At 32.6% G+C, this 72,089-nt stretch overlaps 2 protein-coding genes across 2 annotated transcripts; both read left to right on the top strand.

The window, feature by feature from the left end:
• Positions 1-27,709: 27,709 nt before the first annotated feature.
• LOC126886677 (uncharacterized) lies at positions 27,710-33,542 on the top strand. The gene is made up of 4 exons (XM_050653664.1): positions 27,710-27,958; positions 28,312-28,412; positions 28,765-28,864; positions 29,533-33,542. The coding sequence occupies exon 4, from the start codon at positions 29,682-29,684 to the stop codon at positions 33,540-33,542; it is 3,861 nt and encodes a 1,286-aa protein (XP_050509621.1). The 5' UTR covers positions 27,710-27,958; positions 28,312-28,412; positions 28,765-28,864; positions 29,533-29,681.
• Positions 33,543-40,046: 6,504 nt separating this feature from the next.
• LOC126886667 (uncharacterized) lies at positions 40,047-41,303 on the top strand. The gene has a single exon (XM_050653656.1). It carries the CDS (start codon positions 40,047-40,049, stop codon positions 41,301-41,303), a length of 1,257 nt encoding a protein of 418 aa, XP_050509613.1.
• Positions 41,304-72,089: the final 30,786 nt, after the last annotated feature.

Genomic DNA, 72,089 nt, shown 5'->3' with positions numbered 1-72,089 from the left:
GTAGGTTGAGATTATTAAGTTATAAAATTTACCAGTCCATTAACCGGATATAGGGTAATTCCTGCACGTAATGATACTGTAAACTCTATTGTGCGAATAAAGAATGATCGTCTACGTCTGATAGTAACAATTATGAATGCTTGAGTAAACCGTTCGATCATCTTCTTCCACGGGAACGATTTCCTGCCAATTATATCGAACACATTATCTTTCGACAAAAGACAAAATGCTTCAGGATATTAGCGCCCGAAAAGGTAATTTTCGTCGAACTTTTCTCATCCGAACTTACTACCCCTCCGAAAGTGCGAAAGTAGACATGAATCATTCGACGTCATAAATCAATAGTAAGTATACTAAGTTGGGCCAGGGGCGGCGATGTCTTCCAATGATACGAAATCTTTGAATTTATGGAAGAGTGTGCTAAAATTCGTATATAATTCGCTTGGAAACTCTTACTTAAGTTGATGAATGGGTTGCAAATTTGAGTTCATTTCAATTAATAATATGTCAAAATTGATTTATTACAAATGTCACTTACAAATGTTTAAATTGTGAAAATTATGGTAAAAATGGATAAAACACCTTCAAAAAGTAATTATAATTCTTACAGAAAACGAAGTTCGTCAGAAGAATCCCATCAGAAATTTTTTGCAACCCTTTCTTTAATATTATGAGAGATTTTCGGAGGTCCCATAAACAAAATTTAACAGTAACTGAATTAGGTGAGAAGAGGAGCCCAAAAATTGAAGTAAGATGATCGAAAAAGACTATATTTGATTCCGTTTTTTGTTAACCTATAAGATAAATTAATGTTATTTAATACGCTTAATCAAAATTTAACCCTCACGCACAAGTTGTAGTCTATTTTGACTAACAACTTCAGTGAGAAACTGGGTTTATTTATTATGTATTAGTTGCTACAAATAAACTCTATATCCAGACTTAGCCATACGGCTCACACTCCCTCTAAGGGGAAAATTGACTCATCCCAGATACCTACGGTATCAAAAGGATTGAGCTCTGGTGGGACTCTTTCCGTGTTATCGAGCCCTAGGTGACTTGGTATGCTGGAGTTTCTCCCAGAAATTTTCGTACGCATCTGGCCGTCGCGAGTAGTACAGCTTTCTGCATGGTCTTATAAAGGTGTTCATTTAGACCCAGCTTTTTTATGCTTTCGAGGAGGGTCTTCGGAATGACTCCAGTAGTAGACATAATAATCGGTATCGTCTGGGTACTTTGCATTCTCCATTGCCTTCGTATTTGAATTTCCAGATCTCTGTACTTGGCGATCTTTTCAGTAAATTTACTACGTAGATTATTGTTGTTAGGTATCGCCACATCAATTAGTGTTGTTTGTCTTGTTAATTTATTAACTAGTACGAGATCTGGTCTATTATGTGCCACTGTTTGGTCTGTGAGCACAGTGCGGTCCCAGTATAGCTTGTAGTTGCCATCCTCAAGCATACTCTCGGGGACGTATTAATAATACGGGAGATGGTCCGTTTGGAGAAGTCCCAGCTTGATAGCTATCTCTTGATGAAGGATTTTTCCCACTGCGTCATGCCGTTCCTTGTATTCAGTTGCAGCAAATGCCTGGCAGCCCCCTGTAAGATGTTGGATGGTTTCTTGGGCTTGACATCCATATCGGCATCTGTCGTTTTGAACCTGAGGGTCTTTGATGATATATTTCAGGTAATTTCTGGTTGGTATAGCCTGATCCTGAATGGCCAGTAATGAACCCTCCGTTTCAGGGAACATCTTTCCTGATGTCAACCAATAGTTCGACGCTGTATTGTCGACATAGTCTTGGCTGACCTCATTGGGATGTCGCCCGTGCAGAGGTTTACCCATCCAGGTGCGCATTTTTTCGTCTTTAGTGAGGTGGTTTATGCGCATTTCTGGTTCCCTCAGTTTGATCGGTGTTGTGTCATCTACTGCGCAAATAGCGCGATGTAGAGTAGATGTCTCAGCTTTCATCTGAAAATAAGATCTTAGATTAGCAATTTGTTTGTCTAATTGCTCACCTATATCCATAAGCCCTCTTCCTCCTAGATTCCGTGGTAATGTCGTTCTTTCTACTGCACTTTTAGGATGGTGTTTTTGTGCCTTTGTGAGGTGTGTTCGTACTTTTCGCTGAACAAACTCTATATTATAAAACTCTATATTATTATTATTATTATTATTATTAGGTAAAAGAAATTAACAACGGACTTACTCACAATAGGGATGTTCACAAAAAATTAAAAAGTCATTTCAAACATGTAAAACGATTAAGAAACACCCTAGGAATAATTGTCCAAAATTTCAACAAAATTGAAAAAGCCTTTCCATAAAAAAGCTTTATTAGAAATCTAGCATTATTTTAAATTTCAAGAACGCTTCTCTATTGGCCTGACGTCACTAGTTGCATACCCCAAGCGCGCGCCATTCCCATAGTGTTAATACTGTTTACCTGTTTGACGTTTCAGGTCATTTTATTTTGTTCTCTTCTTGTTTTATCAGGGTTAAAGTAGAGTTTTATAGTGAATGTGTTTAGTTTAAAGTGGATAGACTGTTTGTAAGGACATATTTTGGGTTTTACAAAAATAAACAAATAAAATGGAAGAAGGTTTTCAGAAAGCCGATTCGTATAAACTACCGACTGTAGTGTAGATGTAACAATGGTGTATGATTTATTGGCATCTTGTAAAAAAATAAATCTACCACAGCTTTACTGAGTGTATATTCCATATAATTTTCCATGTCTTCTTTAAGCTAAAAAAATAAATGCTTAATACTCCACAAAAAAAAATAAAGAAAGTTGTATGCATGCATTGTACGCATGCATATTGTATACATACATCGGCTGGTTATTACTTTACCTTGGTTAGGTGTATTAAAAATATTTTTATTCTTCTTCATGTGCCTTGTCCGTTGTGGACGTTGGCTATCATCATGGCAATTTTAATTTCATTTGAGGCGTTTCTGAATAACTCGATCGATTTTTGTCCAAATCATTGGCGTAAGTTTTTAAGTCATGAAGGTCTTTTCTTCCGGGTCCGCGTTTGCTCTCTATTTTACCTTGCGTTATCAGTTGGAGTATACGATATTTATCATGCCTCATGATATGACCGAAATATTTAAGATTTCGTTTCTTAATTGTAAAAGAGATTTCTTTTTATTTTCCCATTCGACGCAATACCTGTACGTCGATGTGGGTCGCCCAGGATATTTTGACGATACGTGGGTACACCCACATCTCGAATGCCTCTAGCTTTTTCATTAATGTTTCCATTATTGTCCAGGCCTCTGCGCCATATAGCAAGACCGGAAGTAATAACATTTTAGCAGTCGCATTTTTAGTGGGAGAGATATTATGTCGCAATGGGTGAAAATATTTCTCATGCATGTTGTTAAATGTTGCTATGTCCTTTTCAACTCTAGATCTTATTTCGGTTGTTTCGTATTTCGAGTTGACAACTGTTCCAAGGTAAAAAATATTTTTGAACTTGGGTATTATACATTTTCATTTCAACCAATCTTTTCACTAAATTATTAATAATTTTAATATAATATAAAGTCATACCTACATCCACATGTAGTTATTTCAAGGTTTACTTTTACTGTATGTATTATTAGAATCCCGTTTTTAGGAATATCCCAGTTTAAGGAATACAAATTTGAGGTCCCGAAACTTTTTCATTTACTCTTTAGGGGGTAGGTGCAAAATCTTGGTCCAATGCTATTTAAATTCATTAATTTTTTTCGAATCCTGAGAAAACTAATAAGTATTTTTGAAAAATGTAAATGCAGAAAGAACAATTACATTATTACCAAGGGCCGAAAGTCTCTGGAAAACTTCTATAATGTTTATTTTATTAAGTTAGTTCTTTAAGTTAGTTATTTTAAGTTCTAGCTGCAACAAACCATTTCTTTTTCTGTTTTAAATTGGCTGGAACGGTAATAAAAATCTTGTCAGAACTGTTTTTTGATGTATTTACACACCCAGGAACAAAACACCACTTATTTGGCTTTATTTTTAATAATTAAATACGTAAAAAACTGCGCACATTCAAATACACTGAGTAAATAAGTATAAAAAACTAGTCGTCGATCAAAGACGTTACGACTGCTGACGTCACAGACCGTAGCCTCGCTGCAGGGTACCGTTTTTCTAGCCTCCAAGAAAATCAACATTATGAACTCATTTATCTTAAAAAATATACATTTTTAAACAGTTTTATGATTGTTACGATTTTATATACCTTGTAATCTATTGAAGTTAACTATATTTAAAAATTAGTGAACATCCCTATTAGTTTATTGTAGCTTAGACGACCGGTTTCGCATATTAAAATTTGATATGCATGGTCAGGTCTCCGCAGAGAATATATGCTAAATAAGTTACCTTTCCTAACTATAGCTCTGTTTGAACCTTATTGTTCCCTTAAGTGGCTATTTACCTAAACGCGGTTTTAGTAAAATTCTCGGTAGTTCTTTTGTTTTTTGTTTCCAAATATAGAAGATAATAACAAGATTTTGTTAGCAATAATTATAGAAGATAATCAGTCAAGAAGCAGCGGCGAGAGATTGTCCTATTACATGAAGTTTATATTGGACCACACAACAAGTCAACAGTACATATTTTGTTATTTGGAGATTTTCCTATAAATAGGCATACTCTTGCTATTCTATTCATTTTGCAGTTAGAAAATTAATTGTGAAATTACGATTTCACTGGCCGTGGAAGAGGTTGCAACATTTGTGTCACCGCCTCTGTTAGTTAAATTGCCCAAATTAATTTGGGTTTAAGATATGACTGGTGTATTTTCTCTAAAATTCAGACCCGTAACTCTCGCTTCTCCAACCCTCATCATAAAAAAGTGACTTCACACCAGGTCAACGATGGGTCGATTCATTTTACAGCTCAATCTGAGGTAATGTGAGTACATCTATCTTTTTTTGCCGTTACTTAATCAAATTATTGCTTAAAATCTCATATTGAAACAATGCAGTTCATTTAATGTTACTTAATATCCTTGAGTAGTCTGCAGTTTAAACATGTTTCACCCTAGTCGGATTTTTTTGTTTTTTCTTCGCACATCTTGTTTAGTATCTTTTCTCTTACGTTTCTCACCTGTTTCTCACTCCGCCCAAAATTCTACCCAGACTGAGCAACGGTGCCTTCGAGCTTATTGTGTACGTACATATGTTCTAAACTTAGTTACCTATTCGAAATCTAGTCACTAGCTATGGTATAAATAAATTAAAAAATCAGAAATCACTAGAAGACCAAATTCCAAAAGAACTCTTAAAGTATGGAGGTGATTACCTTATAAAACAAATAATAACGATCTATGCAAGAATAACAGCAAGGGTTTTGACCAGAAGATAATACGCTAAGAGATTGAGTAAAAAATGAGGAAATAAAAGCGAGATAGGGAATAGAGTAAAATATATTAAACATGGAGTAAAATATATTATTACACATATTTATAATAAAAAATAAACTTGTGAACAAAAAGAAGAAAAATGGAATCGAATCAACATAATAGAAGGAACGACAGAAAATCTAACATTAAGAATAGCCAACTATTTTCAATGGGAAATAAGCCACAATTTTACCAAAAAAATGATTTTATTAACGTTTCGACGCCCAAGTCGTGTGTCGTTCTCAAAATACAAAATAATACTAAATTAAACAAAAATGTTGTTGCTTAGTAAAAAATTCTCCTAATAATTTATTTAATCTGACTCATTTATATCGGCAATTCAGACATGTACTATACATTTTAAAGTAGAAGACTTTAAAATGATATTGCCAATATTGATGAGTTGCGTTTCTGGGACGACTTTACTAAAAGATAGTTCATTTGATTACATAGAATCAACCCAACTCAAGAATATCCGCCACAAAAAGTCATAGCATGTGATCTGTCTTTAAAAAGACAACCAAATACAACGGTGGCAGTCAAATTCTCGCGCTAGAGTTTCCATAGTAAATCACGAGGGAAAATCAGGAAAAAACCTCGTGATACTATGGTATTTTGTTATTATGTTATTTTGTTATTATATATTATATTTATCGGATTGTGGCTTATTTCCCATTGAAAACAGTTGATTATAAAAATTCCACAAGAAAATAGTTTCAGAACAACATTAAGAATAGCATAACACAGATCACCAATCGGTAGAAGGCAATAAGACACCCGAGGAAAAGGTAGTCCGACAACATCAGGTGAGGAGAAAAACTGAAGTAAAACAGGCATGAGCCTATTAATAAAGCAAGAAGGGAAAGAAGAATGTAAATGTTGTTAAGATAGTGTAACAATATAGTTATAGATTTGTTAATGCATTTTAACAGTACGTAGCAATTTCGTTGTCCCAGTTGGTGTTCCATTTTTAGCACTTTTTATTGCAGTTTCTGTTTCTACTTTTATAACACTTCGTCCGGTGGCACATATAGAGCCATAAGTGAAAGCTGGATATTTCATTAGAATCAGTTATTTAGAACCATTAAGCGTATAAGTATAATCAAATTCTCTCTTATTCTTGAATCTGTTGTAGATCTGTCGATCTATTAATTCCGATGTTGAAGTATCTCTTGAGAGGTAGACTGCCAGCTATCTCTCCATCTTTTTGGTGGTCGCCCCAGTGGACGCTTGCTAGTTGGTTTTCCTTCTAGGGCGATTCTTGGTAGTCTGTGTTCTTCCATTATTTTTACATGACTGAACCATTCTCTTCGTCTTTGCCTACTCCATCTTACTAGATACATCTTGCACACCACATTATTCCCTGAGGATGTTGCATCGTATTCTATCCCTTCTGGTCTTCCCTACAATTGCTCTTAGTGTCTTCATTTCGGCTGTTCGCGTCGTGCTTTTGGTTTTATTGGAGTCTTTCCTTGATTCAATACCATAGGTCATAACAGGTCTGATGCAAGTTTGATAAATTCCAACTTTGCTGTCCATTCTCATATATGGGTTATTCCAGACCACATCTCTCAAAGATCCGGACAAGACAGCGGCCTTGTTTATTTGTCCTCTTAGGTCTCTGGCTGGGTCATAATAATTTGATCAAAAATAATAATAACAGTATCTTGTTTTACGAAATTGCGTCAATTATTTTATTGGTAGTATAATAATATAAGAATTGTTTATTACTTACGTATCAAGTGGTTTACTTTTTGATTGATGTAAACTCACCTAAAACAAAGAAAAATTGACAATTAGTTTATAAAGATAACACAGGTTTTTTTAGAAAGTAAAATAAAAAAAATAGAAGTTTTTTAGTTTACTGTAAGTTTTTTTATAGTTCAAGTATATCACATCTCATCACTTTTATCTGCATGTTCTTTATTAACATTACATAGCAGTTACTCCACGTCCTCTACATATATTCTTTTAAGAATATAATAATAATAACAAGATATATTCTCCCCATGCCGACGCCCTTTGATTAGAGCCCATCGTGAGGGTATTATCTCGTATGTTATAGTATTGACATTGCGGAAAAGTAATACATTTTTCTCTAGTATCAGTTCCGCCTGCAGTATGATGTTTCGAGGAAAACCTATATATAACCTTTCTTCGACATTGTGGAGCGATAGATTCGCTCCCTTAGATAAAAGAAATCAATATCACATTCGACGTAATCTTTGACAAGGAATGGGGAAAGATACACAACTGTTCATTTCGAATCATATATATTACTTTTTTGATTACTTTAGATTAGATTGATGAGGATGATTAGGTTGTATTCAGAGAAAATTTATTTTTAAATAGAATGAACTAAGTAAGTTACGAAAAGAAGTACTAATCAGTAATTCGGTATACTTGTATCTAAGGGATGTTATAAAAAACGTAGCAAAAGAAAGACCTTTTATTGAGCAAAAATTATAGTAGAAACTTTACCATAGTAAGTGGAGGTATCGAACCACAAAATTTGCTAATCGAATATGGAAACACAGTAAAGACCTCGTTCAAGAGTGTTGTTGATTCCATATATATATACAGGGTGTCCCCGAAAATAGTGCGTTCCTTTAAGGTGTGGATATAATACACAATGTAGAACAAAAAAGTCCTATAACATTTTTTTCTAAAGTTCACATTACCGTTTCCAAAAAAAAATTACATTGTTCGCCATATAAGCGAACTCTTATTTTCATAAAATTAACTAATTTGGCATCACTGTACAAGAACTGTTTGTGATTTAGTTTACTGACACCACAAATGTAGGTCAGACAGGTACACCTGCAAAATAATTGTACCGCCCCATGTTTGAAAATCCAACAAAACAAGAATTTGTTTGTTTGTTTAGGATGAAGACAGGGTTTAATGTAAATACTTATGGCTAAAATGCTGCAGCTATTTTTGAATTGTGATTGTATATGTTTAGATTTTTGTATACATAGTTGTCAGATTTCAATTTGCATACCAAAATGTATTTTGGTTTTTTAGCCAAACGGTTGCATTTAGAAAAAATGTTATAAGACTTTTTTGCTCTACATGGTGCCTTCTACATATACCTTTAAGGAACGCACTATTTTTGATACCCTGTATATGACTTTTTTGTTTTTAAACTTTCGTCTTCTTCTTTAAGTGCCGTCTCCCAATCGGAGGATGTATATCATCATCACTATCTTTACTCTATCTACTGTTACTCTAAAGAGTTCTATGGAACTTCATTTAAACCAGATCCTTAGATTTTTCAACCATGACACACACTCTTCTTCTTCCTATAACTCCTTCATTCATATACTGAAGCGTTTAGCATGCTTGCTCAGATGGGGTCAGGCATTAGCACAAACTACTTAGGTACTGCTCCTCTACGCAGCAAATAAATAAAAAGAGGAGCCATTTATACAGGGTGCAACCAAAAACTTCAACAATATTAAATAAATTCAAATGAATGATATTACCAACACAAAATACAAGAGATAATTGTAGGTTTAAAAAACATACTGATTTTTAAACCCCACAACACACTCTTTCATTTATATACTCCTTCCTTCTCTCATCTTTTCCTGTATTATCAGTCATTATTTCATATCGCTGCCCCCTCATTACGTGTCCAAGATATTGTAACCGTTTTTTTTATTTTTATTGTGTTTATTATTTCATATTTATTGCCCATTACTCGCAATACTTTCGTATTCGTTTTGTTCTGTGTCCTAAGCATCCTTCTGTAACACCACAATTCTAATTACTGTAGTTTATTATGTGTTCTTGCTTCAATGTCCAGCTTTCAAGTCCATATTGTAGTAGGTATCGAAAACACGTAGCATCTCAAAGCTCTTAAAGCCCCCGCAAACTGCAGACTTTTAATCGGCCGATAGTTTAGTCGGGTTGGGTTATCCGTAGTGTCCATGATGGGTAAGCCCATCAAACTTTTTTGTCAACCGAGACTAAATCGGTGTAATGTGCGCATCTGCATAACTCTCTGTACTGATTAAGAAGCCGACTAAACTATCGGCCGATAAAAGGTCTGCAGTCTGCGCGGGGGGTCTTACTCTCAGTTCCAATGCAAGTTTTTAATTGCAGAGAATTGTCCTCATTGTTTCCAAACGCATTTCTTGTTATTTCTGTGAAGATGCAATGGCAGTATATGTCATACTCCGTCATTTGCACCATGTGATCAATGGTAGATCTGTTTTTCAAAGAGACTCTTTGGTAGTAGGATCCTATTATATTGTCAGTATATTATGTCATTCGTTCGTTAAGTATCAGTGACAAAATTTTGTATACCGTCTTAAGAAGTGAAATCCTCTAAAGTTGGAACAGTCAAGCGCGTTTCCTTGTTTGTATATAGGGCATATAATTCCAGTATTCCAATCATCTGGTAAAGCGTGTTCTTACTATAATGTGTTACTAGTTTATGAAAGGACGTTAAAATTTTTGTTGTCTGCTCCAGATGACTTGTTTCTGGGTAGAAAATGAATTACTTTGTTTAATTCTTTTAAAGTTGGTAGCTAAGTGTACTCCTGTTCTAGTTCTATATCATCTCTTATTTCAGCTCTACTTTCTCCATTATGTATAGTATTAAAGTGTTCCTTTCACCTTTTCAGAAGGTACTTCTACTCTCTCGTTCAAAAGAATTCCATGATGAGCATTGACTTGGTTCATTTTATAACTTGGCTTGAAATTTTTGTGTTGTTTGAAACACTTTTCTTTTTATCTAACAATAAAACACTGAAAACGTTTGTTTTCTATACTTCCACAAAATTTATTACAACTATCTGACTACAGCTGTTTCGGCAGAGTGCCTTTCTCAACTGAAGACTTTTCTTTTTGTGTTGTTTGTTTTTGTAAAAACTTGTTTGTAAAATTTTCCGCATTCGTGTTCTCTATTTAAGTTTTTCATTTCTTCGAACTACTTATTGATTTGTTCCCGCTTTCTCTGTTTTTTCCCTCTTCTCTTTAAACAAAAATAAACATAGAATGTAAATAGAAGAAAATAGACATTTTTTAATACTGTGTTCGTAAACAATAATGCTGAATATTTAAATGTACATTAATACGCGTTTCTTCTTAACCGACTCTCAATTCCTAACCTGCATTAAAACCTTTTTTTATAACCGACAAATTAAAACTTAATGTGGGCATTTAAAACAACTATTTTCTTTAAATCAAAAGCTAGATAATCGTTTCTACAAACACCCCACAACAAGAACCGTTTAAGGAGTAATAAATAATGGGCCCGAGATTGGCCTGTCTAAAATTTATTTATTGATAATCGTTAAAATGTAAGATATGGCGCTAGATAAAAAATATTGTATACAGAACTACTTATCTATTCCACCAGTCTCATTTCGATTTGTTTTTTTCACAGGTATAAAAATAGTTATAGTTAATTTTATGGTTGATGGGAAATTTTTGTGTTTTTGTTGTGACATTAAGGTGGTAAGTGTTGTGACATTGAACTAGCAACTAAAGTGTCTGAAAAACTGACTTTAGTAAAAGTATGAAAATTATTACGTTTAATTTTTTTTTGGTGTAGTGTCATCATTATTGTCTTCTTTATCGAATCAGTGTTCTGTTGTTTTGGGTGTTGTTTATCGTGGCTATTCTTCTTTATTTGACATCAATGTAATTGTCTGAAACAATTTTCATAATTTTAGGTTCTTTAGCCAAAATATTCTTTTTCTTCTAGGACTCGTTCTGTCACCTCGTGTCTCACTAAAAATAATCACCTTTTAATCGGATCACATTGTTATCTAACATTGCAATTATTTTCTCACAAACATACGTTCTACTATCAAAATCATCGTTCATAAGCTCCTGAGTCGATATAATTTTTTTATAGCGATGCATTTTATTTTCTTTTAAAGTTCGAATAATAGATGAATAGCTAACACCGAGCATTGGAGCTCTGCTAATCCTTTTATGCAATGTATTGTTATTTTCCTCGTATTATTTCTTATGAATGTTATAGGATCACGTTCTAAATTGTTTTGTTCCATTCGTTCTAAACGACAAAGGATAATTATTTATTAAAAACAAAGAAAATAGGATAGAAATTATATTCAACATTTCAACAAAATTCAAAACAACAGCCTCCATTGAGATCTATTTTATCTAATGCTAAACCTAACAATGAACAAGAAAAATAAAGAATTGTAGGTATTTATAAAATACTTTGTGAATGCGAATATTTTTATTTAATGAGCATTACATGTTAGAATAGGTGAACGTCAATCTTATAACAAATCATTGAGGATCGAGATCAAATTATGAACACCGTAGATAGTTATCATTTTATGATAACCAACTATACAAAGGGCAGCAATGTATCTGAAGTGGATCATTACCAAAGAGGATCATTTCAGGGATCTGAAATTTTACTGGACATAACACTCAATGAAGTTAGGTCAGTGCAACAAATGAAAAACAATAAGTCCCCTGGAGGCGATCAAATTGTGGCAGATGCCTTGAAAGTGGCTGGAAAAAGATGGAAAATTATGACAGGCTCTTGCCAAACTATTCACTATATTCTGCAGGAAGCAATAACAGTAACTCAGTAGTATATCGCAGAAATTATTCTAATTCATAAAAAAGAAGATGCTATCGACCTCAGGAACTAAAGGCCCATATATCTATTTTCCCACTATTTATAAAAATAATTACAAAACGATTAGAAAATAAATTGGCATCGTATCAGCCCATAGAGGAGACGGCTTTTAGAAGCAGAGTTCTGAAAATGTTGTCTTGTGGCATATTGAAATTGAAGAATTTTGTTTATATGGGATTAGCCATAATTTAGTTGTAATAAAAATTACATTATTACCTTAAAAATACTACCGTTTCGACTTCCACTTCGGAAATCGTCCTCAAAGAAAAGATTAAAAAATAATTTTGTTTTTAAAAATGTGTCAAGAGCTGTGTGTAACTGCCAATTGTTATTGTTGGAGGTTATGTCAAAATACAGCTCAAAACAAATTCGAGGTTTAAATGTACTTGCCTTGACGGTTGTGGGCAATAACCAACTTTGGCTGGAAAGTTATCAGCGTTTTAAAAAAAGCTACTGAACAAACGATCACCTATTGGTAAGTAATAAAAAATCTTATAGAAAAATATACCGATTACAATAAACCACTAGCTTGAATATTTCTGGATTATGGAAAAGCCTGTGACATCATAAATCAACAAAAAATGTTGGAAACCTTGACAGAATGCCGAGTTGACTAGGGTTGTATAAATATAATTAAACACTTACCAAAACATATACCAAAACTTTATTTTTGGTTGAATATTTTCAAACCAAGTGTAAGCTAAACCAATTTTATTGGAAATAAAAATATAGATTTGATAGGATATGATATGTATAAAATTACTAATACTTATAAACGTCTCATAAATTTAGTACCATATAGTTCGTGTGTTTGTTTATAGGAGCAATAAAAACAACGCCGTGTAAGAAATGATAATTAAAATAAAGATATACTAAAATCTTAAAATTATTAATTAGAGATGAAGTATCCATATAAGCATTTTTATAGCACCTTATCCTGAAAGCGTACAAAACAGCAGGCTCATAGCAGGAAATAAAAAGAGGTTTTATTACAAATATACAAAACACATAGACCTGGATCCCGCGTACCAAAAAAAAGTTGATTAATAGCAAGCTGAAAATTTGTTAATAGCTTACCGGTGTCTAGTCGGACAAACTTTAATGTACGGGAACACTGGAACAGGGGAAGTTTTAATTGTGGAACAGTTTAAAAATTTGGAACGTCAGATTACCAACACGTTCCATGTATTTTGTCGGACAGAACTTCCAATTGATTTGTTACCATTTCATTAAACTCTCGTGCAAAAATCAGACTGGTGTTTATCACCAACTGAGCATTTCAATCAGTGGAACACGAAGAACATATCAAATGACAAGAATCATGTTGGTTAGTAATAGTCTGATTTTTGCATGAGAGTGTAATGAAAGGGTAACAAATCAATTGGATGTTCTGTCCGACAAAATACATGGGATGTTTTCGTAATTAACGTTCCAAATTTTTAAACTGTTCCACAATTAAAACTTCCCCTGTTCCAGTGTTCCGATACATCAAAGTTTGTCCGACTAGACACCGATAAGCTATTAACAACTTTTTTTTGGTACGCGGGATCCAGGTCTAACATTCATGGACAGCAGTGGAAAATACATATGTTTTCCCATGTATTATTTTCACTATTTATTTGATGAGTGAAATTCGAATATATGTACAATCAAAAATAGTCTACCTGTCACATAAGATTTTCTTTAAATCATTTTTGAAATTCATGAAATTTTTTAAGTTCAATATACATAACATTTAATATATAACAATTTTAATTTATATCTTAGATAACGGCAGTTCTTGTCAGTGGCGCACAACCACCCTACATGCGGCACTATAATACAGGATGTCCCTGTAGTTGGAACCATATGGAAAACTTTTTTAATATTAATTTTACGAAAAAAAGTTATTCTTCATAAAAAGTTCTGCATGGTCTAAAACTTAGGATGCGATCATCAGATATCAAATTTTATCAATAGTATACGAGGGATGTAAAAAGATATGAATTTCTCTCATGAGTAAAGTACCTTTATATTTCACAGTATTGAAAATTGTTATTATGAAAAGTTGTTTGGAATTAAAAAGTATGCTCTAATTAGCCATTTACGCTAATAATGGGGCGAGCCCAGCCATAGGTTAAGTAAATATTAGGTATATATTGTAAAGAGTTAAAAGCATCAAAAGCGACAAAAGCTCAAAGGTACAATAAAATATCTTTACTATGCCTTAATAGTATAAAAAAGTAAACTAAAATTATCAGACTTGTTTTACATTAATTGTTTTGATTATGTCTGGAATTAACTTAAATTAAATAATATTAAAATATTTCTTATCATTTAAATTTCTCATAGACTAGTTATCTGTTGGCATATTTATTCCTCTACAACTATACGTCATTATATACAAGTTACGAGGATACATAATCAGTAGTAATTACATGAGATCTCTAAAATTATCGATTCGTATCCCGAGTGACACTTTGACAGTTTTAATTTCACGACCCGAAGGGGAGTGAAATTATGTCAAAGTCACGAGGGCAAAACAAATCAATATTTTTTAAGAGCTCGAGAGTTATTCGGTAAGATTATTTCATGAATAAAACTATCTTTTTAAATCATTTTAACTAATATTATATTGATATCTTCGCCTAAATATTTGCTAAACCTGTTTCTTGGTGTTCTCTGTGACAATTTGTAAAACATTGTCATTAATGTCACTGAATGTATTTTTGCGTAACGATGAAGGGCATCTGACGTAAAATACTTGACGACGGGAAATTATCAAAAATGATTGCTGTAATTTTTATTCTTGTAGGTTTCTATTGGTCAGAATCTCTATGAATGAAATAATCACAATAATTCTATGGCCAGCAACTTCTCCTGAATTAACCCCAATTGAAAATTTATAAACACTACAAAAATTATCGTATAACAGCCGATTAGGGACATCTAAATTAATTGACACTTGCTCCAGTAAATTCAGAATTAATTAAGGTAGAAGGTAGTTTTGGATACATAAAGTCTGCTTTAACAAAAATGAACTAATGTTAAATTAGATTATTGAGTAATATTTTTTAAATCGCTTTTGCATTTTAGACATATTGTATTGTCGTATAATATCTATTATACATAACCACCTTAGTAACCCTTTTCACAGAAAAAATGATTCCCCCTTTTTTCGGGCTGTCGCTCTCTTATCAATAAACCTTCCAATCAAACTCCCATTTGCATCATTAGCCCGCAAAATCGAGCCCGCCGTTTAAAAGGCCACTTTATATGCAAGAGTACTCGGGGCTCCCGTTCAAATTCACAATCGCCGAGACATAAGAGAGCCAAAGAACGCGACCGAACAGGGAAAAGAGTTTAGGGGCGGAAACCCGAAACGAGGTATATGGAGGGTTACGGGGTGCGAGAAAACTTTAACTAATTAATTAAGTTTAATCTCAGAAATTTGTATTTTAAATTAGAATTAAATTGACTTAGTATTTGCACTGGAACGATGGGTATACAATCTTAACATTTTGGATCTAAATAATTTCGGTTGTGATAAAAGCTTCAAACATTCTTAGCAAATTTAAATTATACTGAAGTTATAACTTAATAAAGTTATAGTTTAGGTTAAAGTAAATAAAATTTCTACCTTTTGAAAAACTTAATAATGTGGCGTATTCGTCGTCCCTTAAGACATAATAGAATGTATAAATAAAGCGGCTATAGAGGCCTTGGGAGAACAATAAATACTAGATCGAAGGAATACAAAAGAATGGTGAGGTGAAGATATTAGAGCAAAGGTAGCAGAGAAAGCGAAATGTGGGAAGACGAAGAACATCCTGGCTTAAGAACTGAAGGTAATGGTTCGAATGCAGTAGTGCAGAGCTATTTAGAGCGGCAGTCAACAGGATCCGCATTGCCATGATGATTTCCAACCTTCGATAGAAGATGGAACTTAAAGAAGAAAAAGCAGAGAAAAAACAAGCACACAACATTATGGTTAGTGACAAAAGACACAGAAGATCGGAAACACTACATAAGATGCTATAAAGATGTCAAAAACCAGAGCTGAAGGCAAAAAATGAAACATGGGATAATAAATTTAAACAAATAATTCATTGGAAATTTTGTAAAATTATTAATTTAAACAAATAATTCATTGGCTTTTCACTTTACACTTTGTAAAAATTCATAAATTTCAACCAATATTTCAGGTAAGTGAAAAAATACGAAATAAATATTAAATATTAGGAACTTAACAGCGAAAGTTTTATCAAAGTGACTAGGTACTCGGTCCAAAATCAGATTCTGTTGAAAGAAACTATTATGTATTGATGTGATCTTGATTATTGATATGAGATGATAATTTTATATGTCATTTAATTTAATCAATGCATTACTAATAATCTAATTAATTTACCAGATCACATATCAATATATTTTCAATCTCAGGGCTTTTTATAAAATTAATTACTTACATACGTGGCTTCTAAGTATTTCTTAATGGTTCCTAATCGGGATAGGAAAGAAAAGAGTAAAATAATAACACATATGGGTTACAATTGTAATCAAAATATTGTTTATTTTATTCAAATGGCAATCACTGCTTAATATTTGCTATATCTTATTATTCTTAAACATAACATTTACACATGGGAATCTTATTTTCTTTTGATTTCCAATTGAAAGTTTTTATTAACATTTAACTATTATGATTTATTAGCAACAATTCTATTTAAGTTTGATGAAGCTTTTCTGATATTATTGATTATGTTTCTTCAATTTTAAATGTGGTATTTACTACGAAAAACCCATACATTCATGTCCAAAAAAATGAGACTGACCTTTTTCTGGTGCACTGAGAATGTCTTCACACAAGACCCGTTTCCTGCTATCCTTGGCTGCAATCAAAACCTCGTCCTGGCTTCCAGTAATGTTCTCCTCTGAAACTAGCTCGTATAGCTCTCGTTTCCTGCTTCTGTCGTGATGCTGTCTTCTACCTTTTTCGAAACTGCAATCAGCTACCGGGAACTCTTGGCTCAAGGAGGTTCTTTTACTCTCAACCTGGCCTACCTCTCGTTCTACGATAGATACTCCACACTCACGGAACTACACAGGCTTTCTCACTCTCCGTACACTACCGTCTACTACTCGACTTCACTTCTCGACAGCTCAAAACATTCTGATCTCTATTTGTCATTAATTCCCCTACTTTCTAAATATCCCTTCCAGATTCACAAATCAAACTTCCACCACCAACTCTCATTCGCAGTATTTCTCAAAACCAATTTTTAAACTTTCTAAATATGCTTAATGGATTTCAAAGAAAATAGTTAATTCCCATTCTAAAATTACTTTCTACTATATACAAATTTTAATGACCTATTCTCTATTTCCACTTAGTCGTATTTAGCATCGGCTAATGACCGATCCTTCCGCGAACAAACGATAATGACCTATTAACGATTTCACTTGAGTCTTATTTAATCACTTCTTAAAATTAAATATAACAATTTGTTGTATACAGGTTGTTCTAAATTTATATGCCCGTGGTTGAGAAAATTGAAAATATTTTATATTAAATTGAATTCTGTTTATAATTATCAAAATTTAATTTTCATATCAAATAGAAATATAACAAATCCCCGCCTTGTATTCGATAAAATTTATCTGCATTTTTAAATAAATTTTCTCGAGGCAAAACCAACTTCCTGTATATTTCCTTACTTTAATCTACGTCTTATACCCCTTCTTCTTGTATTACTCTAATTAGTCCCACCTGTAGAGTAATTGTTTCCTTATTTTCAGTGTCCTCATCCTGTGTTAGAGCGTCGGCTATTATGTTGTCTTTTCCTTTTTTTTCTTTGTCCTTGCTTCGCTGCCAAATTCATTTCCACTGTTTGTTCTTTACCTGATTCGTCCGTATTTTGTTTCTCATGTTCCTTGTCCTGTTCTTTTTCTTTTTTTTCTGTTAGCTTCATCGTATTATTTTTAAAATCTATCACTACATGTTTTTCTGCCAATTCGTCAACTCCTACTATCATGTCATGTGACATATTTGGCATTATTACACATTGTAGTGCATACATATTCTTACCCAGTCGTACCATTACTCGTATGCCTTCATTTATAGTTGCCAATGTCCGTTTGTTTGCGCCCACTAAATTTACCCTAGGTATTTTATAAATTAAATTTGTTAAGTTAACTTCTTCTATTAGTTTTCTGTTGACCAATGTTATTTCAGATCCAGTGTCTATCATAATTTTAATTGGTTTCTCGTTGATAAATCCATCCACAAATTTTAAATTAACTCCATTTTTCTTTTCGTTGTTTCCTGCCAATTTAATAAACTCCTTGGGGTGACAAAAGATTCCTGTTTGATTTTTGGTTTTTAGTGAGCGCCATCGTGAAAAGACGCCGGTTGCTCATCGTTGTTTATATTTTCGTCATAATGTCTCTCTCCGTCATATTCATCTGTCTGGGTATTATTTACTTCTCTTCTATTTTCTCTTGGTCTGTCGGATCTGTTTCGGTTTTCTCGATATCCCTGTTCATTTTGTCTACCATTATTTCTGTTTTCTTGATTTGAGCGTGTGGTGTTTCTATTCTGGTATTCTCGATTTCTGTCCTCATTCCATTGCCTATTTCTTTGTTCATAATTTCCTCTTCCGTTGTCTGTATTTTCGTTTTCCCTTCTGGGATTAAAATCTCGTCTTGTATAGTCCCTCCTATTTTGATTTCTATCTCTGTAATCTTGTGTTTCTCGGGGCCTGTAATCTTCTCGCCACCTTCTTGATCTTCTTTCTCTTAGACGTGATTCTCTTATTTGTAGGAATTGGCATAAACTATCTATGTCTTTGTAATTTTGCAATGTGATATGGTCTTCCAGCGTCTCCTCGAAATGTCTTGCAATCAGTTCGACTAATTGTTCCGATGAGTAATTATATTGTAAATGTTTTGCATTATTGTAAATTTGCAAAGCATATGTCCTTTCTGATACACCCATCCTATCATTGTATTTCCCATTTTGCAATTCCTTGTTAATTTCCAATTGTTGGACTTTTCCCCAGAAATAATTCAAAAATTTTTGTTCAAATTATTGCCAATTGCCGAATTCTTCTTCTTTACTATCGAACCATAGGCTTGCTTCATATTTGAGATGGTTTCTGATAGTTTCTTTTGCTGTTTCGAAATTTCCGATGTGTTGTATTTTCTTTTTCAGGCTATTTATGAACGGCACTGGGTGTAATCTTCTTACATCCCCGCCAAACCTTATCTTCACGTCATCTGTGCTATGTATAACCATTTCTCTTCTTTCTCCTACATTTTGTTGCGTCCGGTTTTCGGTGACTTGTTTTTCTATTTCTGTGATTCTTTTTTCCACTTCTTCTCTGTCTACTTGAATAGCATTTTCCAACTTATTTTCCAAATTTTCTATTTCCTTTTTCTGGCAATTCGTTATTTCCTTTATTTTGCTTTTGATTTCTTTAATCTCTGTCTCTTGTTGTCCCATATCGTTCTTGATCATTGTCAAACATCCTTTTACTTCCTTTTCATACTTTCCTATGCGTTCCTCCATTTTCTTGTTGTTCTCTTCTATTGCTTGTTTCATTTTTTGTTGTGTTTCATCCATTTTTTGATCCAATTTTTGTTGTGTTTCATCCATTTTTTGATCCACTTTTTGTTGTGTTTCATCCATTTTTTGTTGTGTTTCATCCATTTTTTGATCCAATTTTTGTTGTGTTTCATCCATTTTTCGATCCACTTTTCGTTGATTGTCATCCAGTTTTTGTGACTGGAGTTGCATCAGTTGTAATAGTTTATCTATTCCTGATAATTCTTGCTGTCCTGATGCCATGATTGTCGTGTCTAAAATATCTTCTTGGTCTGAATTATTCTCTTGATTTGAATGTTCTTTTTGTTTTTTGTTGTCTTTGCTTTGGCTTCTTGTCACAGACATTTGTTTTCAAGAAGTACTGTCCCCGCCAAATATGAAATTTTACTAGTATGTTACCAAGACGACTTTTTCTCACCCAAATATTATAAATTGTCAATAAATATATCAAATGTAAATATCGTAAAAATTAAAATATTAAATCAGTTATGTAAAATTTGTACCTAAAGAGATCTAAAATTTTATGTTATCAAATGTAAGTATCTCACTTTTTACCACAGGCATATAAATTTTCAAATACCGGCTTTACTCTTTCTATCCTTCAAATTTGCCACTAGAAATACTTTACAATGCCCTCCACGTTGGACGACAGTTGATGTGATCTTGATTATTGATATGAGATGATAATTTTATATGTCATTTAATTTAATCAATGCATTACTAATAATCTAATTAATTTACCAGATCACATATCAATATATTTTCAATCTCAGGGCTTTTTATAAAATTAATTACTTACATACGTGGCTTCTAAGTATTTCTTAATGGTTCCTAATCGGGATAGGAAAGAAAAGAGTAAAATAATAACACATATGGGTTACAATTGTAATCAAAATATTGTTTATTTTATTCAAATGGCAATCACTGCTTAATATTTGCTATATCTTATTATTCTTAAACATAACATTTACACATGGGAATCTTATTTTCTTTTGATTTCCAATTGAAAGTTTTTATTAACATTTAACTATTATGATTTATTAGCAACAATTCTATTTAAGTTTGATGAAGCTTTTCTGATATTATTGATTATGTTTCTTCAATTTTAAATGTGGTATTTACTACGAAAAACCCATACATTCATGTCCAAAAAAATAAGACTGACCTTTTTCTGGTGCACTGAGAATGTCTTCACACAAGACCCGTTTCCTGCTATCCTTGGCTGCAATCAAAACCTCGTCCTGGCTTCCAGTAATGTTCTCCTCTGAAACTAGCTCGTATAGCTCTCGTTTCCTGCTTCTGTCGTGATGCCGTCTTCTACCTTTTTCGAAACTGCAATCAGCTACCGGGAACTCTTGGCTCAAGGAGGTTCTTTTACTCTCAACCTGGCCTACCTCTCGTTCTACGATAGATACTCCACACTCACGGAACTACACAGGCTTTCTCACTCTCCGTACACTACCGTCTACTACTCGACTTCACTTCTCGACAGCTCAAAACATTCTGATCTCTATTTGTCATTCATTCCCCTACTTTCTAAATATCCCTTCCAGATTCACAAATCAAACTTCCACCACCAACTCTCATTCGCAGTATTTCTCAAAACCAATTTTTAAACTTTCTAAATATGCTTAATGGATTTCAAAGAAAATAGTTAATTCCCATTCTAAAATTACTTTCTACTATATACAAATTTTAATGACCTATTCTCTAATTCCACTTAGTCGTATTTAGCATCGGCTAATGACCGATCCTTCCGCGAACAAACGATAATGACCTATTAACGATTTCACTTGAGTCTTATTTAATCACTTCTTAAAATTAAATATAACAATTTGTTGTATACAGGTTGTTCTAAATTTATATGCCCGTGGTTGAGAAAATTGAAAATATTTTATATTAAATTGAATTCTGTTTATAATTATCAAAATTTAATTTTCATATCAAATAGAAATATAACAGTATATAGGAAATTTCTACTAAAATTTGACACCAATGAAATCTTTGAGGTGACTTTAACGTTAAAGTGAGAAAAAAGACACAATAGAGTAATAAAAAGGCATGCAGAGGTAAAAAGAAAAACACTGAAGTCAGAAAAGACACAGTTGACTAAACCTAGAAAGAACAAAAATTTGTAAAAACATACAAATATCGAGGTCTACTGTTTAAGATAAAGGGTACATAATAGTGAAAATAAAAAAGGGAGAGAATAAACAAAGGGAAGGCAATGACACGAACATTGCAAATTATCTTTGCAGTCAATCATATCGTTTACAACGAAACGAATCATGGAAAAATTAACAGCAAATACAGTCAACTCCTGAACATGTGTTGATTACGTCTACTAAACAAAAGGGTTAATTAATAAAAAAAATATTTCAGGAGTAGTTTGAAGCTAAATTTTTACCAAAAGTCTAAAACCATTTAAATGTAAAGGCAAACAATTTGCCTCAAGCTCTGATGTTCATTGAAAGGGTTCACATCTTAAAACACATGTGCTTTAGTCTGTTGCCAAATTTTTGTCCCCAAACACGACAACGTTAATTCTGCCTATGCACAAGGTGCCGTTGCATCTAAAAGAAATTACAAAACACTGTTACTTCATTCAAAAATTGGAAAAGGATCTGATTTACAAGATATTAGAGTCAAGTATATTCAAATGGGAAATAAGCCACAATTTTACCTAAAAATGATTTTATTAACGTTTCGACGCCCAAGTCGGGTGTCGTTGTCAAAATACAAAATAATACTAAATAAACAAAAATGTTGTTACTTAGTAAAAAATTCTTCTAATAATTTATTTAATCTGACTCATTTATATCGGCAATTCAGACACGTATTATACATTTTAAAGTAGACGACTTTAAAATGATATTGCCAATATTGATGAGTTGCGTTCCTGGGACGACTTTATTAAAAGATAGTTCATTCGATTACATGAAATCAATCCCAACTCAAGAATATCCGCCACAAAAAATCATAGCATGTGATATGTCTTTAAAAAGACAACCAAATGTAACGGTGGCACTGAAATTCTCGCGTTAGAGATCTATCAAATTCAGAATTTGATAGATCTCAAATATGTCAACACGCATGGGATAATGAACATAGAGTTCAGTGGAGAGATTCAAGTATAGTCCTAAAAGAAGCAGATAGCAAAAAGAGAAAAATCAAAGAAGCGGCTCTAATTATGCTAAATGAAACCAATTGTGTCGCAAATTCCTCGGTAGAATGCAGTAGGATGTGGTTACCCATATTAAAGGAGGAAGTCAATAGAAAGAAAATACCACAATTAGTAAATCAGTAACATATCGAGTTAGTATATATTTAGTACTTTAGTATTATTTAAAATTTAAAATATCAAGTCAGAATTTGGTATTAGTTTTGAGAGTAAACTAAATGTAAACCCAAATACTTACGATGTCGGGATAGTATCACGAGGTTTTTTTCCTGGTTTTCCCTCGTGATTTACTATGGAATCTCTAACGCGAGAATTTCAGTGCCACCGTTACATTTGGTTGTCTTTTTAAAGACAGATCACATGCTATGATTTTTTGTGGCGGATATTCTTGAGTTGGGATTGATTTCATGTAATCGAATGAACTATCTTTTAATAAAGTCATCCCAGGAACGCAACTCATCAATATTGGCAATATCATTTTAAAGTCGTCTACTTTAAAATGTATAATACGTGTCTGAATTGCCGATATAAATGAGTTAGATTAAATAAATTATTAGAAGAATTTTTTACTAAGCAACAACATTTTTGTTTATTTAGTATTATTTTGTATTTTGACAACGACACCCGACTTGGGCGTCGAAACGTTAATAAAATCAAAAATGAATAACCATTTTCAATTTCCAAGCCACCGTATGGCTTGCAAATTGTAGAAGCCTCGGAGGTGTAACCAGAGAAGGTTCCCACTGTTTTCATTCTGGTGGGATATGTTGTATGCCATTAGAGTGAAAACTTAGTCTTTTGTTAATAAAATCATTTTTAGGTAAAATTGTGGCTTGCTTCCCATTGAAAAATAGTTGATTATAAAAATGCCACAAGAAAATAGCTTCAGAACAACATTAAGATATTAGGGAGTAGCGAGCCACTTATTAATAACATCTGCCTGCATGGTAATCTGTTGTCTTCAATAAGTGAAGACTGTGAAGTCATGGAGGAAACTGTTGGCAAATATAAAGTGCTAGAAGTTGGAGAAGTTGAGGATGAATTGCTAACTTCATAAGTTTAGTGAACTCAATTTCTGAGGGAGAGAATGTGGACGCAATAAACTTAAAAAAGTAGTTATACTGCGATGCTATCCGTCCTGGATATGAGCATCTAACATGAAAATATCCTAAGAAAATGCCAAAGAGAAAACGAAGGAGCAAGTGTTAAAGAAAAGAATAGGATTTAAATCTAGGGAACGAGTAAGTAAGTAAGTAAGTAAGTAAGGTATGCTTTATTGTCAAAAAATTTTAACAATTTGTGGACAAAGCTTATACAAAATAAAAAATACAATAAAAAACAAAAAATAGTAAAAAACTACAAACAAAACAAAAACAGAAACAGACACCAAGTAAATGGAGTGAGTTATACTACTTAATATAATTTTACAGTTATTAAGTACACATTAAAAATTTAAAAATTTTGCAAACAATATGTATACAACGTCAGAGCAAAAAGAAGGCAAACGAGGAAAGGGGAAAGGGAAAGTAAATCAAAAGTTCTATGCCGCTGCAAATATGTACACAAGTACTCGAAAGTAATAATCCTACAAGTCAATTTGCTGAATTCAAATCGTTTATAAAAAAGTCATTCACTGTATAAAAAGCTTTCTCCAGCAAATAAGCTTTCAAGGTCTTGCGAAAAGCGGGAAATGCTGCAATAGATTTGATGTTAGATGGCAGGTGATTGTACATTTTTCTCGAATTGTATAGTATAGAGCACTTAACCAGCTCAGACCGTGGGGTTGGCAGATAAAGATTATGATCCACATTTCTAAGGGGATAGTTATGAGTGGGTCTCTCTGGACCTTCTGATGCATGTTTGCGGATTAAACAAACGGATTCAAAAACAAACAAAGAAGGAAGAGTTAATATCTTAAATTTTTTAAAGAATTCTTGGCAATGATCTCTGCTATTGAGTCTCAGGGAGTAACGAAGAGCTCTCTTTTGTAGTTTAAAAATACGCTCAAATTGAGTCGCACAACACGTACCCCAGAATGGAAGCGCGTACCGAAGATGAGACTCAAAAAGGGCATAATAAACGGTCCTAGATGTTGACAAATTCATTTCCGTAGCAACTGATCTTAGCGCAAAACAAGCAGAACTTAATTTTTTGTGTAAGGCATCAATGTGCAAGTTCCATTTTAGAGACTTATCCACAATAAGCCCTAAGAACTTCACCGATTCAACTACCTCTAGACTGTTGTTATTAAGTACTAAAGGTTGCATCATACTGTTGTAAGGTAGAACTTTGGTTTTAGAAACGTTAAATAACAGGAGATTCGAATCGCACCACGATTTAATGGTGACTAGGTCTGTAGCTATGGTATTGCGAAGATCCATAATATCCGTGTTACTCCAAGTAATACTAGTATCATCTGCAAAGAGACATATTTTACCTTTAATGTTCAGACTAGAGATGTCATTTATGTATATCAGAAACAATATAGGGCCTAGAACTGAACCCTGAGGTACCCCACATTCTAATGGCATGCAAGAAGACGTCTTCGTGTCAACCCTTACAAACTGACTTCTTTTATTAAGATATGATTTAAGCCATTTAAGAGCATTTCCCCTAAATCCATAGTGCTGTAATTTGTCAGTCAAGATGTTATGGTTTACACAATCGAATGCTTTAGAGAAATCACAGAAAATTGTTGCTGTAGAGTGATGGTTGTTTAGACTGGAGTAAACATGATCGAAAAGGAAGAACATAGCATCATTCGTGCATTTGTCACTCAGGAATCCAAATTGATGTGGAGTAAGCAATTTGTATTTCAACAGAAAAGATAAGATTCTTTTTTTTACCAGACTTTCAATTATCTTCGACAACGTGGGCAGGAGTGCAATAGGGCGATAATTCGAAGCAAGATCTTTATCGCCTCCTTTATGTATAGGAATAATTATCGCTGTCTTAAGGCAGCTTGGAAAAACTCCAGTTTCGAATGACCTGTTTATTAAGGTAGTAAGATGGTTTAAAGTGCAATCAGGTAGAGCAGAAAACATTTTAAGAGTGAGGCCATCAGTCCCAGATGACGATTTATTTTTAATGGCATTTATTGTAGAGCGTAGTTCACCTAATACTATGGGTGTAAAAAAGAAGTGACTCACGACGTGGCCTTGTGTCATCTTAATGAATTTATAGAATTCCTAGAGGACCAAGACGATGTGAAACTATGTAAAAAATTCAGAAGTATCAATCAAAGACGCAGAAACAAATGACAGACTACTTTCAAAAAGCGTAAAAATATAAGTACAGTTTAAAAATTATAAATATTGAAGTTGAAGGTGAAATAAAATTTCTATTTTTTACTTTCATTCGACTTTCTTTAACCAGTTAGCGGTTTATCGATCATTTTTCGTTATCCTCGGCAATCGTACATATATATCAGTAGATAACCAAAGTTTCCCTCACTACAGAGATAGGGAAATCAATGTGTTAGAGAGAGAAGTACCTTTCCAATGAGTAAGAGTGAGAAAGATGCTGACGTCACAGCGATGGAATCTACCATAGTTATTTTCCACTAGATGGCGCCACCAATCCGCCATTTTTATTCCATTTCAGTATTTTTCCATTTCAATATTTTTCCATTTCAGTATTTTTCCATTTCAGTATTTTTCCATTTCAGTATTTTTACATTTCAGTATTTTTCCATTTCAGTATTTTTCCATTTCAGTATTTTTCCATTTCAGTATTTTGTATACAACAGCATGTAAAAAGGTTTTAGTATTTTCAGTCCTATTAGTCTACATGATTATTTAACAGAATAAATTGACACAGAAAAATGAAATTTACCTCTCCGTAGATACGCCACTGCTAATATGGAAAGATATATTAGAAACTTTATTTAACTTTATTTAATAGCTAAATGATATATGGAAAAATATTAGAAACTTTGCTTAATAGCAAAGCAATTAGAAGGTAATTTAAAAAATACGTCACACTAATTGATGGAGAAAATACAGTAATTAAAGACCCATCAATATAATTACTGGACTTTGATATAAAAACGAGAAAAGTAGTGAAAATATTGTATTCGAGATTTCGAGGCAGTTAAGTACATTTGGTATATTGCAGTCAACATAGCAGTAAGGTGAGTACTATTTTTACTTTATTCTGATTTTTTATTTATATTCGTACCTTATATGCCATTTTTTCTGTTTTATTTTTCTAGTATTTCTAGATATTTTTTGCTTCTTATATATGAGAGTTTGCTTCTTTGTTCCTGAAGCTGAACTGATTTTCACGTATCCGTATATCAATTGCCCATATGTGATAGTTATATTGCTCTTTGTACATTGTTGTCTCTTTTTTATAAATACAGTGCTTCTCCATTCGTCTGGCTTTGTCCAACTTCCATAATTCTACTAAATAAACCTGTTAGCCAACTTGTTTCTGTCTTTCTCAGAAATATCATCTGACATTCTTTGAACCACTTCAAAGAGAGTGAAATTGTGTATAGCAAAAATAAATGATGTGTCTTTTGGTTTCTGTTTTATCTAGTGCTTCGTAGCGTTGCAGCAGGTTAGAATCCCAAATTTTTAGTAATTTCGATTTTATTCATACATATTAGATCTATGTTTGCTTATTTGTAACTTGTGTATATATAATTTTCTTAATCGAATTACTCTAAAAGACTTTTGCTTTAAAATTTTGCAACTTTTTTCTATTCCTCCTCCTTCTCAGTCGTATCCTCATTGCTGAGTGTCATGATTCCCTATAATACGAGCAACTATCTCTTTCCATCTGCTTCTGTCCTGAGCTTCCCTCATAGATTCAGAGAATGTTTTTCCACTGGCTTTCTGTATTTGATCCGTCCATCGAGTAGGTGAGCGACCTCTACTTCTGCACTTTTCAACGTTTCCCAAAATTTTTTTCTATTAGAGACCTTTATTTTAGATATATTTTATATAAATCTCACACAAGAAATGCATTTTTTCTCGATTTTTTCATTTTATTTTCGAAGAGAGTGAAGTTGTGTATAGCAAGTTGTTATTGTTTTAGGTGGATTTAGCAAAAAATAAGCAAGGTTTCATCCATTGCAGTGGAAACGAACATCCAGCAGTCAAATTCAAAATCGTTGAAACTTAGAATAAAAAAAGAGGGTAAGTGATGTTGTTTTTTGTAAACCATACATATAATATAGTAAAATACGCAGCGAGTTCGAAAATCTCAATAGCGATGCATTTTTTTTTTCTATTTCTCGATTTTTTTTTCGTTCTATTTTCAAAGAGAGTGAATTTTAGTATAGCAAGTTGTTATTGAGATATTTGCTTCGAATTACATTTTTTGCATCGAAATTTTACAACATATTTCTATTAAAGAGCCTCCTATTAGATATGTTTTTTGTCTTTTTGTTTGTTTTCTGCAGCAGGTTCGAAAATCACACTAGCAATGCATTTTTTTAAATTTTTTCGAAGAGAGTGAAGTTGTGTATAGCAAGTTGTTATTGTTTTAGGTGGATTTAGCAAAAAATAAGCAAGGTTTCATCCATTGCAGTGGAAACGAACATCCAGCAGTCAAATTCAAAATCGTTGAAACTTAGAATAAAAAAAGAGGGTAAGTGATGTTGTTTTTTGTAAACCATACATATAATATAGTAAAATACGCAGCGAGTTCGAAAATCTCAATAGCGATGCATTTTTTTTTCTATTTCTCGATTTTTTTTTCGTTCTATTTTCAAAGAGAGTGAATTTTAGTATAGCAAGTTGTTATTGAGATATTTGCTTCGAATTACATTTTTTGCATCGAAATTTTACAACATATTTCTATTAAAGAGCCTCCTATTAGATATGTTTTTTGTCTTTTTGTTTGTTTTCTGCAGCAGGTTCGAAAATCACACTAGCAATGCATTTTTTTAAATTTTTTCGAAGAGAGTGAATTTTAGTATAGCAAATTGTTATTGTTTTAGGTGGATTTAGCAAGAAATAAGCAAGGTTTCATCCATTGCAGTGGAAACGAACATACAACAGTCAAATTCAAAATCGTTCAAACGTAGAATAAAAAAGAGGGTAAGTGATTTTGTTTTTTGTAAACCATGCATATAATATAGTGAAATACGCAGCGGGTTCGAAAATCGCACTAGCGATGCATTTTTTTTTTCTATTTTTCGATTTTTTTGTTCTATTTTCAAAGAGAGTTAATTTTAGTATAGCAAGTTTTTATTGAGAGTTTTGCTCCGAATTACATTTTTTGAATCGAAATTTTACAACATATTTCTATTAGAGAGCCTCCTCTTAGATATGTTTTTTGTCTTTTTTTGTGTTTTCTACAGCGGGGTCGAAAATCGCACTAGCAATGCATTTTTTTTTTCTCGATTTTTTCGAAGAGAGTGAATTTTTACTATAGCAAGTTGTTATTGTTTTAGGTGGATTTAGCAAAGATAAGCAGGGTTTAAATACTTAAGCAGCAGGTTCGAAAATCGTAATAGCAATGCATTTTTTTTTTCTATTTTTCGATTTTAGTATAGCAAGTTGTTATTGAGAGTTTTGCTCCGAATTACATTTTTTGCATCGAAATTTTACAACATATTTCTATTAGAGAGCCTCCTATTAGATATGTTTTTTGTCTTTTTTTTTTTTGTGTTTTCTACAGCGGTTTCGAAAATCGCACTAGCAATACATTTTTTTATTTTTTCGAAGAGAGTGAATTTTAGTATAGCAAATTGTTATTGTTTTAGGTGGATTTAGCAACAAATAAGCAAGGTTTCATCCATTGCAGTGGAAACGAACATCCAGCAGCCAAATTCAAAATCGTTGAAACTTAAAATAAAAAAGAGGGTAAGTGATTTTGTTTTTTTTTTATAAGCCATACATATAATATATTAAAATGATTAAGGAAATAGTTAAGCAGTCGGATAATCTATTATTAACTATTAAAAGACTACGCAAAATAATTTTTGATAAATTTACTTCAATTGATGCTAAAGTGTGGTTAAAGCGATTAAATGCACACATTTACAAATGTAATAATTTAATTAAAGCTAAAAAATTACCTGTAGGAACTGCTAGAAAATTACAGTCAAACGTAGGACATTTTAAACATTTTCGAAGAATAATTTTAAATTTTAATAGACATGTTGGTCTAGGACTTAATTCAAAATTACGTAATAGGGTAAAATGGGAAAATGTCGCTTCAAGTTTTGCAAGCCGGATTAAGACAGGGGTTATAATAAATTTATATCATAAGGATGTAGGACCGTTTTTGGATGATGCTTTTGCGGTATTTAGACAAAAAGTTAAAACTCTTTTGAAATCTAATAGAGTACTTAAAGTCAACACTACTTTGTGGGGGGAATTTATTAAAAAGACAGGTGACAGTGAGAGTTTAGATTTGATGCATTTTAGCACTAAAAATGTCATTATAGATAGTTATTCAACCGATTTACACATTTGGTTTAGCGAAAATGTCAAAGATAAAATTTTTAAAAAAATGTCTGAGTTTGCAGAAAAAGATTCAGGTGCCGCTCTCTCTAAAGTAATCTCATTAGAAGTTAACATCAATAAAGTCGAAATTGGGAACGGATCATCGTACATTAAACTTCCTGAGCAAATTCAAAAGCGTCGAGCATGTATAAATATCAAAAATTACGATCAAAATTGCTTTTATTGGGCGATTATTAGCTCTCTTTATCCAGCTAAAATACACAAAGAACTTACATCATCATATCCATATTACAGTACTGCGTTGAAAACGGAGGACTTGGAAGCTCCAATGCCTTTAAGTCATATTACAAAATTTGAAAAAATAAATACTATATCAGTGAATGTTTATGCTTTGGAATTAAATCAAGTTAAGGAAAAACAATTTTACGAAGTAGTACCTGCTAGACTTACACAAAACAAGCTTGATAGACATGTAAATTTGCTTCTAATTCAGGATAAATATTTTCCAAAGTTAAATGATTACGACGCTCCTCCTAGTGACGATGAAAATATTGAAATAAAATATCATTATTGCTGGATTAAAGATATGTCTAGGTTGGTAAGTTCTCAGTTAAGCAAGAACACAAATAAAAAATATATTTGTGATCGCTGCATGAATTATTTTTCCAGCGGGAATAAACTTGCGGAGCACGAAGAGTTCTGCAGAGACATAAACAAATGTAAAATGACTGTTCCCAAATACGATCATGTTGCTTTTAGAAATTTCACATACAAACAAACCACTCCCTTTATTATATATGCTGATTTTGAATGTCAGTTACATAATTTTACAGATTCTAATGTAAAACTGAGCAAAACAACAAAATACCAAAAGCATGTACCTTATAGTGCAGGCTATTACTTTAAATGTGCTTACGATGACAGCTTATCATATTTTCGAAGCTACAGAGGTGAAAATTGCATGGAGTGGTTTGCAAAAGAAATGGCTGAAATATCCAAATTTGTCAATTCTAAAATAAAATCAATTGTACCTATGGTTACAAAGCCTAGTACAAGTGAGGCAACTGCCTGTCATATTTGTGAGAAACGCTTTTTAGCTACAGATATAATTGTGGTAGATCATGATCATTTTACCGGAGAGATAAGAGGATTTGCACACCAAGCATGCAATTTAAACTTCAGAAAGGTGTTTGTTGTGCCAGTAGCCTTTCATAATTTTAGTGGATATGACTCACATTTCATGATTATCGATTTATGCAAACATGGGCACCTGAGCTTACTTCCTATTAATAAAGAAAAATATATTTCTTTTACTCTACATTCAGATGAGCATAAAATTAGACTAAGATTTATCGATACTATGAGATTTATGGGAACTTCACTCGATGAATTAGCATCACTTTTAGATACTTCAGAGAAGAAGATTTTAAAACAAGAATTTTACAGTTTAGATGATAATGCATTTAACTTATTAACTTGCAAAGGAGTATTTTGCTATGATTATGTTGATAGTTTGGGAAAATTAGAGGAAACTTCTTTACCTACAATTAGTCATTTTTATAATAAATTATGTGATGAACATATTAGCGAACAGAAGTATGCTCATGCGCAGAAAGTTTGGTCTACATTTGAATGTAAAAATTTGGGAGAGTATAGCGATTTGTACTTAAAAACAGATATTTTGCTTCTGGCTGATGTATTTGAACAATTTAGACAAAAATGTAGGGATACGTACCATTTAGATCCTGCGTGGTATTATACCATACCAGGTTATACATGGGACTGTATGCTAAGGTATACAAAATGTAGATTAGAGTTATTAAAAGATGTGGATATGATTTTGTTTATTGAAAAAGGCATAAGAGGCGGAATATCTGTGTGTAGTAACCGATTTTCGGAAGCTAACAATAAGTACATGTCAACATATGACCCCACACAGCCCTCTAAGTACATCATGTATTTAGATGTAAATAATCTATATGGTTGGGCTATGAGTGAATATTTACCTTTTGGAGGATTTAAGTGGATTGAAGATGTAACCAAATTTGGTGTTGCATCTAAATCCACTAAACTTCCCAAGGGTCATATTGATATTATGTCAATTCCGAATGCTGCGAAGGAGGGCTATTTCTTTCAAGTTGACTTAGAGTATCCACGTGAATTACACGACAAACATAAAGATTTTCCATTTGCTGCCGAACACCGCATTCCTCCCGGTTCAAAACTACCAAAATTATTGCCAACTCTTTTTAATAAGTCAAAATATATTATTCATTATAGAAATTTAAAGCAGGCTTTATCCAACGGATTAATTTTAACTAAAATACATAAAGTTTTGAAATTTAATCAATCTGCATGGCTGCGACCCTATATTGAGTTAAATACTAACTTACGGGCTGCATCTAAGAGCAGTTTTGAGAAAAATCTCTATAAAATGATGAACAATGCTGTGTTCGGTAAGACCATGGAGAATATAAGGAGGCATAGAACTGTAAAAATATGTAAAAATTGGAATGGAAGGTATGGAGCCAAAAACTTGATTGCAAGTATTCGGTTTCACAGTCGTACTATCTTTAGTGAAAACCTAGTGGCCATCGAACTAACCAAATCAGTGGTGTGCTTTAATAAACCTTTGTATATAGGTGCAGCAATCCTAGACATATCAAAATTATGTATGTATGATTTTCATTACTCCTTCATGCTTCCAACGATGGGAGAAGAAAATTGTATGTTATTGTACATGGATACAGATAGCTTTATATATGAATTACAGTGTTTAGATGCATATAAGGAGGTTTTAAAGGCACACAACTGTAAATTCGATACATCTGACTATTCGGAAAATAACCCGTACATGATAGAACGGTTAAATAAAAAAATCCCCGGTCTAATGAAGGATGAAGCTAATGGAAAAATTATTACACATTTTATTGGTCTAAGATCAAAAATGTATACATTTAAATTACAAACAACTGATGAAGAGAGAGAAAATGAGAGAGAACGTTTAAAACTGAAACTAAACAAGGAACAAATTGATTGTGGTATTCAAAATTTAGGTATAACCAAAAAAGCAAAAGGTGTAAAATATAATGTAGTCAAAAATATAATCACATTTGAAGATTTTGAAAATTGTTTAAAAGAATACAAAATTAAAAGCACAAACCAAAGGTGTATTCGGTCATATCAACATTCAGTATTCAGCATAGAGCAAACAAAAACGGCCCTAAGTCCTTATGATGATAAACGATATTTAATACCAGAATCCTTTAAGACGCTTCCCTGGGGGCATTGTGATATACCTTAATTTTTTAGCAAAAATATAATCGCTTTAAGACGCTGAGGGCATTTACTTGGATATTAAAAATATGTATGGCTGGTGAAAAGACACAATCACTTTTCCTCAGTAATATTTAATAAAATGACTATTGTACAATATTATTTTTTCATTATCCTTTTGTAAATATATTACGAAAATAAAACACAAGTGTTTAAATACATAATATTTATTAACAAATAAAGTTATTCAAGTCATTTACAACTTTAATTTTATAATAATATACATATTCTCTCATAGCATGGCTTAACAAAGTATCTGCTGGAGAAATTTCACAAAACGCAGTCATAGCTTCAAACGGACTACATAAACTAGTATCTGTACAAAAATTCTGTTGCAAAAAATATACAACATTTGTATAATATGCATGAAAGTTTAAATTTTCCAACAACGATATGCGATGAGTCACTATACTGTGGTGTACTTGTAGAATTTGCGTAACATCATTTTCATCTAAATAGTATTCCACACCATGTTTTTCAATAACAAGGAACTTGATTGAATCCAACACCAATTGTCGTATCTTGCAGTAGTCTCCACACTGAAACTCGACAGGATCAAACTCGTCTGCATAGAAAAAATCATTCATCTTTTGTGAAAATAGGTTAATTATGTCACTCCACTCAAATTTGTCTATACTAATTCTTCGACCGTCGAATAATTCTTCTTTTATGGCATGTTGACATAAAATGACGGATGCCGTAAACTGTCTAGCTGGAGATAGACCAACTTTAATTATGTAACTATCTAGTGGAAATGAGGCTTCTAACAAGTAGTATGGTTCATTCTTCGCAGCTTCTTCGAATTTTGCTAAAACTTGGTCTAGTTCGGCACCATAATTGATTTCACTTGATGAATCATCGAATATCACAATAGAACTTGATGAACTATAACCACTATCTTGAGAACTCATGTTGAAGAGCGAGGTGAACTAACTGAGAGCGAGGTTGCTGAGCGGTCTTTTATATTGCGTCCCTCCTCTTCAAGGTTGCATTCGTATGAAGCGCATTAAAAAGTACTAAACCACATCTTTATTATTAATCCAACTATTATGTTTACTATCGAGACCCAGCCATTGAACATACATCTTATTTCCACGCCTGTGCAATACTTTTTCAATTAAGTAAATGTCTGTATTTTTTGTTTTCTGTAATTCTTCTTCGTAGAATCCTCCTCTAATAGGCGCTCCAGTCATATCTTCAATCAAATATGTTGTGGGATTTGTTATTTTAATTTCAGTAATTTTAAATAGTTCTGTTGTCCAATTTGGCTTATATCCCTTATCAAAAAGGTGTTTATTTTTACTAATACGCACCATATCACCAACTTTCAATTTTCTTTTACGTGAAATTTTCAAGTGAGTGTAATATTTTCGTAAGATTTCTTTTTCGTTAGACTTATTAACATCAATAGGTCTAAGTCGAATTTTGCTGTGTTTCGTGTTATTGTAGTCTTTTGTAATTTGAGGCAATGTATCTATCCATTTGTAAGTACCATTAAGACTGAAATACTTGTAAAGTTTTTCCTTCAATGTTCGAATAATTCGTTCACATATGGCTGCTTTTTTAACACTAAAGGTATTATAGTGATTAATACCATGTTTTCTTATGAGGTTTTGAAACTTGGAATTGAAAAATTCTGTACCTTGGTCTGTTTGTAAATTTTTCGGAACTCGTTGAGTTTGATTTAAAATATCTGCAAACGTCTTTGTTATTTCCTCCCCTGTTTTTGTCTTTAATGGTCGAGTCCACACAAATTTTGAAAAACAGTCAATTACGACAAGAATGAGCTTGTAAGATTTATTTTGATTGGCATAGGATCTCATCTCAGCAATATCCATTTGCCATAAATCATCTAGTCCTTTAATGACGGTTCGTCGACGAGGATAATTTTTTCGTGCTGGTTTATGTAATTCGTTGACCAATTGTTGTTTTTCTTTAGACATTATGAATTTAAACTTAAGACGATTGTCCCATGAAGTAATGTTATCTACTGCGTTCTGTAATGTAGGTTACATTTGATTTATTAAGTATTTTCGATGGGAAATTATTTTTCAGGACAACATTTGATTTATTCTCTTGTTAGTCTTATTTACTGTCAAGGTATTTTCTGCAGCTTTTTGTAGATTCAATGCCTTGTTAATCCTATCTACTGTCACGGTATTTTCTCCAACAGATTCTTGTTTTATTGCATTCTGGATACTTACTGCTTTTTGTAAATCATTCATTTCTTTTGTTAAATCAGATATTTTCAAGACAGCCAGTTTATTTGCATCAGATAACTCATTATTTTTTTTTATTAAACTTGCTTTCAATCTTACCGATGGAGTTTTGAAAGTCAGAAATTTTTTGTTCAAGTTGAGTATCTTTTGAACTATATTCTTTTTGCATCAAGGCAATCTCTTTTCGCAGAAAATTTTTTATATTTGCAATGTGGTCATCTACATATTTCTTGTTGGAAAGATGTATACCTGATACAGGAGGATCTCGTTTAATATCCTTATTTACTGCATGTATCTGGTTTTGTAAATCTAAAATGGATTGTTTGAAGCCTTCACGCAGCTTTTGAATAGCTTGTTCATTAGAACGATAATGATGACGACCAAACTTATCAACACTCATGTTGGAAATGATGTCTAATCTGACCTAACATTAATATATAATATCTGCTTCACGTAATTCGTTGATAATGGCAACAATTTCGTTACTATGGGATGTGTTTCCTGCTTCTTGGGAAGCAATCAACAATTCGAGTCTATCACATAGTTCATTTGGATCATCCCAATATACATATTCAATAGGATTATCGTTGTAAATCAAATGAGAAGCATCGATGAACCCTGATCCTTTGGAGGTAGATGAAGTTGCTGACGATGATGAACGAGTTGCTTTTACTACTTCTAAAGGCGATTTCTTTGATGTAGTAGACCGAGTTTTCGGTGGTGAACGAGTCGCTTTCTCTTGACCTTCGAGAGACAGTTTCTTTAATCTAGTAGATTTAACTTTCGGTGATTGCTTCTTTGCTTTTTTAGGTTTAAACAACGGTTTGACAATATTAAGATATTTTTCTGCAGTTGCACCGTTAAGATGGCCTATGGAATTGTGATGAACTTCAGTATTATTTAATTCTTTATATTGTTTTAAATCTTCATTTTCATGATTCGTTGATACTGTATCGGAAAAAACATCGTCATCGCTATCTTCTTTTTTCACCTCTTCTTCTGATTTCATCTCTTCCTTTTTGACGTGTTTAAGCTTCTTATTAATAGCATGATGTGAGGATTGTGCAATATCTTTTAGTGGTTTAGTTATGGGTTCAAAGAGTTTATTTAGCGTCTCGTCTTGTTCTGTCCTACCTAGCTTTAATGCCAAATACTTTTTGCGAATGACTCGAGCTAATTCAGCAACTTTACGCTTGCGTGCAGCTACCTCTTTGTCTAACATGTTGTTATGGAATGCGTGTATTTCGATCATAACTACAATTTTATAAACTTGTCGAAGCCTAAACGATATCGTCCGTTAGAAATATCGAAATCCTTAACAATTACGAACGTACCATACCTATCCTGCCAACATTCAGAACAAATTTTTTTAAATTGAACAAATGTCATGTCAGGTGAGACGTGATCATCAAAGACGTGTTTTAAATTGAGCTCATCCTGTTTAAACAATACAATAAGGTTGGCATTATCACGCAGGAGTTGTTTGCCTGCTCGACTGTATGATTGACATATGTATGCACAATCGATATCTTTATGTCTTCCCATACAGTAATATTCACGTATTGTTTGTTGTGGATCCGTAGATACGTCATCAAATATGAATACTGAGTTTGGTTTAGCTTCGTCAGGACTTATTACGTCATCATTGTCTTTAAATGGAAAATAGCCAACCTCTTTCACAGATTCCAACACTTCCTTCAAAAACTGATACTTGGGTTGAAACAACGATTTTGAATATACGTAAACATTTTTGAATTTAGCGCCATTTAGATCAAACAGTAATGCTAGCATAGCATTCGTTTTTCCACATCCGCTTGGGCCACATACGATAGCACGAAAAGAATGTGGTAGCAATACACCATGTTTACTGATTCTTGCCACGTTATCGACAAAATCCAAGTTCTCCACTGCTAGTGTCTTATCTTGTTGAATGACCTTCATATTGTGATTAAGATGTATTTTATACGCTTGGTTATATAAAGAAATTTTTCAAGAAGCGATTCATTTCAATGTTAGTCGTTCAAGGTGAAGGAGTGTTGAATTCTCTGATCAACAATATACCGTTTGAATTGCATGCCCCTGGTTACCAGTATCTAGGACCTGGAACTAAATTACAGAAACGTCTAGCTCGTGGAGATCCAGGGATAAATCCATTAGATCGAGCTGCGAGAGATCATGATATTGCATATTCTCATAGTAATTCATTGAAAGATAGACATAAAGCAGATTGGGTATTGGAAAACAAAGCGTGGGAACGAGTTACAGCAAACGACGCATCTTTGAGTGAAAAAGCCACTGCCTGGTTGACTACTACAGCAATGAAAGTTAAACGAAAACTAGGTATGGGTATGAAACGTGGTAAAGGTGTTGGTTCATTTAAGCGACACGTGCTACAACCAATTATCAGAACGTTGAAACGAACTCCTCCATCACCAAATTTGCGTAAATCAGCTCTAGTTGCACTTGCAGCAGCTAGAATAGCCGTGAAGAATATAGGTGGGAAAAGAAATGTACGAGTTCCAAGAATCATTCCATTCGAATCAAAATCTGGTGGTATTTTACCTTTAATCCCCATCTTTGCAGGCTTATCAGCTCTTGGTAGTTTGGCTGGTGGTGCAAGTGCCATCGCAAAGACTGTAATTGATTCAAAGAATGCTCAAAAGAAACTAGAAGAGGACAAACGTCATAATACAGCTATGGAACATCTAGGCAAAGGATTATACCTTCGAAAAAACGCTAAAGGAGGCTTTGGATTATATTTAAAAAAGTCAAAAAACTATCTCTGAAGCTACCTAATAGACCTTTAACCAATGTGGACTTGAATAAATTTGTTAAACTACTTAAAATTCCAAATTTTCGTGGTGTGTTTATGAGAGATAATTTACCTCGTAACCCTCGTAAACATGAATGTGCTATAATTAATCTCGACATTTCAACAAACCCTGGTACACATTGGGTAGCTTACAGAAAGATAAACAAAGACATAGAGTATTTTGATTCATATGGCTGCTTGAAGCCACCTCAAGAACTAGTTTCCTATTTGAATGGTGGAAGAATTGTCTATAATAACGATCAATATCAAAGTTATAACCAAATAAACTGTGGACATTTGTGCTTAAAGTTTCTGTAGAATGGAAAATATAAGCGCTGATGTCTGGTATGAATTACCACAAGATATTCGCCATGCACTAGAATATTATTTACCTTGCAAGAAAGACTATAAGAAACACGTATGGTGCGATGTTTGTGGGACGATGGAAAGTGTATGTGTATTTTGTAGAATACCGTATTATGAACAAAATATAAATAAGACAAGAAAAACATGTAACATTATTCTAAGAAAAATAAAGAAATGTTTAACATATTTTGGTATTTAACTTACTGCACCTTTTACCTCCTATCAGTCATGTCTCGATTATTGACCCTAACAAGTACTACAAACGAGTTTTCGTTTACTCCTCAAGTGCCTCTTGTGCTTGATCCGCTACGGCAGTATTATGTAGCAGTGTTGGGATTTCATACATTTAATTCAATTCCAAACATTGATGGTGAAAAGTTTTATTTCTATGAGCAGAATGATCGTACAAAGTTGCGTTATATCGAAATTCCATCAGGATCGTATGAAATTACCGATATCGAAGCATACATTCGAAATAAATTAATGGGTATATACAATTCGGTTCAGGAGTTCACTTTAAAACCGAACAACAATACGCTTAAATGTGAAATTTTCTGTCAAGATCATACCATTACTTTCGAGAAAGAAGATAGTCTTGGTAAATTATTGGGTTTCTCCTCAAATAGAGTGTTAAAATCAGGAAAAATGCATTCTTCAGACCAACCTGTAAATATTATAAAAGTATCAAGTCTACTATTTGAATGCAACATTACTGAAGGAGCCTTCTACGAAGACAGACCTGTACACACCATTCTGCATTTTCCGATAAATGTTGATCCAGGTTTTTCTATTGATGAACGTCCTCATAACCCTATATACATACCAATAAGCAGCAGTATACGTGAAATTACCAAAATTACTGTTAGTATAATCGATCAGGAATTAAGACCTGTCAATTTTAGAGGAGAGAAAAGTACGCTCCATTTGGATTTTAAGGAAACGATATAAATGGGTTTAATTATAAAACAAAACTCTACCAGTCAATATCTATTAGTCTCACACAGATCCTGCATGCGACGTGACGTGTCTGCCGCCAATAAAGCCTTTCTTGTTGCCATTGGATTAAAGCTGAAAGATGTCAAAACGTCAATACATTCGACGGGGGGTTCAACAGCAGGAGCCTCAACCTCATATTTTCGATCTTTACCAAAAACCTCTGTTCGATAATACTATTAGAAAAGAAGAATTTCGGACATATACACCATACATCAAATCATTTAATAATAGTGACGTCGAATTTATCATAAATCAATCAGATGCATTTTTTGGGATACACGAAACGCTGTTGGAAATTAAAGGAAGTATAGAGAAAGTAGGTGATGGCGTGGTTTCTCTTGCACCGAATGCTGGAGCTTTCTTGTTTGATACATGTACGTATACCCAAAGTTCACATGATATGGAAATAGTTAGAGACCCAGGTGTAGTTAGCACTATTCGCAGTTTGTTATGTTATACTCCTGAAGATTCCAAGTTTCTCAGTACTGCAGGATGGAACTATCCGAATAATCCACATATATCGGGAGACAACTTTAGTCTACTGATTCCGATAAAACATATATTCAACATTTTCAACGACTACAATAAATTAACCTATGGCCGTCAAGTGTTTCGATTTGTTCGAGCACGCAATGATAGAGACTGTATTCTAGTGAAAGAACCTAATGCTACAACAACAACAACAGTATCTTTAACTGTTTCCAGCATGGAACTCAAGGTCAAGCATGTCTTTCCCAATGATGATATGAAAATTGGATTAATGACTCCGATTAAGAATAATGTGCCGATAACTATACCTTTCCGTAAATGGGAGCTCAATGAACTACCTTCACTTACGTCAGGATCTCGACGCGAGATATGGAGTGTAAAGACAACTTCATCTGTTGAACGCCCACGCTATGTCATTGTGGCTTTTCAAACTTCTAAACGAGATGACATACACGCTGATCCAACGTTATTTGATCACATTAGAATGTCCAGCGTGCGATTGGTTATTAATGGAGAATACTGGCCTAACGAGAGAATGCAATTGGATTTTGCAAATAATGACTATGCTATAGCTCACTATAACTATACGGAATTCTTTCCTAGTTATACTCTTTCCTCAACAAAACATCCCATCTTAGATTATGCTGCTTTCAAGAAATATGCCTTATTTGTTTTTGACTGTTCCAAGCAGGATGATACGTCATTCAGATCAGGAACCGTTGATGTTAAACTGGAAATCGAAGCAGATGAAGGTTTTCCGGCAGGCACTCGAGCCTACTGTTTAATTGTTCACGACAGCCTACTCGAATACTTTCCTCTAACAGAAGTTATCAAAAATATTATTTAAGTAGGTTTAAAGAGTATGTCACTCAGTATCAATCATCACGCTTAATCATGAGGATTGCTTTAGTTGACATACAGGGATTTATGGTAGATGGATGGTTTGTACCCAAGGAACTCAGCATTGAAATTGGTTTTAAACGACATCATTACATATTTACGTCTCCGCAACCGTTTACTTCATTAACTAATCAAGATAAGAAAACAGTATTCTTCTTGGAGAAAAACGTGCATGGCATTCGGTATTCCAATGGTGATGTGGAATATTCCAAAATAAATCAAATACTAGAATCCAAGTTATTGTATGCTGCCGATTACATTTACGTTCGAGGAGAACAAAAAAGCAGATTTTTACAACAGAAATGTAATATGATTGGAGTTTTTCCTGCAATTATTGATGTCTGCAAATTTGATTATACGCCTTGCGTTTGTAAATTTGCTCCTGATGCAAACCCCTGTCACGCCAATGGAGTGTTTTTATGTACCGAAAGAAATGTGGATCGACTACGCCAATGGTTTTGTAATACGATATTACCTGTATAATTATGTTTTATAATAAAAATATATAAAAACTATTGACTTTTAATTAAAACTCCTTATTTACTCATCAATTTTTATATTACGTGTCAAAATCCTCTATTTACAATTTTTTTTGAAAATAATTTTTAAAATTAAGATAAATACAGGCATTAAAATTAAACATGTCAATGCGAATATATTATTAATTTCATTTTTCATGTTTCTGCTGGTGGTGTTATCGTCCATGGTTGAATATGTCCTAGTGGATATGTTCTATCGCTAATATGTAGGTTCTCTAATTGTTTGATAATTTTTCTTAAATCCTGATATACTTTAATATCTTTCTGTAACTCAATGAGCTTATCTTGAAACTGTTCAACTTTATGTCTATACTCACTCAAAGACATGACGCTACTAACAAATTTGTTTTAGTAAAGATACATATCTAATGCATTTATGACATGATGTTTAATTTTTCTCCATCGCTTAAACATAAATTATGTTACGGTCGTAGATAAAATATAGTATGCAACTCGTAAAGCTTAGATTTCTGCACGTGACTGGTTTAAATAACATATTATTTTATGGTCGTAGATAAAATATAGTATGCAGCTCGTAACGGTTAGTTTATGGATTAAATAACATATTCGATACTCTCCACACCTTTAACGTATGACAATCTCCAATCGGACCATCGCTTAAACATACTAAATTATGTTACGGTCGTAGATAAAATATAGTATGCAACTCGTAAAGCTTAGATTTCTTCACGTGACTGGTTTAAATAACATATTATTTTATGGTCGTAGATAAAATATAGTATGCAACTCGTAACGGTTAGTTTATGGATTAAATAACATATTCGATACTCCCCACACCTTTAACGTATGACAATCTCCAATCAGACCAATGCTAACGAGATGTCACCATCGCTTAAACATACTAAATTATCGGTCGTAGATAAAATATAGTATGCAACACGTAGAGCTTAGATTTCTGCACGTGACTGGCTTAAATAACATATTATGTAAAAGAAGAAGAATAGACAGTTGACAAAAAGAAGAAGAGCGTGGCGACTAGCACAGAACGGAAAATTGTTTTTAATTTATTTACTATTTTAATTTAAAAATAGCGTCATCTAGCGGCTAATAGCTAAACTATGGTAGATTTGTTTGACGTAATGTCAAGGAAAATTGGATCAAAAATGGTGAATTTAAATAAAAATACTGAAATGGAATAAAAATGGCGAATTGGAATAAGAATGGCTGATTGGTGGCGCCATCTAGTGGAAAATAACTATGGTAGATTCCATCGCTGTGACGTCAGCATCTTTCTCACTCTTACTCATTGGAAAGGTACTTCTCTCTCTAACACATTGATTTCCCTATCTCTGTAGTGAGGGAAACTTTGGTTATCTACTTATATCACTACAAACATCGTCATTTATTCTAATATGTGTTAACCACGCCAAAATAAATTGAATATTAAAAAAGGGATTGGTCGTGAGAGCCATTCAGAAGAATGAATTCAATTAGAGATAGGCAGTCACATGTAGATCGCTTTTTTATTATGGTATATCAAGACAATATCATCATGTTTGTACAACTTAGGACACTAACAATCAAACCAGTGTTGCCAATCGTATTTCTGTAGATTATCCGATGATCGCTCAAAAAATAGCCGATTTGTCACGAAAAAGTACGCTAGGTCAAAAATTATTCTGTTTTTAAAATCAATGTTGCCAATGTTATTCTTTTAGTCCCCTTAACAACCATCAAATAACAAAATCAGTTGTTCGTACGCCAATCAGTTGATTGTAATCAATTATAATTATGATAATTAACATAATTACTTGATTAATTAATTATTAATTATCAATTAACGTAACAATTATTAACATAATTGATAAATTAATCAATGAATCTCATAATTGCAATCAATTCTGTATTCAGCAACCCAATCAAAGTTGACATTGACAGTAATTAAATATTTGATAATTATCAGTTGATTCCATTTTTGATTAGCGTTCGAACAACCTGCCCTTTAATCTGCTGGACTCTCTGTTTCACAGTTTAAAAATTTTCGTTTATAGATGAAAATCTCGTATCCTAGCTGATTACCTAATTCATGTATGCAAATACTATTTACTTACTATTATTATATTATTCGTATTTTGTATTATCGTAAGTGTTAAATTCTAAATAAATAAATAAATCTAAATATCTCATTATTTGGATCGTTATATTATAATTATTTAAGTAAAAAAAAACACTTTTAAATATTTATTATTTTATTAATACGTAATAACTACCTAAAACTAGGTACTAAAAAATAAATAATAAATAAATCAACACAAAAAACTACAGCTACATTAATAGCATAGGCGCAAAATTTCTGGTCAATTCTTTTAAAATGCATTATTTTTTCGAGTCCTGAGAAAGCTAATAAGTAGTATTATTTAAAAAATGTAAACACAGAATGAAATATTACATTATTACCGAGGGCCGAAAATCCCTGAAGACTAAGTAGATTTTTCTACAACCACTATTCCAAATGCATTTTTCTGCACAATTTTATGTTAACGAACTTAATATTTTCTCACAGAATAACTGACAGTAGTGTGCAGAAAAGTGACATTTCTGTACCGGAAAGTTCGTTTCTGCATAGTAGCATTACATTTCTCAAAAAAATCATAAATTTAATTAGATATAACATGTTTTGATGAAATGGTTTTGTTTAAGATATTAGATTTGACAGAACTTTACAAAAAAGAACCGATTTAACTACATCTCATGTCCGAGAAATCTGGAAATTCCCTCTTTTAACACATTATTTTTGAACTTTACATTTGGTATTCTACAAATGACTACCTCATTCTGAGTAACGTTATATTATATTCTGTGTACATCTGTGGTTAAAGTGTAGAAAAATATATAACCTGTAAGACAGATGATATTATTCTTAATTATCGAATAGAAATTAAATTATTTATTATTAACTGTTTTATTTTACAATTTTATTCTTAATAAACATTTTATAATTATCAATTAACCAATAAGGATTTAGCAATCTCAGCAAGATACGTCGAATGAAGTATGGTGGAAATCCGTGACCAACTCTCCTAGAATTTTTATTCAAAATTGTTCCAATGTTACAATGTATATAACTACAATTAAGGCAGTCCATTATATTTTTTTCATTATTTGATTTGGTCTAAAACAAATTCATTATTATATTTCAATATCCACACGTTAGTAAAAATTTTTACCCACCTTAACATTTTTTATTAACCATTTATCCATTATAAAAAAGTATTTTCACAAACCAAAACTTATTTCAACAGACGTTTACTTAAGCACTGCACTACATAAAATGAAAATAAAACTAAATCGTGCGTGAATTAGCTTTCATAAGTTTAAAGACTAAAAATTAAAAACTCATAAATAACATCGGGCGGCATACGGTTTTTGAAATTTGAATTGGATTAGTATGCCTCAAGCGGACGCACTTGTGCATTTAAATTCTAAACAAAAGAATTAGCAAATATCCCTTTTGTCAAAAGATTAAAAGTATCGGATGTCACTAACATTCATCCAGTATAAAAATTTGGGTGGAACCAAAGAAAATTAATGTGTTGTTGGTGTTATGGGAATATATGGATGAGAAAGTTTTAGTAGATGGTAGATACACTGAAAAATATACGCAAATATCCTATTTATTTAAAGATACGAAGAAGATACGACAACTCTCAAAAAGGTACGCAAATAGGATAATTATCCGCCGATTGGCAACACTGAACCAAACATACAGACAAAAGTTCATTACACTTTGATAGATATTCTCACGATATTTGGAGCACCGTTACAAGTGTGGAGCACATTATACAGTGACCACGAATCAGAAATCGTCAATTCAATTGAAGAGTTGTGTGATATGATAATAAGAATGAAGCAAAAATTATATATGAAAGCAGTGGCATAGTTACAATTGACAAACAAATCCCAACAAATCAACTTTTATTCGTGAATTTTTTTCACTCATTTATATGACTGTCATTCTAAGACTTAATTGTCGAAACTACTCTACATTTAGCTTGTTAACAGTACGATTATACAGTGCCGAATGCCGCCACTTTTCAGTACGAAGAAAATTAATTAGCACTTCCATTTACCATTAACCCTTCCAAGTAAAATTAGTAAGGCCCGCCGTTGCTAACGACTAGAATCTGCAGAGCATCCAACTAGACAAGTGTACTAGTCTGTAACTAACGTTGCTTTAAGTTTCAAAACATGAAAGGAAAGGATACGGTGTAAGTTACTTCACATAACGATAATTTGTTTCTGACGGAGGGAACAGACCGTAGATGAGGAATTATACAATCGTTTGAATTTTTCACCAGAGACACCAGTTGGAAGGAATTAAGCGAAGTGAGTGAGATAAAAATAATGGTGGGACCATTACGTTTATTTATCGTTCTTTCAACAGAAAACGAAGAATTGGCACTAAATGGCTAAATAGTCTATTAGTATTAATTTATTCTTCTTTGAATGCAGAATACAAAAAAAAAGAGTTTTGAAAATTGTTTCCGACGTGGAAACTGAGACATTGTAACGTTAATAATGACATTTCATAAATGGTTATCCTTTCATAAATGGAATTCCTTCCTTGTCCTTGTTTTCTTAATTTCCGTTTTCCTTCATGAGTCATAATATCCAATTATGCAGGATCACATCAAATAAATCATATCCTCACATCCAAAAGCAATTATACAAGGTGTCTTTACAAATTATATTCACAATAGAAAACTAAAAATCCTGGAACTCATCTTAAGTCCTTTAAAGAGAGAGCTAGAGCCCTTTTAAAATTACGAACATCGTTTAACTGATTTGTTTCTTCGATTTAACAAGTACCCAGGAGGGGATTGAGAAATGTTTAAAACATGAGGGATATTTAAGTGACTAATCACTGCCTTTAGTTGTTTATGAGTACGATTTTGTAACCCATTTTGAACATTGGAATTATTATATATTATATATGACGCCTCTTATTTTGATTCTTTGTAAGTTTGATTCTCAGATTAATCTGTTTGGATTCTCTTGTTGGACATTAAATGATGATGTGATCTAGATACTCCATGTTTCTGCATTCACAGTAAGGTATACTTTATAGACATAATATCCTGTTGTTCTTGATATCTAAAGGACTTTCACAAGAATGGTGGAAGCATTTGAGATGTGACTATATAAGAGAATTCTTAAAACTCCAGACTGACCGAGTCACAAATGAGGAGGCCCTTAAAAGAATGAGGAAGAACAGAGAGGTACTAACCACCATCAAATCTCGAAAGTTGAAATACTTTGGACACATTATGCGAAATGAATTTAGATATGCCCTCCTACAAGCCATCCTGCAAGGAAAAATTTGTGGAAAGTGTGGTCCAATAAGAAGAACATCCTGGTTAAAGATCATCAGAACCTGGTTCAACACATCTGTGCAGCTTTTCTGCTGCAGATAAAGTCAAGATTGCCATAATGATCGCCAATATTCGTCACGGACAGGCACATCAAGAAGAAAAAGGAGCTTCTTTCAGTCGATGCACTGGTTATATAGTTCCATGCTTGACAAAACCAAATTGATGTTCTGGGATATTTTATCTTTGCCTATTATCTTTTCACTCAGAGTTTCCTCATCATAGGCAAAAGACTCACATGCCGGCACATTTTCAAGTTTTTTCCGAGTTTAAGGATCATTAGGATTTGTGCCACCACCTTTGATTTCCAGTTATTTAACCTTCCGATGACCAACCTTTTTTTGTTACACGAATGACCAAGGGGGGGGAAAATGCCCCCAGGTCAAAAATGTTAAAAATGACAATTAACAAAAAAATTAAGTTTTTTTTTAATTTTTTTTTTTAATTTTTTTTTATGGCATGAACTTTATGTCATTCAGCTAGTCACAACATGAGTATTAGTGTCATGTGTAGTGTGTATGTGGAGTAGGTGTCTTGTTACTTTGCAAAGTCAACGTCATTAGCGTAAATCTACTTGAAATTACATATAATAGACGGTATTTTACTAAACATCAACTTCAGAATATATTTTTTATTCGTAAAATATAGGGAATTTTTTTTATTTCAAAATATGAGGATATCTAGAATGATATTAAAGTCAAATAAAAAAATAATGAGTTAAAAATTGAAAATACTTTTGAATTTATTAAAGAAAAACATACGCTGGGGTCACAATTTCCCCCGCTTGGTCATCCGAAGGTTAAAGGCACATTTGCATTGACTATAAAAGTTATTAGTTTTATGCATTTATCCGATAATTCACTCAAAATCCTGCCAGAAATTAGAGATAAAGCCGGGAGCTTTTTTGATGTTGATTTCTTTCATTATTGTTTGTTCTACAAAGTTTCCAGTAAAACATTTTAAATGTGCTTGACAAATAGATCAACTTTGTGCTTAATAATTTGAAATTAAATTTTTATTATTTATTTATTTAAAAATATATACATCTTCTTTCTTTTTTAAGTGTCATCTCCGCGACAGAGATCAGCAATCATCATAGCTATTCGGATTTTAGAGACGGCTGCTCTGAAAAGTTCATTTGATGTACATCCGTACCATTCTCTCAGGTTGCGCCATAATATATAAATGCGCCATATTTACTAACTAAAACATATCCCGGAAATGACAAACGCTCCTTCCAAATTCTTCCACGTTTTTTGAAATGGCTGAACATAAATACTCCGTTTTATTGTTCGTTTCATGACTGTTTTAAAATTAGATAACACCAAAATTTCCACACAGAATAAAATAATCGTCGAGAGCGTGGATTCCGGAAATTCGTAGAACATCTAGAATATTTTGTGTTGGCAAACACTGTGTGGGGAAATTTCACGAAAATATCACGTTGCATTTTAACTCTTCTTGTTACATGTTTTAAAATATAAACCGCTACTTTATATTAAAATAACTCTTTTTTTCTTTTTTATGTTATCTTTAGATAACATAAAAAACATCTTTAGAAAGGCCTTGGACGAACCAGAAGATGGTATTGCAGTAAATGAATTTATATCTTTTATTTTATTAACTACGATATCTAATTTATTTATTACATCAAATCCACTAATTTATCTAATTACAAATTCAAAAAAATATACCGCGCCCGTTACATATCAAAGTACACCGACGGTTTCAAATTCACAACGGAACTCTAATTCCAAAAATGTCTATTTATATAATTATGTACAATTAGTCTACTGATTTCCAGAAAAATCGAAAGGTAAATATGTTTTACAGAACAACAAAAAAAGGTTTATCGATGGCCTTCTAGATACGCCGATTGACGTTTGACAAGTTTCTTTTGTCTCGCCCACAGAAAGGGTCTCAGACAGTTCGCCGCCAGAAGCTTCCGGAATTGACAGGGGAGGCCTGTGACCGTGACAATAATATTAGATATGCAGACGATACAGTATTGCTGGCAGATAGTGCGCAAGGGCTTTAAAGGATCATGGATAATGTTGTAGAAGCATGTAACAAATACGGCCTAAATCTAAATTGTAAGAAGACAAAAATAGTGATCATTAGTTAGAACACCAACATAAACGCCCAAATTACCGTAAACAACACACCTCTAGAAAGAGTACAGAAAATATGCTATCTGGGCTGCAACATTAAGGATACTTGGGATACGAAAGGCTACGAAAGGCTGCTAAATAAAAACTTGTATTGAAAAGGCCAGAAGTTCTTTTAAGAGTCTTAGGAAGATTATCTGTAACTTGTCTTTAGGGTATCAATGTACGCATAATAATTCTTACATATTACGTCTTTAGTGTCCTCTTCTAAGGAGTTGAAAGTTGGAGTCTTACAGAAGATGCCATAAAACGGTTAGAGGCGTTTTGAATGTGGTGCTACCGACGTATGTTGAGGGTCTCAGATATACACCACACAACTAACATAACTATTCTCTAGAGGCTAAGAAAAGACAAGGAAATAATTAACACCGTAAGGAACAGAAAATTGGCTTACTTCGGCCATATTATGCGTAATGTTAAATACCGACTACTACAGTTGATTCTACAAGGCAAGAAGAGGGGCCCTGGACGTAGACGTATATCCTGGATGGCCAATCTTAGAAAGTGGACTGGTCTAACGTCAACTGATCTATTTCGAGGTGCTGTAAATAGAATAAGATGGGTCAATGTGATCGCCAACATCTCTAGAAGATAGGCACCTTTAGAAGAAGACGATGTTATAATATTTACGGGAAACATTATAGTGTGTATAATAAATAAATATGGCATTTTATTTTTTTTTACGTATCAAAAGTAATCGAAAGCTTTTGAGGCTAATATTTTGTAAGGATACATCGTTTTCAGGGTTTACAGGTTGTGGCCTTGATTCTTGTTTCCTGTCTGTTTCCTTTTTTGTCTGAGCCAAGTAATTCAGACATTAACAAAGGCTATGCCCGAGAAACTTATATCTTATGCTTATAGAATCTTGTCTCGAGAATTCATATAAAAAATAGAAGACCTCAAAAAAACCACGATAATTTCAACCTCCACAAGACACTTAAATAGAACTCCGGAATTAGAAAACTGAAAAATGCTCACGTTAAATACACATTCAGAAAAATTTGCGATCACGAGAAAGACTGCAAACGATGCAGACGACAGAAACATCAGTGATCTTTTTGACTATGAATGCTTCTTGACAAAATGCTATACAAACACATACTACCTGTATGTCTGAGTTAGACTAAGTCCAGTGTACTAAAATCAGAAGTCATAAAAACAATACAGCAAGTCAAAAATAATAAAGCACCTGAACCAGATCACATCCCTGCTGAGCTACTTAACTTTTGAATGAGGAAAACATTACCAACTTAACCAATTTTTTTAACAAAATTGGTTAAGTTGGACGTGGTTTTGACAAGGTCACACTTGCCATTGTGAAGTCACATTAGTTGTGCTTCTTCCTATGATGTTCTAGGGAAACTGGTTTGTAAGTAAGCCGCTGTTATGTTATGTTTAAATATCTTGCAGCGCTTCTTGTGATGCGCATGCGTGTGGGCTTATGGTCTTCATCTGTCAGTTTTTCGGATCATGTGATTTAGGGTTTTGATTAACGAATTTAAATTTGTAAATAATAGAACTGTGTAAATAAAAAAGGAAAACGGAAGCATAATATATAATTATGTACAGTATACCACCATTCCATTTCTTTAGATTTTATTGCATTCTGGTTTTTTACACTGCAATATTTTTAATAAAATATCCCATATAAGTCACAGTGCAAATTGAAATTGACGTCACGTTTCTGCTGTTTAATTTTAACCCGAAAGTTATTAGACTAGCTATTGAATGGCTTTAGCGGCTTGAATTTTGATTACTATTGATTGAAAAGCCAATAAAATTGCATATAAATGTAATTACGTCCTCTAGAAGAGTAAACTTTATTTAGCAAACTAATTAACGTCAACAAAATTAGGCTAAAATGTACATTCTAAATGCGGTATTATATTTATCAGCTAGTTGTGATCAATATGTTGATCAAATAAATATAAAATCTCATTCAGAAGATGGGTGACTCATTTGCTTATTTATAAAAATTAATTTTTATAAAAACAAATATTAGATATTATGTCTGATAACTTTTCTTTTTATGTTCTATAAAAGTTCGTGGGGGTTCTGCCTGAACTATACTTAACAAGCCCCTGGAATATCACTAAATTTTTTTAAATGAGGCTCGTGGTCATATGCTGTCTTGTTTGAAAAGTTAAAGCCCAATTTATCTTACCACGGGTCGTGGCCGTACCGCACCTGCACAGGCCGTAGAACAATACACGGCGCAGGTCCCCGGTGTCGCCCCGTTCCGTTGTACGATAAACTAGCCAATTCTTTTCATATTAGACGATTCTTCAACGTCCGTGAGACCGCCGTGTCGTCCAGGTCCCCGTCGTAAGATAAATTCGCTTAATACAGAGCTCAATAGAGGCTAGCTCTATTCAGCAATATAAACATTAACATAAATATTTATACAGGGTGGCCAAAAAATAGTTTGTGAATTAAATTAGTTGACGCAAGAAGTAGTTATGTAATTTATTCAATTCAAAATACATTTTACTGCTGTCAGAAAACAGAAAAACTATGAACCTTCATATTGTAGGAACAGGGATTATGGAAGAAATTTAAATATAAGAAAATATACAGGATGTTCTATTTAAAAATTGTATGTTCGCTTTACCTCGTAGTAGTAATCACCCTATTGAATTCGGAATATTTTTCAATCATAGAGAATATCATTGTCTACATTTTTTCTCAATAACTCTTTTGGATATTCTGTACCATAATGGAATTATCAACCAATGTCGCACGAAAAACTGACCCAGTATATATCATTCTAGCACAAAACCAATCATCATCAAAACTTCGTTTGGCCACTACTAAATATATCTCCTTCATAATTTTCCATCTTGTGTTTCTTGCATCCAATTCCTATGGCAACATTTTAGATCGTCCACCAACGTGTTAGTGGACGGCCTCTGCTTCGGTAGGCTTGGTCTTCATTTCAGTATCCTTTTTGTCCATATGTTATCATTCGAGCCACGTGCTACTTGAGTCAGGTACTTCCCAGTTCCCCTTCAGTGTTGCTCATGTCTCTACAGCATCAGCCATTGTCTCGCAATGAAACGGCCAACATGGCATGCTCCATCGCCCTTTGAGACACACTGATCTTTTGCACTGTTCTCCTCGTCTTGGTCAACGTTTCCGCTCCGTAAAACACTGGCAAAACACACTCATGAGAGGTTTTTCTTTTTAGACATATTGGTATATTGGGCGATTTGAAAGAATGGTACGATCAGCTTGCCAAAGGCTGCCCAAGTCAGTCTCAATAAATAGACTTTCAATCACCTGCTTTTCCTCTGTCTTCCCTTTCAACGTTGCAACCAGAAATACTCTCTAATGCAGCACCAGTTGGGACGCCATGTTGTTATGCTCTACTTTATCTCTTTTATTAGATTGATTAGCAAATTCTTAGTTTAATTAATTACTCAATCATTTTAATTTCTGCCTATGTAAAATTAAAACCAAATTCAAATTAAATTTTCTAATAAACTTTATTCTCAGGGCTAATTTTGTATTCGATGCAATACCTTTGATTTGTGGCTTCTAGTATCTCTAGTTGCTTACTCCTTCCAGGATAAAAACAGGGAAATTAAACACTTTCAACATCATATACTTAAATGTAATCTATTATTTATTTATCCAATATGCTGTATAAATAATATTTGGAAAAAAATACTAACATCTAAATTTGTTGCAACAATTTCTTACTTAATAAATCAAGCTTTAATTCTGATGTCTCCTTGTTTTAACAAAAAAAATTATTTAAATAAATTATTGTTTATTTATACTAAATTTAATAAAATTTACTTTTCTCCTTTTGAATTGATTACTTAAAGTTGGAATGACTAACTGAGTTATAGAACTGTTCAATACAAAAAAAATGAGCATATATGGTGTGGATACAAACAAGCTCTCTCCGTTTCGACAAATGATTTGACTAACCTTTTTGTTTCTTCACTCCTTCTTTTCCCAGATTGTATTGTCCTTGATTCTCCCACACGTACTCTTTTGATGTTGTGAAAAGGTCCCTCTCGTCCAAACTGCTTCAAAAACAAACAAAACCAGGACTCGCTCAAATTCTCCACTCAGTTTTCTCCTTGCTCGATATCTTGTGCAAATAGATACCAATCAGCTACTCGTTCTAGACAGAACAAAGGAATCTTCCTCGGACACAGGAAAATTTTACTTCTCAACCGGTCAACAATTTCGTTTCAACTTGATTCTGCTCGCAAAGGCCGATTTCACCACTTTACACTGACTTCTTACTTTTCAACAAAAACTGGACTGCTCTCTCCCGATATTCATCACACAGTGTCTATCTTTTCTCTCTGAAATTCCGACTCCACATTCTCATCCCTTCCATCGAGCTTTCTCTACCAATCAAAAACAACCTCTCTACCCAAAACATTCGTACTTTCCTTTCCTAAGAAAACCAACTTAATTTGCATCCAACTTTCCATTTTGTTAAAATTCTAAGAGACATCAAATTACTATCGTTTTTTCAAAAAACTAAACAAAAGGCCTTATATTCTAAACTCAATAAAATTTGTTTATCGTTTAAACCTTCTACGAATTATTTACAAAAATCCTATTGATGTTCACAAAACGAAATAACATGCACTTTCCAATATTTTCGAACCATTGTCTGTAAATCCTTTCAAAAAACCCATTAACGAAAACCACATTAACGATTTCACCTTCCCCAAAAAAGCACTGTTTATTAACTAAATTAGACTCTATACAATTTTTGGTCATATACAGGGTGAAGAAAATCTATGATCTCGTGGTCCCGATATAAATTTATTTTCTGAATTTTTCCAAAAAAACAATTCTACAACAATATATGTATTTATTTTCAATCACCCTTCCATCGAGGAAAGATAGAACTGGTTTAAAAGTTCTTTGACTTCATCTGCAAAGCTCAGGTGGATAAGCTTTTCTCCTTTTATGTTTATGCCCTTGTCGATCAGTTTTGCCCTTTTACATATACATATATTCCAAAAGCTTAGTGAACAGTTTCGGTGAGGTATCCAGTATCCTCCTGACGTATTCCACGTTGTATCGGGAATTTTTGAGTTTGACGATAACCTACTCCAACAGTAGCTGTTGTTGTTTGGTATATTTGTTTAATTAGTCCAGAAAGCCACTGCGCATCCGCTAGGAAAAATATTCTAATTCGGATTTTTTGCACAATCTTATTCAAAAAGGACTCGTTTTAACAAATTTGCATGTTGCCAGGACCAAAAGTTGGTCAAAAATTTTTTAAACGTTTTTTTTTTTGTTTTTTTCCTAAAATATTTTTTTTTGCATGGAAAAAAGTTTTTTTAGGTTTTTTGGATCATTCCAAACAGAAAAGGTCTTTAATGACTTTTCTCTCAAAATGATAGGTTTTGACATATAAGCTATTAAAAATTGAAAAATTGCGAAATCGGCCATTTTTAACCCTCAAAAACTATGTGAAAAACTGAAAATTTGAATGTTGCCAAGGTAGGTAGATATTCTTTAAACATCGATTGATGAAATCCCGAAGAGTTTTTTGCAATACAATTTTCAAAACTCCTTTGTTTTTTAATTGCTAATCAAGCGTGCCCGACACTATTTTCCACCGACAGTATGGTGCAAATGAAAGGAATAAAATCGATATTTTGTAAACCGGCGATTTTTATTTTTAAGTTATGATATTGTGGCATATATGGTATACTAGTGACGTCGTCCGTCTGGGCGTGATGACGTAATCGTTGATTTTTTTAAATGAGAATAGGGGTCCTGTGGTAGCTCATTTGAAATGTTCTTCAATTCTCTATTCAGTAATGTAAACATTTACATAATTATTTATACAGGGTGTCCTTCTACTTCTTTTTTGTCAAATAATTTAATTTAATAAAACAATTTTGGACACCCTGTATAAATAATTATGTAAATGTTTATATTACTGAATAGAGAATTGAAGAACCATTCAAATTAGCTAGCACACGGCCACTATTCTCATTTAAAAAAATCATCGATTACGTCATCACGTCCAGATGGATGACGTCACTAGTATACCATATATGCCACAATATCATAACTTAAAAATAAAAATCGACCTATTTCAGGATTTTTCCTTAAAGTCGCCGGTTTACGAAATAACGAATTTATTTCTTTCATTTGCACCATACTGTCAGTGGAAAATAGTGTCGCGCACGCTTGATTAGCAATTAAAAAACAAAGGAGTTTTGAATATTGTATTGCAAAAAAATCTTCTGGATTTCATCAATCGATGTTTAAGGAATACCTACCTGCCTTGGTAAAATTCAAATTTTCAGTTTTTCACACAGTTTTTGAGGGTTAAAAATGGCCGATTTTGCAATTTTTAATCGCTTATATGTCAAAAACAATCATTTTTAGAGAAAAGTCACTAAAGACCTTTTTTGTTTGGAATGACCCAAAAAATCTAAAAAAACTTCTTTCCATGCAAAAAAAATAATTTTAGGAAAAAAACAAAAAAAAAACGTTTTAAAAATTTTGGACCACCTTTTGGTCCTGGCAACATGCAAATTTGTTAAAAGGAGTCCTTTTTGAGTACGATTGTGCAAAAAATGCGAATTAGAATATTTTTCCTAGCGGATGCGCAGTGGCTTTCTGGACTAAATTATGTTTATTTACTGATAGCCATTTACTATTCTAACTGGGAAATAAATGCTACAAAGAAATAGTTTCAGAACAATATTAAGAAACCGATAGTCAATTTGGCATTATGTCAAGGTTTCAAACATTTTTTGTTAATTTATAGTGTCAAATGCCTTTTCATAATACACAAATATTAAAGTTAGTTGTTCATTATATTCAGTACATTTTCCTATAAGATTTTTTTATTACCAATAGGCAGTGCTGCTTTTGTGACGGTACGCGCCGGTACGCCGTAAAAACTTGGGACTTGGGAAAAAATTTAAAAAAAAAACAGCCAAATTATAAACAAATTCCTGAATTTTTTCCTTGCTCCCAAATAGCTTTAAAACGCCCTTATTGAGGCTAAATTTAAAAAGTTTTTCCGGGGGCAGACCCCCTTTATGAAGCCTCCCCAGACCCCCGGAACATTGCGTACCGGAACCTATATTGTTACAAAAACAGTACTGCCAATAGGTGATCGTTTGTTCCGTAGCCTTTCCTATTTATGTCTGTTTCCCAGACTAACAATCATAAAGTACAACCCAGATGGTTTATGTTGAAATAAGAAAATAAACTCATCGCTTCAGTAACAAATTTTGAATAAACTCGAAAGAGACTAGCCCATATCTTACATATATTCAACAATCATAAATTGAATTTTCGTAAATTTATTTTTCAACAAGATGCATGCAATCTTTTATCCAGCCGTGCAATTCTTCTCACACATTGCATATCCGTCAAAAAGCGGAAGATAAACTGCAGAGTCAGTTATTCTTTACATAGTAGATGTAGTGTCTCTTTGCAGTCGAGGCGGAGGCCATAATTCACATTTAAGTTAATGCCACGGATACTTCAAAAAGCACCAAATGAAACCAAATAAAAACGGTCTAGGTCTTTATGGCAATTTTGCACGCGATTTTTGACTATGCCAGGAATACCAATGAAGTGTCGAGAGTGTCGTAAAAGACACTGGGCAACGGCTGTCGCATATAATTTCGAACTGTCGGTGTCTGCTTAAATAATGACAAATATATTTACATATTAAGGAATACACTAATAGACTTTAATGACACTATAGAGATATTAGCTTTTAAAACGCTATAGTAGCTATTATCGGAAGTACATTATAGAAAAAATCAAAGCAAAAAATGAAAGATGCTTTAATATATGAATGTCTTCTTCTACGCATTAAAATGTTCAGACTTGTTTCGGAATCAACTTCAATCCATCTTTTCAGGCGGTGTCCAACACTTCTTCTTTCTGTCGTTCTATTTATGTGGTAGTTACATTTTATTCTGTAGTCTTTTATGTTTTCATTAATCGAGTAGATATGCATTTCTTTCACTACCTATCAAATCTTGTATTCAGCTATACATTCTCCAGTATATATAGGTACCATAAGACTCAAAGGTAAACTGCGTAACGTGACAATGGTTAATGTATATCCACCAACGATATAGAGGCTGATTTGATGAAGAAGACGTTGAAAGACACGATGCTGTTATAATATTAGGCGATTTTAATGCTAAACTGGGGAAAGAAAAAACCTTTATAGATATATTTGGGAAACATAGTTTGCATACTGAAAATTAAAACCAGTCAACATGAACTTAGGGTTGCTCAATTCGTATCAGTAAATAATTATATACATAGTTGTCAGTCCTAACTTCCAGAGAAAAGATATCCATAAAGGAACGTACAAAATACCGGGAACCGTACAAAATAAAATCAAATTGATTTCATTGGTTCTCATCAAAATACACATCTTCATCTCAAAAAGATGGGCAAAAGACATAACTAAAGTCGAAACATATGGCGGGGCAAACTCTGACTCAGATCACTATCTTGTGGGGACAAAATTGCGGCAGAAAATCGCGACAGTGGTAAAAGGGACAAATAGTTGAATTAAAAAATGGATACTGAAGGATTGAAATACTCAACAAAGGAACAAGAATATCAAAATGCTCTCCAAATAAAACTCAACGGAACTAGAGAGGAATATACTGCAGAGGAGGAATGGAGTCAATTAAAAACAATAATAACGGATCAGAAGGAAACTGTCGGAAAAGCCAACAGACAAAATAATGCGGAATGGTATGATGATGAATACAGAACTGCAGTAGAGGAAGAAAGGCAAGCTAGATTAACCAACTTCAAAGAAACATAGTAGATATAGTGTCTCTTTGCAGTCGAGGCGGAGGCCATAATTCACATTTAAGTTAATGCCACGGATACTTCAAAAAGCACCAAATGAAACCAAATAAAAACGGTCTAGGTCTTTCTGGCAATTTTGCACGCGATTTTTGACTATGCCAGGAATACTAATGAAGTGTCGAGAGTATCGTAAAAGACCGTGGACAACGGCTGCAGCATATAATTTTGAATTGCCAGTGTTTGCCTAAATAATATATTACAAATATTTATTTACATATTAAGAAATACACTAATTAATATCTTAATGATACTATTAGGGCAGTCAATGAGAGCAAGAACAGGTTATTACCTCCGAATTCTATCCTACTGCATGGATTTTAATGAAATTTTAGGAATAGCCTAAAAATATATCCTTATTCAAAGTCTACCATATGCCGATGTGTGCTTTTGTCTTGGGGGCGGTTCCCACCCCTTCTTGGGGGTGAAGAATTTTTTGGTTAAACAACTACGGAAGTTGCTAGAGAACCTAATCCTAAGCAAAAACTGTTCTATAATTTTTTTTCTAAAACTCAATACTTTTTGAGTTATTCGTGGTTGAAAATTGGCCATTTTCATTGAAATATAACACCTTTTCAAACGGTTTTTTGCGAATACCTTAAAAACAATGCATCTAACTGAAAAAATTATATAAAACATTTTTGTAGCCCATAGAAAATCAAAGAGATTTGTTCCTTCTTCAATCTTCTAGTTATAACACAAAAAGGGATATGGTAGGTAAAAAAAGTTTGTTTTTTGGTGCATGCTCAAATCAGTGTATTCAACTTGAAATAACAGAGAAACGGTCGATTTTAGGTGTATAATGCTACCGTTACCTTTCATTGTGCTTGAAAAGTCCGTTCAAATATGCAATATTAAATGTCGATTACATTCAAACTAAGTGAGATATGCTGCAAAAAATTGATGACTAACGAATTTTAAGAAAAAAATTAGAAGTATATTTAACCCCCCATCCACAAGAATTTAAATGCATCGTTTTCCTTCTACAATACATTTTACTATAGTGTTATTTTTATGTTCAAAAAGTTTAGCGGGTTTAAAATGAATGGTTTTTGAAAAAAATAAGATCAAATTATAGTGTTGTTCTGAAGCTATTTCCTTGTGGCATTTTTATGATTAATTATTTATATGGGAAATAAGCCACAATTAAAATGAAAAAAATAATTTTATTAACGTTTCGACGCCCAAATCGGGTGCCGTTGTCAAAATACAAAATATTACTAAAATAAACTAAAGTGTTGTTGCTAAGCAAAAAAAATTCTTCTAATAATTTATTTAATCTCACTCATTTATATTGGCAATTCAGACATATATTATACATTTTAAAGTAGAAGACTTTAAAATGATATTGCCAATATTTATGAGTTGCGTTCCTGGGACGACTTACTGAAAGATAGTTCATTCGATTACATGAAATCAACCCCAACTCAAGAATATCCGTCATAAAAAATTATAGCATGTGATATGTCTTTAAAAAGACAACCAAATGCAACGACAGTAAAATTCTCGCGTTAGAGACTTCATAGTAAATCACAAGGGAAAACCAGGAAAAACCCTGTGATACTATTATTTTTTTCATTTTAATTGTGGCTTATTTCCCATATAAATAATTAATCATCAAATTATAGAGCGCATATTTAAATTTTCTTAAAAATGTTCCTTTTTCTCCATGTAACTTGAAAATGATAAGAGATACTGTTATAAAAAATAAAATCAAAATGTTTATCTAGAAGAAACCTACATTTTTGTATGGCATCTTTTTTTTGGCATCTCTTATGATATTCGAGTTACATGGAGAAATAGTAAGATTTTTAAGAAAATTTAAAAATGCGCTTAATAATTTGATCTTATTTTTTTCAAAAACCATTCATTTTAAACCCTCCCAACTTTTTGAACATAAAAAAACACTACGGTAAAATGTATTGTAGAAGGAAAACGATGCATTTAAATTCTTGTGGATGAGGGGTTAAATATACTTCTCATTTTTTTCTTAAAATACGTTGGTTATTAAATTTTTTACAGTTTATCTCGCATATTTTGAATGTAATCGACATTTCATATTGCTTAATTTATAGGTCTTTTCAAGCACAACAAAAGCTGTTGGTAGCATTATACACCTAAAATCGACCGTTTCTCTGTTATTTCAAGTTAAATACACTGATTTGAGCATGCACCAAGGAAACAAGTTTTTTCACTTATCATATCTCCTTTGTGTTATAACTAGAAGATTCATTAAGGAAAGAATCTTTGTTATTTTATAAGCTACAAAAATGTTTTATATAGTTTTTTTATTTAGATGCATAGTTTTTAAGGTATTCCCAAAAAACCGTTTGAAAAGGTGTTATGTTTCAATGAAAATGGCAAATTTTCAACCAGGAATAACTCAAAAAGTATTGAGTTTTCGAAAAAAAAATATAGAACAGTTTTTGCTTAGTATTAGGTTCTCTAACAACTTCCGTAGTTATTTAAGCAAAAAATTTTCCACCCCCAAGAAGGGGTGGGAACCGCCCCCAAGATAAAAGCACACATCGGCATAGGATAGACTTTGTTTCTTGAGCTATTCCCTACTTACTGTGAAAATATCACGTAAATCGATATAGTAGGATGGAATTCGGAGCAACATACCCTCATTGACTGCCCTATATAGAAGAGATATTAGATTTCAAAACGCCGACACAGCTAGTATCGGAAGTAATAAAAAATGCTTCTTCTTTCCGTACCATGTTCATTACTGACCATCATATTGGCTATCATAACTTTAATCATCATAGTTCTGATAGTCTAAGATCCAAATATAGGTCGATCTGTACCCATCTGCTTGCCGGAAGAAACATGTTTTTTATTAAATTTCATACATAGACAAATATTTCTAACATGGGTTGCCTATCAAATTAATATTTCAAGCACATTTTTTTAAAGGATGGTAGAATTATTTTATTTTTAAATTAATAGGCATATTCAGTACAATTCATAGATAATTCAAGGAAAAATATTGAAAAATAAGAAAACGGTGGCAAATTTTTGAAGTCACCTCAAAATATAATGAATTTTGCGGTGGATCAGAACTCATCATTGGATCATGGTAAATAAAAAATTCAAAAAGATTTTATTAGATTATGAGTTTTTTGAAATAACGCTGTCGAGTTTTTTTAATTTTATCGACTTTTGACTTTTTGATATCACTCAGAAGAAAAAACAACGAATTTTTTTTGCAAAAAAGGGTGAAAATCAGCCTATTTATTATTGTTAAACAAAAAATAAGCATAAAACCAAAAATATCTCGATATCATTACCTCCAGGAATGTCTAAAGAAAATATATACAAAATTCCAGGTGGGTCGGTCAAGTAGTATTTGAGTTACAATGTCTTCTTCTTCTTCAAGTGCCGTCTCCTAATCGGAGGTTGGATATCATCATCACTATCTTTACTCTATTCACCGCTGCTCTAAAGAGTTCTATAGAACTGCATCTAAACCAGTCCCTTAAATTCTTTAACCATGACACTCTCCTTCTTCCTATACTCCTTCCGCCTCTTATCTTTCCCTGTATTATCAGTCTTAGCATTTCATATCGCGGTCCCCTCATTACGTGTCCCAGATATTGTAACTTTCTTATTTTTATTGTGTTTATTATTTCGCATTCTTTACCCATTTCTCGCAGTACTTCCGTGTTCGTTTTCCTCTGTGTCCATGCTATTCTAAGCATCCTTCTGTAACTCCACATTTCAAATGACTGTAGCTTATTTATGTGTTCTTGCTTTAATGTCCAGCTTTCAAGTCCATATTGTAGTATCGAGAACACGTAGCATCTCAAAGCTCTTACTCTCAGTTCTAAGCTAAGGTCTTTGTTGCAGAGAACTGTCTTCATTTTTACAAACGTATTTCTTGCTATTTCTATCCTGGTCCTTATTTCTGTTGTTTGATCATTTTTCTCTGAAATCCAGGTTCCTAGGTATTTGTATTTATCAACCCTTTCCATCGGTACATTTCCCAAATGTATGCTTGTTTGTATGTTTGTTTTCTTAGTTATTATCATGTATTTGGTCTTTTTTATATTCATTTTTAGTCCATATTCTTCACAGAAATTGTTTGTTTTTTTTAGTAGTAGTTGGAGTTGTTCAGCAGAGCTTGCCATAATCACGGTGTCATCTGCATATCTTATGTTGTTAATAGATCTTCCGTTAATTATTATTCCTTCACTTTGAGATAGCAATGCTTCTTCAAAAATGGCTTCACTATATGCATTAAAGAGTAATGGAGACATAATACATCCCTGCCGAACTCCTCTCCTGATTTCAATTTCTGGACTGGGTTCGTTATCTATTACAATGTCTACAGCCTTTGAAAAAAGCAGTTTTTGTGCACAAAATGAGAAAAAAAGAGAAAAAAGCAGAAAATGAGAACAGCTGTTGACCGTTGTTCAACAAGCGAGTCGAAGGTAGGGATACTATCTCCCTACCTTCGGCTTGCTTTGCAGCAAGTTCGCGCTAGAGCGCTTGAGCGTGGTAAGAAACGGTCAACAGCTGTTCTCATTTTCTTTTGTAAATTACTCTGCGATTCAAAAACATATTCCGGCGTGCATCACTTTACGATTTGACAGACAAAAAAGAAATTGAACATAAAAGTTGACAATAATTTAAACGCGTTTTTCTCGAAACTGCTTTTTTCAAAGGCTGTAGTCACTGTAACTCAAAAACTGCTTGACCAACCCGCCTGGAATTTTGTATATATTTTCTTTAGACATTCCTTAAGGTAACACTGTCGAGATATTTTTTGTTTTATGCTTATTTTTTTTTAAGCGATAATAAATATGTTGATTTTCACCTTATTTTGCAAAAAAATTCGTTATTTTGACTTCTGAGTGATATCCAAAAATCAAAATTCGATAAACCTAAAAAATCTCGACAGCTTTACCTCGAGAAACTCATAAGCTAATAAAATCTTTTTAAATTTTTCGTTTACCATGATCCAATGATGAGTTCTGATGTCTTTCGCAAAATTAATTATATTTTTAGGTGTCTTCAAAAATTTGTCGCCAATAATTTTACCTACTTTCACAAAAAAATGTGAAAAATCAAACTCGAAGGATTATTCGAAAAAAACTGTTTGACAGATTAAATATACAAGAATCTCACAGATTTGTTAACAAATTGAAAAAGAATGTGTGTGTACTTTGTACGCACGTAAGAAGTTATACTTCTATTATATGATTTAAACGAAATTAATATACTTTTTATTTATATTTTGTTATTTATTTTATTATTTATATTTGTTATTTATTTTATTTATATTTATACTTATTATTTATACATTACAATGAGATGGATACCGCCAGAAAAACGGAAAAGAGGAAGGCCACCGACCTCCTGGAAACAAGGAATTACAAAAGCCATGTCAGAAAGAAATCTTCAAAAAAATGACTGGCTAGATCGACAGGCTTGGCGATTGGGTACCGGAAGGCGTAGAACGCTATAGAACCGGTTATATATAATATAAATTTATATTTTGTTTAAATATTAAACTAATTTATACTTACTACTTCTCAAACATTTTTATTAGAACAGTGTCAAAAATTAAAATAATAAAAGAATAAAACACACACAAACACATTAAACAAGCCACAAATGATGTCTGAACATTAATTGTCGAAATTTTTTTTAACTAAATACGTATTTTCTGAAAATACAATTATATAATAAATATACTTACAATCATAAAATGTATTAAAAAAAAACAAAAAGGAAAGTTTCTATTGGGACTCGAACCAGCGCTGATAAGAGCGGTTGGTATTGGAATTCATTCGCATTCTCCGCTTAGCCACGGACACTATGTGTCATTATTTACGAAGATCGACTAACTAAACGGATTAAACTTGTGATATTTTGATATTTTGAAAATTGATCAAATTATTTTAATTTTGAATTGAAATGATTTAGAATTGAAAAAATACAACAAAACATAGAGTAAAAAAACAATATATTAGGTGAATATTGATAGAAATTTTAATGGTAATCAAATTATATAAATAAAAGTATTACATACTATGTATTTTGGCAGATCAAATAGGTAGGTTTATACCCATGATACATTAACAATTATTACGTACCTGTTGCTTTTAAAAACTATTTAAAAGTCACTACAATATTATAAACTTTTTTGTTTCTGTCCTCACAACAATAAAACTAACATATTATACATTTGTTTACCTTTACCTTTACCTCCAAACCACAGCTGCCATATCGGATAATTTTTGACATGTCATTTGAACATCCAATCAGAACAAAGTTATAATGCGCATGCGCCGGGCTGATAGGTTTTAACATATAAAAAAATCACCCTCTATCGCCGGTAAAGAAGTATAACTTCAAAAAATCTAACACATTCATTAAAGAAAACCGTGGGGCGCGTATTCATCGAATAAACGGTTTGAGGATAGATACTTTTTTACTTTTCGCGCCCCACGCTTTTCTTTAAGAAATGATTTTTTTAATTTTTTAACAAATCTGTGAGATTTTTGTATATTTAATCTGTCAAACAGTTTTTTTCGAATAATCCTTCGAGTTTGAATTTTTTTATTTTTTACTTTTTAGTTGATTTTTCTTATAATATTTTTAATTTTAGTAACTAAAGAAAAGCGTTTCTTAAAAATGTTTTTCATATATTTTTATTTTTTACTTTATAGTCTTACACTTTTCAAACATTAAAATATATAGTCTCGTCTTAAAAAAAGGATGTATATGATAGACACATTTTTTTCATTTATTTCAACATTTGATATATACTATTATGTATCACTTTATCAATCAAAGATAGGGTAAAAATTTTAAATTTTAATTATAACGCGAGCACATAAATTTGATACACCCTGTATATTGATTTGTAACTATTTAGTAGAAGGTAGCTTTTACGCAGTGGGTTTATCCTTAATGAGTTTTTCCCTGAAGAATTAAAGACATTTGTAAATAAGTGAAGTGAAAGACAATTTATTTCGGATTATAATTTTAAAAAGATTGTTTGTTACGGGAAAGGTAAAATCCACAGGTAATTTTAATTATTAGTTTTTAGAACAATAAAGGTAGAAGATTTGGAATTTTAAGACTGTTTGTTTAAACACAAGAATTTTTGTATAATTTCCGAAAAGTGATTAGTTTGAGTAGAAGTATTGTTTGAAAGAATGCCTTGGTTTTTCAAATAGAAAAGAGAAATGTTTCTGATTGGCTTGGCAATTTGGAAGGGGGAAAGAGAGGTTTTGAATGTTTAGACAGTTTGGAAAAGAAAATGGATTATGTAGCCGGCATCCGAGAAGGGCAGTCGAAAAGTTTTCACGGATAGTTCAGAAGCAAGTACTAGTGGTTTTGTTTGATGGTGGAGAGTAGCTGAAAAGTGGAACGAGAGACAAATCAAATTGAGAAGAAAAACCTCTTTGATTCTGTAAAGTCCAAGAGAGTAAGTTACAAGAACTATAGTTATTAAAATTATTTATGACACCAAGTAAAAAAGATACTTGGGTCTCAGGAGATTATTATTGAGAGAAAGAGAGGAGAGAGTTTTGGAGTTTATTGAACGAGTACTGGTCAAAAGCGGCCTGGCTTGTGTTTTGGAGAAATAGTTGCTGGTATGCTGCTGGATTGATGCTGAGAACAGAGAGGGCTTTGATTGGTAGCCTAACATAATCAACAAGGAAGAGCTGTTTGGGTCAAGAGGAGACATCATTGTGTGTGAATAAAAAAAGTCAGTCAATAACTTATGTGATAGATGTTCTTTATAATCAGAAGTTAAAATATTTGCGTAAAAGCATATGAATTAAGGTTCGAACATTTCAATAATTTAATAGGAAGTATAAGTAGTTTTGCAAATATCTAAATTTGTTTTGTTTAGTTTAGTTTATAAATGATATCAGGCACAAAGCAATAAATATTTGTTTAAATTAGATTAATTATATGGTAAAAGTTTCATTTGGACAATTATGCCCACAGGATTTAATTGATAGATTTTCAGAGCATTGCTTTGGATAATAAAGGTATTTGTATGTGCTTATTTATGATTTTTCTATTTATTTCCTTTTATTATTATTTTTTTATATTAGTTAATTTTTATGACAAAAAAGGCACCCTGAGAATTTTTATTAATTGTTTATGTATGACTTGCGTGAATTCAATAATTAATTAAATAAATACTTAATTAAAATAAAAGTAATAGAGAGCAGATCACAACAATACATTGTACATTTTCTATAATTGCTTCATACATTTCTTAAATCAAAATCTACTAGTTAGTTGGGTAGTTGGCAGGGTTTAAAAGGGGTGTTAATTCAATAATTACCTTTTAATAAAAAAATTACACATAATAGAAAGTGACTATAATTTTATACACGTCGATAGGCACCATTTTGAAAATCTAATTAATTATATTATAACTAACTAATTAATTATAACTAACGAGTAAAGCTAGATTATAAATTCTATTAATTTAGTTCATCACGTTTACGTTATATAATATTAGAGCAACCAAAATTCGTTTTATTATTTGACAAAAGTTTGACACATTAGCGAAACACTGGTATTACTGTTTCACGAATTAAACAGTACATGTCACATGTGTCATGAAAATCTCGCAATTTTTAAGAGGAGATTTTCAATCAACTAATACATTTTCATGAACATTGTGGTAAATAAATAGGTTGGTGGTTGGGATCAACTGACTTTAGTCCTCAATTAATTAAATATAATTAATACAACACCAATCTGACTTCATTACACTTTATTTACTGGTATTTAAACTACGAGTATAAATATCAACAATACTTAGTAACGACCTAGCCCAAGCATGTCGCAATCGTCTTTATATTAATAAATACTTACTACAATAATAATCTATATCACGGGACGTTAACTTATACATATTTATACTGTTTAACCTATTGCTAAATTAAGCACTACTTCGATCACGATCGATTGAGTTTATATTTACTTCGATTATTGACTTTGAGTGAGGTTTAAACATCATTTATATAGAGCAGTGGTTCCCAACCTTTTATGTCTGGCGACCCACCTTCTGATGTTTTTTCATATTCGCGACCCATCCCTCACCTATGATGATATATAATATGTACGTTATTCAGCTACTGTAAGAGCCACGTCGCGACCCACCTAAAATTCGCCCGCGACCCACTAGTGGGTCGCGACCCACCGGTTGGGAAACGCTGATATAGAGCGTTCTAATATTACTACAGCATGGTGTTAACTGTATAGCACTGTTTTTAGCATACATATGTTGACATTTGTAGACATGCTTCCTATATGTAAGAAGAAATCTTCTACATTACGAAAATAAGGAATCAACCTGTAATATAAAACAACAATTTGGTTCAAAGAGAGAAAACTCCACATTTTAAAAAAATACTGCTTAAATAAATAGGTAGACAAACGTTCAAAAAGAAACACTAACTACATTTTCAATTTACGGAACTGCACACAATTGTGGTTTTTAAGTAAAATCGTTAGTGCGGAAATCTACACCACTGAAATGTTCCTCGTGCATTTTCTTCGTCTACGTAAATTTTCGCCACCGCGCGCTTTTCCTTACTCGTCGTCGTTGTCTGTACGCTATATCGATTTTTGACTACGATGGTGATTCCTCCGACGCCACACCCGGTTATTACCCACTAGAGATGAGCGGATCAACAGCAAAACGTTATATAGGAACAATACGATTTATTAACGGATTCTATTATCTAATAGAAGAAATTTGTATTTTTGATCACTCTTTTCAAATTATTATTTGTTTCATCTTAAGGGCACCCGAAGTCCCATTTAACGACAATATTAACATTATGTCACATAGCTCTGTAACCAAAGCACGTAAAGACCTACTGTTTTATTTTGAGACTAGATGTATTGTTTAGTGCCGCGTAGATTTTTGTAAAGTTAGAGTGAAAGTAACATTTATTTTCAAATTTTTGAAAATACTCTTACAAAAAAACCCAAAAATGTTTAGATTTTATTTTTTATTTTACTTGTTTTTGTAAATTTATTAATAAAACTTTACGCGGAACTTTATATTATCTATCTACAACTACTGTAAAAATTTGGAGCTCCTCTCATCTAAGAATCGGGAAATTGCAAAAATATAAAACACTCTAATATTCTATAAAGAAAGCTACCGGTACCAGTGGCGTAACCAAGAAGGGATTTGGGGGTTATAACCCCCTACTGGGATGTACGTTTAGCTTAGTTCATACCCCCCAGAGACCCTACAGTAGTTTTAACCCCTACCTTGGATCATCCTGGTTACGGCGTTGGCGGTACACGGTAAGTTGAGTGCAGATGTTCAAAAAACAAATAATTTTGTAGCCATGGGTATTTTCTACTATAATGTGTTATATATCGTTGGAAAGAGAACATTTCAGAGAATAATTTTCAATCATAACCCAAAAAAAAACTTAAAAATTCAATTTTCGGACTTTAGCTGCTCTTAATTTCAAAATTCAATTATTTTCTCATTACTCCACTCCATTTTCATAGAGTAGTATGTACCTATAGTAATGGCAATAACAAGTCATCATAATGACAATTAACATAATTGATTACAATCAACTGGTTGACGTACGAATGAGGGGTGTTGTTATTTGATGGTTGTTAAGGGGACTTAATTATAATCAACTTCTTGATTAGCGTTCGAACAACCAGCCCTTAGTGTTAAAATTCAGTATAAATTAAAGTCATCACATTATTCCAAACACAGAGTCATACCGAGGAATCGAATCACTAAAAGAACCGATTATGTCCCGCACCGCTACCCACCAACACGTGCTGGAAAAAGATCGAAATACGATCAACGGTTACGCCTCTGACAGCTAAAGAAAACTTTTACGAATCAGAGAAACTGTTGTGTTTACTTGTATTATTAATATATCGTTTTCTACCACTATCCCCTGGTTATAAAACGGGAAGTAACCATTAAAAAGTTTAATCGCAGTTAGAGTTTTAGAGAAGCTTTTATTTTCGTTAAGTTGAGGCGATTTTATATAATTAAAATGCTGACTGGAGTGTTCGCTTTAGAGGAAAACTCTATTAATATTAAAAACAAGTTAATACTTCTGCTTCGCAGAACTAATTATACATTTCTGCTGTGTTATACAAGATAAACAACAAATGAAATGCTTTGAAAAAGTGCAAAACTGTTATTACAGCGTTTTAAATAACAAGTGTCCTTAAGGGTCTATTAGTAAATAGTCACTCAGGTTGATAAGTCTGATGTCATTTGTACTGAAGACTCTATAAAATGTTAAATACATCAGGGACAGTACGCTTATATAATAGTATTTTTTAGGAAACGGCATTCCACCATCACTTACAGAGGGTGGAGTCAGTTCTAAAAAACTACGAGTCTATCGAGAAGTTCGGACATAACGACATTGGCGAGCGAAGTTATATTATATTCGAATTTATATATTTGGTCCGTCGAGCCGGATATGAACAGCGATCTATCAATCTTCAGTCCATGAAAAATACTAATAATATAGGAATTTGGCAACTAAGCAAGAAATAAGTTTTGCTTTATTATGTTACTTATTACTTTAAGTAAATGTTTAGAAGAGTTAATTTAACAAAAAATGAATAATAATGACAGTAAATGTCAAATTGACATACAAACTTATGTTAGGTAAGTTGGTAACGCGGTAAGGTATATTGGTGATAGTGATTAGAAAATTTGGTGAAACTACCACAATTTAAGGAATTTAACTTACCTTGGCTAAATCACGAATTCAATGCAGCTTTTTTTATTAATAATTAGTTTATTGAATGGTTTTATAAAGTTTTATGAAGAAAACAGCAATTATTCCAATAAATATGTAACCCTGTCTCACATTCAATAACAAATGGCTCCACTGTCGACTGTCGCACAACGCAACGGTCAAACAGTCTGTTTACTAAAAGCGGGTGCACGCATTGCGAAATCGTAATATATGTTTGTCCTGCTTACACTCGTAACAACTTACTAGCGCTGTGTCATGAATGTGCTTGCATAGGGAACTGTATGGTAATCTGATTAAAAATTATCACCAAATTACTTGTACCACCAATATACCTCTCCTTCAGTGTTGCCAATCGGATTTCTCTAGATTATCCGATGATCGCTCGAAAAATATCCGATTTGTCACGAAAAGGTACGCAAGGTCAAAAATTATTATGTTATTAAAATCAATGTTGCCAATGTTATTCTTTTAGTCCCCTTAACAACCATCAAATAACAAAATCCGTTGTTGGTACGCCAATCAGTTGATTGTAATCCATTATCATTATGATAATTAACATAATTGATTGATTAATTAATTATTAATTATCAATTAACGTAACAATTACTAACATAATTGATTAATTAATCAATTAATCTCATAATTGTAATCAATTATGTTTTCAGCAACCCAATCAAAGTTGACATTGACAGTAATTAAATATTTGATAATGATCAGTTGAATCCATTTCTGATTAGCGTTCGAACAACCGGTTCTTTAATCTACTGGATTCTCTATTTCACAGTTTAAAAATTTTCGTTTATAGATGAAAATCTCGTATCCTAGCTGATTATTACCTAATCCATGTACGTAAATACTATTTACTTACTATTATTATATTATTCGCATTTTGTATTATCGTAAGTGTTAAATTCTAAATAAATAAATAAATCTAAATATTTCATTATTTGGATCGTTATATTATTTTATTATTATAATTATTTAAGTAAAAAAACACTTTTAAATATTATTTTATTAAAACGTAATAACTACCTAAAACTAGGTACTGGAAAAATAAATAATAAATAAATCAATACAAAATAAACTGCAGCTACATTAATAGCATAGGCGCAAAATTTCTGAGAAAGCTAAGCTCTGTTACAGGGGTAAAAGGAAAAGAGAATATTAAGTGTGATTTTTAGTTTCAAATATCTCATTCAAAAGAAACATTTTGTTTATTCTAAGGGACTTTCAGCCCTCGGTAATAATGTAGTCTTTGATTCTGCGTTCAAATTTTTCAAAAATATTTATTAGTTTTCTCAGGATTCGAAAAAAATTAATACGTTTAAAGATTATTGGTCCAAAATTTTGCGCCTACGTTCTTTTAACAACTAAAGATTTATTACAACTAAAACAATAGAAATGTATTTGACAATCTTGTAGTTATTAAGGTATCAAAGTTAGTATCCATAATACCCGTCGTGCGTTCAACGTTAATGCCCGACTAAATAATTTTTATAGGCAAAAAATTTGAAGGATTTTTGAGTTCATTAGTAGATATCTAGATATTACTAGTTTCAAATAAGGAGATTTTTCTATAACCACTATTCCAAATGCATTTTTCTGCACAATTTTATGTTAACAAACTTAATATTTTCTCACAGAATAACTGACAGCAGTGTGCAGAAAAGTGACGTTTCTGTGCCGGAAAGTTCTTTTCTGCATAGTCCCATTAAATTCCTCAAAAAAATCATAAATATAATTAGGTAAGTACAACATGTTTTGATGAAATGGTTTTGTTTGAGATATTAGATTTCATAGAACTTTACAAAAAAGAACTAGATTTAACTACATCTCATGTCCGAGAAATCTGGAAACGTTTACTTAAGCACTGCACTACATAAAATGAAAATAAAACTAAATCGTGCGTGAATTAGCTTTCATAAGTTTAAAGACTAAAAACTAAAAACTCATAAATAACATCGGACGGCAGACGGTTTTTGAAATTTTAATTGGATTAGTATGCCTTAAGTGGATGCACTTGTGCA

This window comes from Diabrotica virgifera, chromosome 1 (assembly GCF_917563875.1).
Source record: "Diabrotica virgifera virgifera chromosome 1, PGI_DIABVI_V3a".
Taxonomy (NCBI): domain Eukaryota; kingdom Metazoa; phylum Arthropoda; class Insecta; order Coleoptera; family Chrysomelidae; genus Diabrotica; species Diabrotica virgifera.
Note: the sequence above shows the minus strand (reverse complement) of the source record. Positions and strands in the feature narration are given on the sequence as shown.

Excerpts from the sequence above, each read along its gene's own strand:
- LOC126886677 (XM_050653664.1), top strand. The coding sequence starts at position 29,682 with ATGATTAAGGAAATAGTTAAGCAGTCGGATAATCTATTATTAACTATT.
- LOC126886667 (XM_050653656.1), top strand. The coding sequence starts at position 40,047 with ATGTCAAAACGTCAATACATTCGACGGGGGGTTCAACAGCAGGAGCCT.